The following is a 72089-nucleotide window of genomic DNA, read 5'->3' as shown; positions in this document are numbered from 1 at the left end:
GGAAACTGAAAACATTTATGAGATTCTATCACATATTAAAAATAAACTCCCACACAAACTAAAATACTTCTCTGAAAAAATCTACCCCTGACATTTGTTCAGTTATTTTAGTAGGAGGGAGCCAAGAGCACAACTAAAAATGTTGTAGGAAAAGCAGTGATACGCATACAAAACACCTTCCATTGATTTCCTATGTATGAGATTTACATCAGCAGGCAAGAGAGGGAGGATGGAATAGAGGGGTTACCGTGTACCATTTTTGTTCATGCTGTTCATCCATTTATCAAGCTCTTCCATTTCTATCTCCATAACAGAGGGCGTGTCTTCTTCAAAAATAGGACTTGAGAGAAGAGAGGGGGAAAAAAGCATTACACAAAATGCTTAATTCAAACAACTTAGAATACAGTGATTTCGTATGACTTTCCTACAATTCAAGGCACATGTATAAACTCTGGAAAGCCATCCTAGCCCAGTAATCTGAGAAGATGTCAGCCCAATGGGTGTGAATCAAGGGGCCACAAACAGATGCCAGGGAGTGGCACTGAGATGCCAGTCCTGGGCAGAGGTAGGGCCAGATGAGATATAACACACAGAGGGACTCAGATTGTGCAGCCAGAGACATTCCAGAGCACAGGATCACTGCAGCTTCTTGAAAACTGTCCCTGCTGTAAATAGAGAACTAAAAAAAATAAGATTGTTTGTCCCTGCCTTCCTGGAACACATGACAGAAGTACCATTGCTCCAGTGTTAAAAGCTGAAGGCCTGAAGTTTCATCATAGCTGTGACTGACATTTACAGTGACTTCAAAGGAAAGGTCATGAGAGCTGCATTTATTTAAATGCCTCCGCTTAGCTTCCTTTTGCTTATCATTCCTGCAGTCATATGATAGAAAATATTCTTATAGCAAAAAACCTTTTTTTAAAAAATCTCATAGAGCCAATTCATGAGCTTTCAGCGTTGATTAGCAAGATGGAGGTCAATAAAAGGTAATAATAAAAATTATGACTCTGGTAGCTCTCCACACAGCTTCTGTCTTGTTTTCCAAGCATCTAAGGCGTTGTTTATGTGGCAGCCAGGCAAGCCTTTCTGCCTCACCTCTGAGTAAGGAGATAAACTTGAAAAACAGGGGAGCAAGACACAGAGCTTATTCTGAATAGCAAAAGCCTATCTGATCTCCTTTGCTCATAGGGCACCTTGTACCTCTTGTGGCTGGTGGAGCAGGGGGTGCCTAAGAGCGGGCTCAGTGAGGGCTGTGGACTATGGGTGTCTGTGGGGCAGCCCTTGCCTCAGTCACTCTTGTTCTCCTACTCTAGTCTTACACTTCAGCCACATACTGAAGTCACACTTTATCCACCTGTTGAGATTGCTGGTTCAATCAATGGCAAAAAGTAATGGTGTTTAGTGTACAGCTAAATTAAAAGAGGCAGTGAGGAAGACAAAGGTTAGAGTAAAAGAAATTTTTTTTAAAGAACAATATTCATAAAATTTACCTTTTTACATTTTCGCTTCCCAGCTCATCTGGAAAAGAAGAAAGCTGGTGTTCATTGTTCTGCATGATATTTATCCATTGTATTTACAGGGCCCAGACTGCATGCAAGCCTTGAATAGGGTCAAGTAAAACAGGTTGCATTTTCAAAAGGCATAAAAACTAAATTGCAGATGAAAGGCAAAACATCCTATCCTGTTTGCAATTTTCAGAGGAAACCATTATTTTGAATCTAAAAGCATCTCATTATTAGCTCAGCCATGCTGGGAGGAAGCCCAGTGTTGGTGTTGCAGTGGGCAGGACAGGGCAGATGCACACTTCCTTCAGCAAAACAGATGTGCTAAGGGAGATGGTGTCCTGAAAAGGAACCACTTCTGCAAAAAAAATTGTTTACTGGAAGCATTGGGATGTTTTGCTGCAGATTACACTCAGGCAATTCAGCTGTGTCTGGAGACTCTGGGAGCTGCTCCTGGGGAGATGGGAAGCAGGGAGTTGGACTACATGGCAGATTAGATCTCAGTTAGGCAAATGAAGCTGAACTAGCCAGATGTCAAAAGGGATCCAATCTACACATGACTCCAAGACAAAGTAAAAAATGGGGCAGAGCAGAGGGGGGGGGGGGGGGCGGGGAATGGTGTCACAGACATAATTCTGATCCATATCTTTACCTGATAAATATCTTCACTGAAAAACCTGTCTTAAATCACCTTATTTTTAATTCATTGTTGCCAGTGGGTGATACCTTCCAGTTGTTCCAGCACATTCTCAGACTGCAGAACAACCCCAGAACCACAGAGCCATCTGTCCCAGCCTTGAGGATGCTCAAAATCACTGGCTAGCACAAGGTATGAGATCCTAAGATTGTGTTCGTGAAAGGCACCACGCTTCCTAGCCCTCTGAAGAGTGTACCTGCATCTCAATCATCCAGAAACAAGCAGGCAACTGGGTGCCTGGTTGCAAATTCATAGTTTGTTAGAGGGAAACCCAGTGATCAGGCAAATGCAACCTGAAAATGCCCTTGAGTTAAAATCTATATTGAATGTATTCCAGTGTCTGCAGGCTGATGAGCTGACAGCTGCACTCTGACCATGCAGAGACACTGATACAACCATCTTAGAACTCCACTTACCAACTATGTGATTTTAATATGACACCTCAGTTTGTTCTCCTGTGGTTTGACACTCCAAGTTACCAATTCCTTTGTTAACAGATCACAGCACCTTCCTGAAGCATTGCTCACCCTACTGCAACACCCAGGTGGTCTGACCTAGCTCATTTGCTGTGATGTCTTCATAGCAGCCTCCACTCTATGGAATCAGGATCTCTTAAAATTGTTCCGTAAAATGATTTTTCTTGTTCTTATTTTATTGAAGCTCCAAGCAGCTTTACCTTGAGGGCACTATGGGCAGTAGAAGCCTTAATTTCACCTTGCTTAAAGTTGTTGAGTATAAAGATAGAACAAGCATTTGCAGCCACAGTAACATCCCAAGCATTCTCAGCATTTCCAGGAGCCAGAGATTGGTGCCAGGGGTCCCATGGGTGTGGCAGAATGAGCAAGAGGTGCCAAGAAGCAGAATTAGCTCCTCCCCAAGGAGAGGTGCGTGACCATGTACTGCTGGCTGTGGAGAATCCCTCTCTTACTTGTCAAATGTGCAACTACAATCAAAGAAGGGCATCCTAAATGTGGCATCCCATGCCTTGAAATAATGTTCTGTTAATGTTGAACACAATCTAGCAACAGCCTTTTGATGCACAAGAAGACCAATTTACCTTGCTTGGACTTTTTCCTTTTATGATGCATTACAAAAAATGTGATCAACAAAATCAGCAGGACCAGCAGTGCCACAGGGACAACATATATCAAGATGGACTGTTCTTCTGCTACTAGACTGCCCTCATCATTCACAGCATTCAGTTCAGTACTTGGAGAACTCTGTGTCTCAAAGCTGCTTTCAGTGGTGCTTGCAGTTATAAGTATTGGCTCATAGTCATCCACGGTTGAAGGAGTTGTAGCAGGAAGATGTGTTGCTGTAAGAGTGGGTAATATCATCGATCCATCTCCTGATCCATCACTTCCAGGGTCTGTCAAATATATGAGGACAATTTAACATTTTAAGAGTTTCATTAGTATTATCAGTGAGTCACAGTGTACAGCTAATGGAAGTATTTACTTCCTGTTTGATGTATTAAAAAACCCCAGCAGATGCCCCATACACACAGGTTGGAAGTTGTGAGCATCAGATGTAGAATTAGATCTTAACTTCACCACAAAATCTTACCACTCATGACCATGTTCTTCAGCTGACTTTTACTGGGACACGTCATCATGTGTCATCTGTCTGCACACAGCTGCCTTGCACAGACAGACTTCTTTTCCTGCAGGTTGGCATCCGGTCCTGCTCACATATGAAATTATTCTGCTTCTCAGTAAACCACACCAGCCTGTTTTGCTTCTCAGTCATGTCACATATGTCCCTCCCCTTACCCAAGGAGTTAGGTACTGCTTTCTGGGAGACCATTATTCCTGGTTCACCAATTCCTTTGGTTCACTCATCTCTCTGCTGCTGTGCCTTTCTCAAATTTGTTAAATTTGTCTCACTGTGAAAAACAGAATTGGTGAAAGGAAGTCTGAAGGATGCAAAAGCTGCTGACTTCCACTTCTGCATGGACTAGAAGAGGTGGTAGTGACACAGGGACCTTACTGCATACAGGTCCAATTAACTGTTCCTCTGACTGGTTCTACAGGCTGGCTGAAGGAGCATGTGGCAAAGCATCAGTGCTGGATATTCCCCATAAGTGCTAAGACTGGGGGTTTTGAACTTTGATCTCAGTTCTGGTTTCATTTATCATGCATTTTGCAAGAAAAGTGGCTAAAATCGGCTGATTTGTTAATAGTGCAACAACTGCTTTTTGTGTGTTTAGGTAAGACTGTCACTGTTTAGGTATTGACGGTCACAGAGTTTAAAAGCTTTAAAGAAGTACAGCAGATTCTGGGCTGATACTGTATACTATACTGATGCCAAAAATCCTGTTGTAGCCAAGGTGCAAGAATCAGTCTTTAAACAAATTACAAGAGCAAAATAATTTTCTTGGCAAGAAATTAAATGATGGCGGGTTTTGTGCCATCTGCCCTTTCAGATACAATGCTGGCATGGTGCACATCTCATTTTATGCAATAGGGCAGAATGGGATTTCTTGACTTTTGCAGTTGCATGTTTCTCCTTGTTCTTGTAAAGTGCTGGGCAGCCAGAGTTTCCACTAGAGTTAGCAAGAGCTTAAGGTTTTCAGCACTTTAGTCCTGACATTTCCAATCTCACAGGACTGGAACCAAAAGTACTTAGCATTTTAAATGCTTTTGTAAACACATTAATCTTCATAATAGCCCTGAGAGATGAGCAGTTATCATCTCCATTTTACAAATGAGAAATCAGAAGGACAGGGATGCTGTCCTTTCCATGGATGCCAAGTGGGAGAGAAAAACTGAGATTAGAGCGCTATCTCTTGCTTAATCCACTCTGCAGCATCTCCTCTCCCACCAGATTTGTGTGAAAGAGGGGATGAGTATTTCTTGAGACTGTATTCGAGGAACCCAAATTTCGGATGAATAAAATCATTTGAGTGTGATAGCAGTGTTTCATCTAGATTTTTATGCTGCACATATCACACAGGCATCTGATTGTTTCATCCCTTCCTAAAAACTAGGAAAGAATTTGAATGCTTAATGTAATACTGTGAAGGTCATCAGACTCCTACACCACAATAGGACAATGAAAATGATAAGTTTTCTGTGGCAAAGCACTTTGTATCAATAGTCTCTCTGTCTCTTCTGTATTTAGTTTTTCAGTCAAGAGCAAAACACTACCTCTGCCTCTCTTGCAGGTAACGACCCCCTTAGGTGTGTGCTGCTCAATCCCTTCCCGTGACCTGCTGGTTGTCCTTAATCTTATCCCAGAGGCCAGGAGGAAGACCTCCTCTCCCTTATTAGTTTGGCCATTTGACTTTTCTTTTCCAGGGTAGTTTGTAGTTCCCAGTGCCTGCAGCCACTCCATTTCAATTGCTGTTGTGCAGAGCAGCGAGGCAGGAGAGATGTCTGTGCTGCAGACTGTGGCGTGATGGACTGTGCCACAGGCGGGGCTGATGGCCCACCGCAGCCTCGCTGAACCTCTTCAATGACCTTGCTTCATTTTCCTCCTCTAGCCATTGCGCTTGAAACCCATTGCCTGCCACATTTGATATATTAAGAGGGACAAGCCTGTTGCTTAAAATAGGGAAAGGGTGTGGAGAAAATACCTTGCTTTTCATTTATTTGCAGAGCGAAAATGGATTTTTCAAATGTCTAAAGCATGGTGTGGCTTTAAAGCAGAGCAAACAGTCACACCTCATTAACTGCAGTGATAAACTTTCAGCTGCAGAGTATATTGTGCTTGATTTCTGAGAGAGATTTTTCCAGTATCTCTGCCACTTTGCCTGGTTTTGAACTATGAAGCAGACTTCAAATCATTTGTCTCTGTGTGAAATAGAATTACCTTCTCTAGTCTCTAGGCAAAAGAAAATGGCAAATCACAGGGAGTGACCTTGCTGCCACATATTTTTTTCACTTTGCATAATTCCAGGGACAAAACAGCATCTCTCTGGGACCACCATTTCCTCTTACAGAGATATTTTCTCTGAGTGAATTAAATTCATCTTTCAGCAGAAGGGCAGCCAATTGCACAATGTTCTTGCAAGGATATTGCTCTTATTTCCTGCATTTTACCTGCTGCCTCAACACATCCAGCTCCCCCATCACCTCTGAGGAACAGAGCTCAGCCTCAAGGGATACCTGTCACCCAGCAGTTGCTCTCACTCTCAAGCCACCCACACATCATCCTTTTTACACAGTAGGAAAGCAGAGTCTGCACCTGGTTTGGCCCAGTGGCTTGCATCAGGGAAGGATTTGTGCCTCCAGTCCGGCAGGGAGGGTTTGGCTCAGGCTTCCCAATGTTGCTGTATCACCTGCCACAGCCACCCACCCAGGCCACATGAGAAACACGTGGTTGACCTCAAGATAGCTGCTATTTCTCATAGTGTTTTAAATTAAAGTACTCAAAATAGCAAGTGGGCTGTGTTGCAGCTGGCTGGGGTGGCTGTTTGGTGGGGTGAATGGAAGCTGGGCGTTACAAGGTTTGGAGCAGGGCAGAAGAACATCTGAAAGTTGGAGATTTTGTAAAAATTTTCTCCACACCAGATTTGCAGTGATAATTCATACCATGAACTGTCTTGTCAGCTATGCTGGGGTTTCATCTTGCAGACATCTACTAGCTCCCTGCAAATGGGAATTTTCACAACAATACAGCATGACATTCAGGATGGAAAAGCAAGACCAAAGAGCAAGTCACCTGTGACCACATAGATATCTCCTTGACTTTGCAAAGCCTGTGCCCTTTCTCTTGTGGAGCTCAGCCTCATGCTATTGGTTACATTCCAACATCCATACTCATCCATCTGCACATCTTGTCCAAGGAGCAAATGCTCATACAACAACCACATGGGCTTCACCTTTGTCTGAACCATCCGGGGCATGAATGCTGCTGACTTCTTCCTGTGTTAAGGAAGATGGGAACGCCCCACAGCTTCAGCCTAGCCTGTATTGCCACTTTCCATGCTTTCAAGAGAAGAAGGGAGAGGGGCTGGCATGCAGCTGCATCCCACCCTGATGGGAAGGTGAGCACAGCTGGAACTGGAAGCTAAGTAGCTGGAGCTGGAAATCAGGAAGTTCCCGAGGTACCACAATTGAGGTATTAGAGAATCTGGAACTCAACGGACCAAAATACTTGAGCAAGCACTAGCAGCGTCTCATAAAAGGTTCAATTAACAGTTCTTACAAATTATGAAAAAGATATGTCCCTGTACACAGATACCATGGTATAAGGTATTACTCAATATTTTTTACTTTAAAAATACACTTGGATCACTGATAGACTTTGCCTGAGTTTTGGAAGTTCTCCCAAACCTGCTTTTAATGGGAGACAGAGGTAGTTGAATATACCAAGCAGTTTTACAGATTGGAGTCCAAAAAATTATGACTCAATCAAACAACATTTCTGTTGTTGCAGCATTTCTACCTCAGGTTTGTGCTGCAGCACTCAGTGGTGGTGATATGGGCTTCCTGATGAAGTAAGCAGGCAAACGGGTTTCTGAATTCACTTGGATGTGAGGCAAAGGAAAATAGTAAAGGAAAATAGCTGGCAGTCAGCACATTCAGTTTTCTTGTAGAACCATCATTCTCTCCTGCCTTGCCATCAGACTCAAGGACTTGGTTCTCTCAAGAGAATTTTTCAAATTACACTATAGTGCCTACTGACACAAGAAAAAGCAATGAGATAGAGAAAAAGAAAGAGCTGTGTCAGTGGGATAGCCAGGTTTACTAGTTTTAAAGGAAAATTTTTATTTCTCCAAACTTTCCCATAAGCTATAAAAGTGCAGTGAAAGGAAGGCTTGCGAGAAGGTGACAGAAGAAGAAAAGGCTATAAAGCTGGAGTAAAGTTACCATATCCTATATCACTCTGCTCCATACACACATTCTCTTGGTGCTGTAGTCATACCACTCCACATGGTCTGTATGATCTTCTGTATACTGCTTGGCTCATGCCTGCACTGTTCCTCTCTCCACATTTCAGTTTGCTGCAAGAAGAGCTGTTCCTTGCCGTGGCCAGGGCTTGCCCAGCTGCCTGTTGTGGCAGGTCTTACCTGTCTTCCTGGCTGGAAGAGGAATCCTTAAAAGCCTGCAGGCTAGCTGTTGGGAGCATACACTTCTGATGAGGGAGCACAAGCATTTCAGGGTGGCTAATCTGTAGACAAGATCCTATTAAAACAAGGTGCTTAGAAAGCGTTATCTAGGTATAACCTGAAAGAGGAAACAACTGTTTAAGCTCATTTATACAAGATGGAAACTGCTTTTCCTCACTGTATTTCTATCCAGCTGAAGTGCTGCATTAACAGGCAGTCTTGCAAATTCGGTCACACATCTTAGAGTCAAATTGTGAACCTGTAGTCTCACTGCTCACCCCCAGTTCTAAAGGCTTTCCAGACCAATTTATGCATTTAGTTGCTTCTACTTAATCTGATGGCCTTCTAGCTCTGCCTCTGTGATACCCGTGCGACCTCACTGTGATGCAAATCTCTCAGCACTCCTTGCTCTCAAGAGGACCCTGAAATTAAATATTCAAAAGCTCCAGAAGCTTTCCAGCTATCATAAAATCTCTTGAGGGAAAAGAGACTGGTGTCGCTGACTGAAAATCAGTATACAATCTTGCTGATGTAAATGAGAGATTTTCTGCAATGTTCCTGAAGTAGCTGAATAAAACAGTGAATGTGTGTGTGGCTAAAATGGAGGAATGGTAGTAAATACATAGGGAGAAATTGATGTGTTCAGTAGAAAAAAAATTTCATCTGCTTTTTAGGGCACCACACTTTGGAAAGAGAAAACGTAGCAAAGCCTCATTTCTTACATTGTTGCCTTGCTAGAAAATTTAAACAGATGATTGTAACAGGCTCAAACCCATTCTCCCTTCATTACTGGAGGGGGGAACAGGTCAAAACTATTGCTCCCTTAGAGACTTCAGCTTTGCAGGGGAGGCAACCTAAGACACTTCTCTTCCAAGGAGAGTCACTGCCTGTGCTCTTCATACAAGCTGCTGAATATCTGGGTCTTTGTTAGCAGTGTTTCTTTGAATGACAATTCAGAACAATAGCACAGAGCCACAGAAAAAAATACAGCACCTGCAACCACCCCAGCTCTTCCACTTGGCGATCTTACATGTTTTACTGTTGCTCTCCCTCACACATTTTCTTGCTCCCCATGTCAGACCACTTATGCTGCAATTTCCCACTGAACACAGTGGGAGATGGCCAAGGGTCAAGCCTGGGAAATGACTCAAGGGTCAGAGTGTTCCTATGAGCTGTAGTAAGGGTCTTAATGCTTGTTACTGGGGTCAGCACACACACCTAGGTAGGTCTTCAGGGCTGCTGCAAGGCTGAGCAGTACCATCCCCTACAGCAGAGATAATGCCCTACACTGTTACCTGTAGGGCTTCCTGACTGCATTAAAGCAAGGGGGAGGGAACTGGTGCAAACCCCAAAGTCCCCTCAGCATGGAGCTGGGAGAAGGCCAGCACCCAGAGCTGAGACCTCAGGAATGCTCTTAGAGCTACTGGATTAGAGTGATTGTAGCATGGCAGGAAGAAATACATCCATAAATCATAATCCAAATGGCAAGGCTAGGCTTTTACAAAGTTCTGAGATGGTATGGGAACAGGACTTATAAAGACTTTAATCCGTCTGTGCTGCAAGATTTAATCATACTCTGTTTACCTATTTTGTAAATGGTCTCTAGACAGTAGACAACTTAAAAGATGAAGACTGTGTCTGGCAAAAGGTGAAAAAGCTCCCTTAAAGGTTCTGCCCTGTTAATCTGTGAGCAAGAAGGGGTGAGAGCAAAGGTTTTCCCTGGGAGGCTGCTCTCAGCAGAGGGTTCCTGACTCACCAGTGCCTGTGGGGTACATAAGCCCTACATAAGCCTTCCCCCCACCAGTTTAATTTCCCCCCTCCATGGCTCAAGTTCTCAACTTCCCCATCCCACCCTTCAAGTCAGAGTAAGTACCCAGGTACATTTTGGGACTGGTTGCATAAGCAAAAAAATGCCTTTGTGTGGGGAGAAAAAGTGGGTGCTCTCCTCCCCTTCCCTCATGACTGTGGATTGGCTCTGTAGAGTCAGGGCTGACTGGGCTTGGGGGAGGGCTCTGGCAGGACTGACTCACTCCTAAAGAGGAACCATTCCAGAATCAACCAGAACTGAAAGGTGAACCTACTGGTAGGCAGTGGGGAGTGTGGGGAGTGTCACACACCTGGTATGTGCCATCTGCCTGGCACTTCCTGCAGCCCCTAATGCCCATTGCAGAGAAGGGCAGGGGTGGCACCAAGTCATGAGCTGAGGGGCCCCAGGCTAAGGCGTCCCCCCTTCATTGGGACGTGGTGATGAAATAGCAGCTCTGAGTACCCTGCACATGAGCTAGAGAAGCAGGAGCCTGAGCACTCTGCCCTGCCTTCATTGCCTTAATTGTACTTCTCCATTTCCCTGGCACCCCTGTTTTGCTCTGCCAATGGCAGATTTTTGTTCCTCTGACTGCTTTGATTCTGAGCTACGCTCAATGCTTGCAGCATGTTTTCTTAACGTGTCTGCAATGCAGCAGGGCTGTAAAAACACAGCCAAACCCAAAGCATTTTATACCTCACTTAGCTCGCTGGTACAGTTAAGGAAGTCTCTTAAGTGCAAGCAGCTCAGCAGCACGCCAGGAGTTTGCACACCCTGCTTATGGTGAGTACTGTTTTTCAGAGAAAAAGCATGCACACCAAAACCTCGAATCCAGCAGTGCATTTTAAGACATTAAAAGAAGTCCAGTGATACCTGAGAGTGACCATCTTTCCCTGCTTTCTGTAGAGCTCCCACTCGCTCCAGCAGCACAGAGGCAGCAAACACCTCTAGTCCATAGCAAGGACTTTGGCAGGGATTTGTTTGACACAGAAAGGCTTACAAGCACCACCTCGGCAAGGTTTCCCTACAAGAGCTGCCTGTCATATTCAGTCACTGGCTGCCAAAATGCCAGTGGAACCCATGACCCCTTCAAACAGGCCAGAGTCTGCAGCTCTCAGTGCCTCAGCATTTTGTCACAAGCTGCTTTTCCCCTCACGGTTCTTCTCTTCAGAGGGTCAGAACCCAAGCCCATGGTGCCGGCCACTTTGTTCTGCACTTGAGAGTTCAAAATATTTGTCTCCGGAACCGGCTGTTCCTTTGTTAAACCAGTTTCAGTGCACTGGGACTGCGGAAATCGGCAGTCACCTTTGAATGGAAGCAGTGCTTTGCCTTTAACTTTGCTATTAAACACTGATGAGATGGCTGTGGGGTTTAAAAAGTTAAAAAAAAATAACTAAAATTAGAAGCAAAATGCCTGATGGGTCAACATGGAAACTCCGGTTCTCTACAGATCAGCAATTTAGGAAATATAGAAATTATAGGATTTGTTTGCTGCTGTTCCGGGATAAGTCTAAGGGAAAAAAAGTCAAAGCCCAGAAAAAAAAGAGGCAACTGAAAACAGAGAGGATAAACACAGCAAAAACCAGCAGAAGAGCAAGTCCCCACAGATCTCCCAGGGCTCGGTTTGGAGGGTGTTGCCCTCCAACTTGGTCCGATTGCTGCAGGCAACACACGCGGTCCCACCTGGGCAGGGGAAAGGCGCTTTTTACTCACCACTGCCGGCGGATCCTGCAGCCAGAGCCAGGGCACAGAGCAGGGTGATGAGCCCGGGGCTCCTCATGCTGCCCCGGCAGGCGCCCTGCTGCACCCCAACATCTGCATTTCCTGCTTCCTGCCGCCGAGCATCTGAGCTGCATTTCTTCAGGAGATGGACTCTCTTTGATGGGTTTTAGGAAGTGATGTAATTCCGTCTGGGCCTGTCAAGCGAGCAATGATTGCAAAAGAAAGAAGAAGAAAAAAAAAAAAAAAAAAAAGCAGAAGTTGCTCTTCAGGCACACACTTGGCTGAAGCACCTTTATGCTGTGGGTGAGAGAGCTCTCGCTCTCTTCCTCTCCTTTCACTCCTGACTTTACTGCCTTCTATCTTCCTCTACACACAGTGCCACAGATCCTACAAATACAAATCAGACACAAAACTTCATGTATGTATGTTAGCAGGAAGGTTTTATGTCACTTTTCAGGGTGCTTAAACAAGAAAATTTCAATAGTGCCTCCCCTCCTGCCTTGGTTTTCAAGCTGTAGTTCTCCCCACATCAAGGTGGGAGACTGCATGCATTTACAGTCCAAAAAGGCAACCCCTTTGTGGGCTGTCTTCAGCAAACAGGGTGAATGGCTGGCTCTCTTAGGAGCCTATAACTGAGTGTTCTGGGCTGCTTTGTGCAGAGGAAGAGAAGAAAGCAGAAAACCACATCCTTTTTTGTTATGAGCAGGTGGCTCAGCGAGGAAGTACTAAGACATGGATATGATGATGGCTGCAGGTGGCAGGGCACAGAAGGTTTCAATCCCCACCAGGATGCAGGGCCTGGCATGGGGGCCCACAGTGCCACAGTTGATTGAGGTGGCAAGGGGAAGGTAATCCTGCCTCCCTTCCTGACTCCTCTTTATTTTCACTCCCCCTTGGCAGTCTCTGGGTGTGCACACCTTGCCTGTCCCCCCCTCTAAATGCTGCCCTGTCCTCTGTTCCCACCACTCCATCACTGTCCACACACTCAGAAACTTGTAAGAGCTGGCCAGGGGCTTCCACACATTTCCTATTGGGTGGTGCTCTATGGGTAAAAGCAATGGAGAACTTAAAAATTAAACCAAACATTGTAAATCTTCTTGCCCAGGGTGGATGGGCCTAGCCAGGGCTCAGGATTTGGATCTGGTTCTGAGCCATACATGTACCCAAGCGGGGAGGGTGATTGGACCATAGATTTGGGTTGTTCCACTGTAGAAAAAAGTGCTAGCTCCAAAATTAGTATCTCTGAGTTGAGGAGAGTCTGCACTCCAGATTTTACTCTGGAGCATCCCAGCTTAGAGCCATTTTAAATACTTGCATAAAATTTTCCAGTAGTGATCTAAGGAAGGAGGGTTGAATGGTGACCATGTAGGAGCTTCATAGTACTTCCCTTAGGCATGAGTCTGTCAAAATCTGATTTCTGGTCAGAATTTGTTGAGTTCTGGAATTTGTTGAAGCTGGTGAATCTTTCTGTTCAGATTGGTGGGAGGTGATCAATTGTTGCTCTGCTTCTCCAGCTAATAATTTTTCTTAACACACTGATGCTTTTATAGGTCATCAGTTATAGGTTGCTTAGCTTGAGTAGCTGAGAAATAGGTCAGTGATTCATTTAATGAACAGCTTGTTGATAGATTTAAGCCACTTGAATGATATAGTTAACTAAAAAACGGAACTGGTTACTTAGTATTGGCAATATATGTTTATGAACTTCATAAAATAGTGGGGGGCGGAAAGCAAAGTTGCAGCATTTGCACCTACAAGTAGATAAAGAGAAGCTCTGAGTTTTGAAACCAGTATGCTGACTAACTTAATCAAATATTTCTAGGAGATATTCTTTAATATGGTGTCATAGTCATACACAATAACACTTGTCAGACAGAACCTTTGCCTTGGTTGTTGTCTTCAGCCTCATGTGTCTCTCTTCATAGTTGAAATAGAGAAACCAAAAACTGTTGTGACAACTTTGCTGCTAAACAAACTTGTGCATTTGGAAACCCATGTAGCTTCAGTCATGGATGATTTTGTAAGAGGGATGGATTGTATTTGCTTATTTTATAGGCCTTAGTGCATTTACTAGGATCCACAATGCACCTTAGCAAAGAGAAGTGTCTTTTCACAGGTAAATCCATTAAATTTTTGGGGTGCTTACAATATATGCTACCCATCTGTAAAATTTGTGCATGTTCAATGTTACTGTTTCATTGGTATTTAGAGTATAAAGGGCATTTCTGACCACAAAGCTAAGCTGTTTGCTAATGTTGTTCCCTAATAGGGAAGGATTTGCATCACTGAGATTACAGGATGTCATGGAGTGACATTTTCAGAAAAACAGAAATGTATTGCAATGCTGCAACCACTTGACTGATGCTCTTCTTGTTCCTTTTTTTTTCTGTGAGAACAACAACAGCTAAACTTTTTCAAGTGTGTGGCAAGTTGATGGTTAGTTACAGGCCTTTTATTACAAACCTGCTAGTGCAGCTTGTCCACTGCAGTCTTCAGCAGCTAATCCATCTGTTTAGAAATGCAGGCAGGGGCTAGAGCCAGCCAAATTCTGCTAGTCCCTTAATGACTTGTTTCTGTCTCTGCCATGTGTTGAGAAAGGACAGATAAAATTTTCCCACAAGTTGCTGTGAAAGAATGGAAAATAGCAGTGCATTGCAACTCACTGCTACATTAAAAAAAAAAACCCAAACAAACATCAAAGCGAGAGTTTGTGCAAAGCCCACAGGGGTTTTCTTGAGTCAGCCAGAGTGTCAGCTGCAATGGCACTTCTGCAGGCTGCTGAGCTAAGTAAGATTTGCAGAATCAAGGCTAAAATCCATCCGTTGTGTAGAAATCTCGTGGGGATCTGGAACTGCATGCACAATTGCACTTGTTTCAGAGCAAGCAATGCCTGACTGAGTTGCAGATGACAAACCTCTCTTTCCAATAAATTCAAACCCAGATTATATGAAAAGACAAGTTGTATTTTATTTCATCCACAGAGGTGCTTCAGGAAAAGTTTTAGATCTTTCTGAAACCAATGCCACAAAGCTTAGAACAATGAGCTATTATCCCTAACTGGAACAATGTAATATAACTAAAATGAGAGTGACAATAAAAGCATAGAAACAAGAATCTGCCAATTTTAAGAATCTCTTTGCTTACTGGACTTATAATTTTATTTTTAATTTTTATTTTATTTTTTTTCTTCCACATGCATAGCACAAGCTGTTATTCCATGCTGACAATATTTTGGATACTTCAATAGGAACAGAAATAAAATACAAAATGGAACTTGAAAATATCCAGATGTTAATATCAACAAAATTATACTTGAAAATATTCAGATGTTTGCATCTAAGTTTCCTTTAACAAACTAAAAAAATAGAGACTTCTAAGATCGAAAATATCTCAAATGGAAGAGGCCTCAGGGTGCATCTAGAGCAGTGGCAGATTTATATTGAAGTGTAGCTGGACACTTAGTTTCTGCTCACTTTTGGGAAAGCAGCACATGGATTTATACATTGTGCACATGCCAAAAGATTCCTAAGTTATTTGTGACTTGTGTAAATTCCTAAAATAGAAGGTCCCTCCTTTCTCTTGTAGTACTGACTGTGTTTTGAAAGATGTGTCCTCCTGGAAGCTTAGCTTTCCCCCAGGCAAAATACACAGCTGAAACTGCACTTCCAAAAAGACAATGTCTGGTCAGCAAAGTCATCTTGTTGTTTAACCACAAGAGAGACACAATTACTAGCTGATGTAGGTAGTCCCCAGCAGAGCTTTCCTCTAGCTAGTTTCACCCATAAAATCCTTCACACAACAACCTTCCTGGACTTCTATCCTTGAAATCTAAGTGGGACTCCATGAGGTCTATCTTTGCCTCAATGCAGGCTGGATAAATGTGGGATGAACAACCCAAAGTATAACTTTAGGGTTTGGGTTTTTTTTAAAGCCTGTACTTACCTCAAAGCTACCAACTTCACATTCCTTTTGGTAGCTAAATAATTAGTGCTTTTTCCTAACTTTGCAACTTCAGAGTGCTCCTGGGCTCCAGCAGTGGTTGTACCCTTTTCCGCCCCCAAAACTGTCTATTTAAACATGAAAATCTCAGGTTTCTGGGCCAGGATGCTGTGCCCCACTTATTTTCAAAACTATGCAGAGCACCCTCATGAGACATGAGACCATGAGCATCTCAGACAAGCAGCCAAGGCCTGAGCAATGCAATTCTGAGAATCAAATTTTCAGGCACTTTTATTCATTGTAACATACCACTGCTGTGAGAGAAATTTACAATTTATTAATCTTTTATATTTTGTATTTCTGAGGCTGGAATGAAACTGAAATAAAACCCAACAGTTTTTAAAAAGGCTTGGTCACCTTCCTGACATTTTATTTATGAGTAAAACAGGGTTTTGCTTCTTCGTGGAACAGCACAGGGATTTGTTAGTTAATGGTTTGTCTCATTCTTTGAAAATAATTATGCAAATGTTGTATTAGGCTTTAAGATGGAATTAGAGACTGAAATTATATAAATGGAAATATAATTTTTCTGTGGGGTTGTGGTATCCCAAACTTGTATTAAGTATACAGTTGATGTAAACAATCTAAATCCTAGTTAAAGGAACAAATGTGTCCTTGGGCACTGCAACTCTGTTGTCAGGAGAGGGTCCCCTTCCACTCTCAGTCAGGGGTTGAGGAACACATCTGACCACAAGTGGGCCCCAAAAGATGAGCCATGTAATAAACTAGGAAGAATTAATTTGCTTGAGATGCCTCTCAGAGGGATGTGAGTGTGTTCAAAATCCTGTTCAGAACTGGAGCTGACTCCTGAGTCTCTGGTGTTGGGAATAAAGCTGTTTTGTACAGAAATGGCTGTGCAGGCACAGGAGAGTAGCAGACCTCCCAGCACAGACACATACATGGCAGACAATACAACTGTAATGCTAAAAGGAGTATCCGTGCAATTTAGAAAAAAAAACTTCAGAGAATGGAAATTCTCTGTGGCTGCTCCTGGGGGTGAGAGAAGACACACATCCTGAGTGTTCCAGGAAAGGATCAGAGCCTTGTCTGGTCACAGGCTTTCATGTGCCAGCTCACTTGAGAGGTGCATGGTCAGCAACTTAAATGGGGAAAAAAGCCATCAGCCAGTGAATTATCTTTAAATGAAACGTCAGTGCTGTGTGTCTTACATGGAGATGCCTACTCAGTAACTGTCACTTACAAGTCAATGCTAGCTTAAGATCTGGCTTGGAAAAAACCACAGTGCTCTGTAGAAATTGAAATATTTCTCTTTAAGAGATAACAAGAAGTGAGATTGATGAAGTAAAGGAGTGAAAACCAAACAGAAATCTATCTCAGGTGCAATCACTGGGGAATTTAGTAAAATGAAGAGTAGAGAGACACGGTACTTGAGGGAAAGTAAACTAGATTTTTTAAAATCCTCCTTACTTGCATTTCTAGGGTACTTCAGCTGGATGTCCAAAGGTATTTTCTCAGCTGTGAACAATTCATAAGAAGAGAATAAAATCTGAAAAGCACATTCCTTCAGGAATACTAGACCATAAAAAACACACCAGCACATCCGAACTGTAATGTGAGTACTAAGATTTTTCCAGCCACACCTAAAGCATCTGAAGATAATCTTTGATGTCCTAAAATAATGCTGCTTAAATGTTGCTCGATACATTTTTAGGCTGTGGCAGCTCTCATTTGATCCTCCCATCTAGGTCCCTTTTTCTATTCTTGAATTAAATGTTCTTGATTTCTTCCTTTGCATATTTTCACTATAATTACCGAACTTTACTTCACAAATAGTTTATATGGAGTCCAGACTCTAAAGAAACATTAAAGGCAAGGTTTTTAAAAGCTCAGATACCTAAAAATGCAAATAACAACTAACTACATTTAAGAGTATGGATATCTGATCTGGGGCAAATTTTGTTCCTAGATAATTTGAAAAATTTATTTTCCATAGTTTGTCATTTAAATACCTTTAAAGGACCTAACCCAAGTGCTCAGTTCTAGTGTAGTGTTATGAACCAACATTTAAAATCATGGAAGCAGCCTCCAGTCTTGTCATCATGCAGCTCTGCAGAATTTGAGGACATATTTAAGCATACAAATAGTCCTAGTAGAATTAAAGAAACAGCATCCAGCTTTAAACCAGACACATATTAAAGGAAAAAGGTGTGATAGTCTACAGAGAGACTGTATTTATAATGTGTATGCCTGTGAGAGGCTAAATTAAGGCTGTTTGGAACCCTCAGCCTGTGTTTTGAGCCTGTGCCTGTTTAACTTCAGTCTCCTGAATCAAAATGTGTTAGTGGTCCTGAAGGCACTTTGCCTGCTCCTGTATGCAAGTGGAAGCTAGGAGTGAAGCAATGAAACATAACTGATTAATAGAAAATTAAGATATTTTTAAAACACATTTTTTTTAAAAAAAAGTATTCTGTAAAAGCACTTTCTATATAGCATTACATTGTTAATACTGGTTTGACCATCACAGATCCTAATATGTGATACATCACTTTGTCAGAGTGATTAAACTAAACCCACATATTGCTAACTCAAAAGTTTTCAACAGCCTTCACAGGGCCAAGGAAGCTGTTTCAGAAATTTTACACTTTTGTCTAGAATTTGAAATCAGAAACCATGCTGAAACCTGGGAAATTATTTTCAGATGGAAATGTGAGTAGTGTCTTGCCTACAACTGTTATTTCTCTGAAAACCCCATCTCAATGCAGGGTATATTTAATCACTGACCATATCTTCATACAGGTGATAGCACTTTTTGGTGATACACATCCAAAATGCCATCAGTCCCAACCCAGGGACAGATATGCTGTGGGCATATGTGGCAGAAAGCATTGCTTCTCAACACCCTGTGTATAAATCTAACCTTCAGTTCAGTATAGCTGACTGTAGCACTGCAAGACTACCTGAAAAAAAAAAAATCAACAACATAAATTTGGCCTTCTGATTGAGTCTAGTATGGGGAGAAATCCTTTTCTAAGACCTGGGTTGGATGTACTGCAGCACATTTTCAGCTGGATCAGTGTTTTGTATCTGTGATGGCAGTAACAGGATGGCACACCTTCATTAAATACTTTTTGGTTGCTGTAGAGAGCTGTGACAATGAAATGTACTCCAGTATAGATACTAGCTGCCCAATTACACATCCTAATAGCAGTATACAGACTGATACCCCTTAACTCCTGTGGCTCCCTTTCTATGCATCTGTCCATGCCCCAATTACACACAACCCTGTTCCAAAGGTGTAAGTGCACCAAGTGTGTTCTGAAGTGGGAAGATCATGATTCTGACAGGCTCTACCTTGCCTACATCCTGCTCTCTGAGGCTTGATCTTCAGTCAGAAGGTACAGGATTTATACTTAGGTGTATCCTAAGTACAAGGCAAGCAATACCAAAATTCTGTGAGAACCGGCATTTAGCCAGTCACAGGCAGATGCAGCAAGAATGAAAGAGGTCAGTCCTAACTAATGGCTGCTAATGAAACCCCTGATGGAAAGAATTGTACCTATGATCCTATAGGAAATAGAAGCTTCCTGGAAGTGAACATATAATTCTTCTCTTAATCTATTTTGGTTCTGTGTACTTAATGGTGAAGCTTTATGTCTTCTGCCAGGTCTGCAAAGGTCAGTCTACACCTAACCTGAGCCTACACCCTTCTTGAATGTAAATAAGGGCAGATATCAGCATGGTTTAGATTCTTATAATTTAATCTCCACACAGAGAGAAATGTGGAGTTCATTTGAGGTTCACAACTCATTCTTTTCCCATTAGAGCTGGAAATGCTTTTAGAGAATGCAAGTATCTGATACTCATCAAAAAAAACCCAAAACCAAAACCAAACAAAAAAAAGATTGCCAAATATAGGTGCTATATTTAAAGCCTGTAAATCAGGAGGGTGGATGGCACAGAACCATCCCAGGTTTCCAAACTGGGGGACTGATCAGAGCAAGCAAGTGGCTGACAGGGAATTTTTAATTACTGGGGAGCTGGAACGGCAGACAGGAAGATGAGAGTACTCTCACTCTGCATTACTACTTTTGGAGCATGCAATCTCACAAATATGTGCCTTGCCTGAGGAGTCGGTATCCTAATAAAGAGGCTGGCTCAGCCCACTTGGGAGGCAGAGCAGCAGTTAAACCTTCCACTGGCTGGATCCTATGGGCTGTTTTCCACACGTTACAAAATTTCTTCCTAATCCTAGCTGGTCAGTATGCTTCTGAACACTAGCAGAGCTCCCCCCAAAGAACACTGTTCAAAATGATCTCCTTTGTGAGGCTGCATCAGTGAAAACCACTGGGTTCTCCCCCGTGAGATGAGGTGAGAGGATACATAAATCCAAGGGAAGTTTTAAATTCCTAAAGCTACCTAATCCCCATTCCAAATAATTCTTTAGGAAGCTTACATTAATGTAAGTTTCATATAATCTCATTGTCCAGGATGCTCTTTGCCATCCCAGTATTAGTCCTCAACAGATGATCACAGATGAAGGCATTTCACAAAGAATGCAGATTTGGAGTTGCACATGTGCATTACAGTTGAGTATAAATAATGGAGTAGATATTGTTAGGGAATGATCAGGTCATTTTACTAAAGCTATTTTACCACAAATATTTAAGATGAAATTGCAGATGATTTCTAGCCACCCAAGCATTATGTTTGCCAAATGTTCTGGCAGGCAAATTGTTGGCACCAGATTAGACTTTGACAAAGCTCTGAAGGTATTGTATGATTTAGGGCACCTAAACCTACATGAGATGAGTGAAGGCCAGGTGAGGATGGGACACAAAAAACTACATTTTATTACACATTTACTTCAGCTTTGCCTTTTCCAGTTTGGATTTCTACTGCCAACTTCTACATGGTAAAAGGGCATGAAGAACAACATTGCCAACTTGGCAAGAAATTATCAAACTCTAAATTTCTTTTGGTTCCTAAGGGAATTTCTGTTGCTTTTTGAAAAGATTGGGTTGGTTATAGGACATGTAGGGGAAGCCTCCTGATGAGGCATTGGAGGGTTGTTTGTATTCATTCAACAAGCAGAGCCAAGAGCCCGTAGCTCTGTATGTCTGTACTTGTATTTCTGTCCTGCTGTTGCATGTCTATAGCATTTGCCACATCTGCTCCTGCTTCTCTGCAGATGCTCACTGTACAATCTGTGTACAATCACTGTACTGAGTCTGGTCACCCTCAGCTCTCACAGGGAATTAAGTATTTGTCCCTACTAGAATTTGAATTGTAATTTAAATTTGAACTGTTTGCCTTTGCCATGTGTTGAGTATACGTGTAACACTCAGAGCCACTTTTTCTCAAAGCAGTAAAACTGATATCCATTGTGCCAGCTTTTCAAAAATAGTTTAGCAGTTGTTGGTAACATAATAAGTATCTCTAATTCAGATCCTAAGTTCATATTACCAAGTGTCTCTTGGTTAACTTTGAAAAGCCATGTCAATTTTCAAGCTCATCTGACTCTTACTGAAATATCTAGACTCTGCAGAAACTCTTCTTACACAGAAATGCTGTTTCAGCCTTGTCTTGTCTCTAGGCAAATGTGTGTTTGCTTACTGAATGTCGATGGGCCCTGGGCAGGGCAGTGACAGACAGTTTACACAGCTTGTGTGTCATCAGCTCTGGGAAAGAAAACTCAAACCCAAACTTGTGTCAGTTTTGAAGTGGAACTGAATTGTGGGTGGCCATTTCTTGCTATCCAGAATTCAGAGAAATTGTGGTGTTATCTCTCATAATAATTTTCATAATAATAATAATGGAAATGGACTTACAGACGACTCTCAATGTTGATTTTTAATAAAAAGTTCTGCTTAACCTGACTTACAAATTCTCCTTGAGTTCCTGCAGTGGAATCTCAATAGACCAGGACCCTGCCTTTTAACTCCTCCTTTTTAATGTTCTACCTGCATTTCTCTATGATCTCAGGCCATATTAGCTCACTACAAAGCAGAACATGGCACAAATATGTGAAGTCTCACAAACAGCTATTGAAATAGCAAAGAGCAAAAATAAGCTTGAACCTATAAAAGATGTAGGTTCAAATAAAAACCTTGATAGATAATAGCTAATGTTTGAGCTGGCTTTCAATCTGACCTTTTACTGCAATGTCCCAAATAGGGACAGTCCCAAACTCTGTCTCTGCACGTTTTGTTTGTGTGTTTATTTTTTACAAGGTAAAAAAAAGAGTAGGATTTGTGTTGGTGATGAGGAGTGCAAAAGAAAGGTTCAAACAAAGGCAAGACTTGAAATGACTAAGAATAGAGGATGGGGAAAAATAAAATGCAAAGAGGTAGATTTAGGGAAGATAACATATTTTTAATCATCACATAATGTTTGATGTAAGAATATCATGAAGACATGCCAAGTAAGATAGTAAAAAAGCTGGCTGTCTCCAGAAAGAGTTAAGTATTTGTTTTTGGAAGGGAGTACTGGACATGAAATCATAGAAAGGAGGACAAGGGAGTCTGAAATGCAGTTTAAACATTAGATGGGGCCAGCAAAAGAGGAGGGAAGAAAGAACCAAAAAGCTAAGGGTAGGGATATGATATTTAGAAATGGAAATGTAAAAGTGAAATGTGGGAAGGTTGCTATACAGGCAGGTAGGGGTAAGAGACGAAAGAGAAATAGGAGCAGTTTAAACAAAGATACTAAATGTCAAATTGAGAACTTCAAAAGAACGAGTCAGAAGGGACCACTGACAGAAAGAGAAAATGGAGACACCTGAAAGGAGAAAGAGATTATGTGTTTTATTACCAGTTCTCTTGGACATCCTGGTGGACTGCTGGAAAAAAGCACTGCACACCCTCCTCTACAAAAGGAAAAGACAAAAAGAAATGATGACATACTAAATGTTTTCAGCTAAATGAAGCAAGGATTTGGGAAAGCCACTAAATACAGCAATGGAGAAATTAGGGCCTACAATCACAAGGATGTGTACCAAGAGGGTGATACTGGCTGATACATGAGACAATTAAAAAATATGACCTGCAAAAGATAATATTAGAAATAGGGAGAGTAAGGAGGAGAGCAGCTTGCCAGAAGGTTGGGCCAACAATCCTGACATTAACATTAGAATTGTCAGGATATCAATGAATATAAAATGATAAGGGCAATGGATGAAAAAGAGGTGGAAGGGGAAAGAAATAGAATTTTGAATAGCAAAGTATCATATTGCACCATTTATACAGGTTAGAAATAGGAGGCACCAATGCTGTTAGAAGAAATCCAGCGCTTTCTTTAGGTTGTCTCCTTGTATGCATGATACAGAGGCAGCCCCACAGCACATCTTTCAAGAGAAAACTTCAGATGAGAAATCCAACAACTAGTTACCACATGCCTAAGTAATTCTTGAACAGCGAGTGTTTTGTAAGAACTTCTCCCGAGCAAGAACTTCTCTTTCAGCTTTGCTACTGAACAACGACCAGGAGAGCAGAGACATCTTAATGCCCTCCTCAGCAATCCTGGGTGCCACAGTCTTCAAACAATAAACCATGAATTATTTCATTTGGCATTTGGGGTGAGGTTGCACCATCCCATCAGACCACAACTTTCTCAGACAGATGAGTCACTACCTTGGTGATTACAGCCAAGTGCTGGCACAGCACACAGAGCAACGCAAGTGTGGAAGGGGAGGATGCAAACCAGCTCTGGAACTCAACTCCCCAGTGACACAGCCACTACCTGTGGGCAGCCTGACAGCTCACAGATTTTAGCTACCCATGGGAGTGACCTGTTCCCCTTGGTGCTATTCAGGCACAAGGCTGGAATGTTGTGGCAGAGGTAGCATGACATGAAAGGTTAGGAAGAAGGTGACTTGCAGCTGAAATATTGTAAAACACAGCCATTTTAAAAATTGTCAAAATATGGCCCCTTCTCACTCAACAGATTTGGCAATGCAGTGTGCTATTTATTCACTTTATTGATCACACTAATTTGTAATTTACACTTTTCCATTCTGCTCAAAGAACAGAGGTGACACAGCTATGAATAAGTTGGTAAAACATTACTGGCTTCCCCACTCTGCTGTAACCTGGATTTTGTATGATTTTAACCAGACCAATGCAGCTAAATAGCTACATTTGAAAGGAAAAAATTCAGCTCAAGTAGAGTAACTGTGCTACCAAGAAGGGAAATGAGCCTACACCTGAATTCCTGTTTCTATAAACTAATGATGTGGTTATACCACAGTGCAGTCATATCAGGAAAAGGGAATTACTTGTCTATACCACACTGCTTTACCAGTGTGAAGGCTGTGTGTAAAATCAGGCTGTCAGACATCTAGTTGTTATATTTTCATCTGTTGAAAAGATTTTTTTGTTGTTGTTAATGAATGTATTGACAGAAGTACACTGTCATTCATCCCACTGCAAAAATTTCAGTTAGATTTGTTTGCTTATTAATTGACTAGTCTTGGTTCTGATTTTCAAGGAAAAGTCTCCCAAAACAGACATATTAAAGCATCTAGATACAAATACTGACTTCCTTGTGTAAATACAAAACCTCTTCTCTGGCCACAGCAGCATCCAGTGCCCAATGAGAACTTTGCAAATCCTTCATTTAACAAATGCCTCCCCAAAAATAGGAAGCACAAGCTTTTATTGATATTAAAAGAATAAAATAACATGAAACACTGTCATTACAGTCCATGGTTGCCCAGTCACTGTACATTTCAGTTAAGTCTTGAGTAGGCCAATATTACTCTACCATTTCAGTAAACACAGCCACCAAAAAAACTTGAAGGTATTTTACTAATATTCTAATGTTATAATTTAAGTTTACAAAAATATTGCACATAGAATTTAAAATCACTAAAGACTCTGTGTGTTTGAGGGTATTATTCTCAAGATTTGTAATAATGTGAAACCATTGACTCATTTACTCCCTCGACTGCCTAGCTATCAAAATGTCACAAACCTTGGATATACTGGCACACAGGGATTGCTCTCCTATAAATCCCTGACTGCCTCCTCTCTTCCATTTTTGCCTAAGGGTGCAAAACATTATTATTTCCTTTTACCATTAGGGGTGAGCAGTCTTCCTTTTGGTAACACTTTTAAAAGAAGATGTAGTTTTATAGATCTGAAAAGTAGCCAGAACTGCACACACAGTAACACACACACAAAAAAATCGCAGTGTAGTATTTCTTACAGTTTTCAAAAACCTATGCATTTTTGAAGAGCATACTTAATTTACATATTACTTATCTCAAGAATATCTGAGGATGTTTTTTATTTTATAAAACATACTTTCCAAATATTTTTTTCTATTCTGGCCTTGTCTAGACATCAGTTATATTTTTAAAACTTTGTATTTTCAGTTCCCACTTCTAGAAGTCACTTTTGGGTCACCAAAAGCAACCTCACTGACTTGATGCTGAAGAACATAATCATTACCTAACCATAGCATGAAGTAGAAAAGCTACAGAGAAAAAGCACACCATTGCCCATACCAATATTAAAGTAGTAAAGAAAACAACAGCCTTAGTTACCTGCCTTTTGTAGAAAAGGTTCTTCATTTTAAATATGATGCAATCTAAAGGTAAATTCTTTCTCTCCCTCCAAAATATGCCACCCAAAGATGTAAAAAGCCAGTGTCCTGGTGGTTTACCCAGACAATGTAAAGAAATCTCCAGCTCAAACTGTGTGCACAGGGCTAAAGTGACAAACATTTACACAGCGCACTGCTTCCTTTTCCACTGTTAGCACTTCGGGTCTGGGAGTCTAAAATGCATCTCCCCGTGACAAACACCTGAAACAGCAACAACTTCAGAATGGATTTCATTTTCACTACCTTTAAATGTGGCCAAAATCCAAGCAAGGAGAAATATCTGGGCTCCTAAATAATTTTGAAAGCTATAGTGTTGGAAAGATCAAGTGTCTGACTTACAGAACCAGTTCCAGTGAGTGCATTTTAGCTTGGTTTCTCAGACTGAACTAGGAGGCTAGTCCTAGTTCATATATTCTCTACAGATACAGGACTTTGACAGGCTGTATGTTTCTTAAAGCAAGTTCCACAACTCACCTTCAAAGTCCAGGCCAAATTAGTAAATCTTTCCTGTTGCTTTCATGAGGGAGTTTGACAACACTCAGTAATTCACTTCCTTCCTTTCCAGCTAACAACGTTATTTTCCATCTCCTGATTTTCTAAGCCTCTTCTTGCAAGTCAGACTTCGTGTAGAGTGAACCCTCATTTAACCAAGATTTGCTGCTTACATACATGAGCTTTTCTCATTCAGATCCAACACTTTCACTCTGAATTCTCCCAGAAGGAAATAGAGTTACTTCATCTAGAACCCAGGACAGCAAGGGCCACAAGGAATCAAATCACAACAATTTACACATTTACTATATGGATAAGAAAACTTTTCCCTAAACTTGCCTTTAGAAGGACAAGTTGTTGCAAAGAAATAGATTTTAAATCAAAAGATTACTATAGGAAAATTGTCTACAGATGTCTGTGGGATTTAGATGAACTTCAAATAAGCTTAGTCAGAATAGAAAGTACTTTGCATAAGCTTGTTCTAAAGTATTTAAGCAAGCAGAATGTGACACAGATTGTTAATTTAAAAGATTTTGCATCTGTATCTTAAAATAATAAATACCTAGAAGAGATAATTCAGAGGAGTACCTTTTCCACAGAATCTATAATTCTCCATGTAGGACCTTATTTATTGGGATTTCAACAGAAATTTCTTATTTAATCAGAATATCCTTTGGATGGAATTCACATAATATATTTCACAACAAGAAACCAGAAGTTTGTGAGGAATATTTTTGGAAAGGGTTCTAGTAAAACGTTCATACAGCCAAAAGCTTTTTCTCACCAACCCTAATATTTTCACTGTCTTCCTGCAATCTGATATATTTTCTGAAATTATTTCACAAATGGATATGGTGTCCTGCACCAGATAAAAAACAGTAAACAAAGCTATAGCCAAACTATTTATTTAAAACTGAAGATTCACATATGCATGAGATTTTTTTTCTCATGGTTTAATTATAGGCAGCATAATAGATTTTTTAATATGCAGGATTCCTAAAGAGCATCCATAAAATATTTTCTTCCTCTAAATTAGAGAAATTATTGTCTCCAACTTTTGAAAAAAAATTAAATTGATAGATATGGAAAAGATTTAAAACAGATTTTGAAAAAAGCCAGACGGTCACAGACACTGTGGATTTTGGGTCTGGTATAATTAAATTGTTTGAAATATGTACTCAAAGACATGTAAATGTACCATGATTTACACAACTTCACATTGCAATCATGCAAACAGCACCCTTGTTAATAGGACTTGTAGTGATAAACCACATTTAGGGCATTGAATCCTAAGCAAAGACTCCAAGTCTTGAAAATAAAACAAAAGCTCAGTGAGGTTTTTACTGCATATACTGGGTTTTCTTTCTTAATTTACTGTAGAAATACATGGAGTTGCATAGAAAGACCTACATCAAATCTATGCACCAAAAAGGCTGAAAAGGAGAGAATGACCTTCCTTTTTGACCTCTCAAACCTTCCTTTTTGACCAAGTAAAGGTCTGTTTGTCTTTTGACTCTTAGATAAATAATTATGCCATTCGAGCATATCCACACATGAGCAGTTTAAAGAAAACAAAACAACACGTTAAAAGCTGTGGTAACTTTCTGCTGTTCATCATCTGCTGCAAGAGCAAATGATGGCCAGAATTCTTTATGAAGGGTGAGAAATATTTATTTTTAAAATGCCTCACTTCTCAGAATTTAAGCATGTATTTTCTGTGTTATTCAATTTTGTGTTTATGTATCAAAAGCACGAAGGTCATAAATATTTACTACTCCACTGTCAAAATCCCCAAAACACCAGTGAAATTATTGATGTGTAGAAGTGCTTGTCTCTTCTTGAAGAAAAAATTCCAAGTGGTCAACAGTTTACCTGAGTGCACCAAACTGCTCAAAGGATTTCTCTTGCTTCCATTGTACTTATTACAGTTAGCATTTTAAGAGTTCAGCTTACCCCTTCTCTCCACTTCAAGTATGTGTTATTTGCTCTGGATTTTGTGGAAAACTTCAGTTCATAGCCCTTTTTCATAGCTTTGTTATGTTCATCTAGGCACCTGAGCAAAACACACCAGAGAACATTTCAGCAATGCTTGTAATTAAACTGCCTATCTTTGATTATATAATTTCTTTTTTTCGCAATTACATGCTTTCATACTTTGCTAAAATATTTATTCACATGTTACATGTTGAATAAAATTCTCCAAGTCAGCCAGAGAATCGTAAAGAGAATCATCTGTGTCTTGACTTCTGAGAAACTTTCGAAGGGTATCTAAAGCACTCAAAGCCTCTTTTTTGGATGGTAAAAGCTGTTCAGCTCCCTGAAGTCCATCGCCTTCATCCTTATCTTCATCACCAACAAATGTCTCAGTTTTATCTGATGCACTTTCTTTGGCACACATCCTTTCATTATTTGTGGGCACTTCATAAGTTACCAAGCCATCATCTAGAGCTGCATATTCTTCCAAAGACAAACCTTCTGGAAACTCTACTCCAGCTGCCCGAGCATGTGCAATCAAATCTAAATCACTTTCAACCTCATTGTCATTATCATTTGTCTCAGTTTCTAATTTGAAAGTTGCTCCATTGTAACTTTTTACAATAGTCTCTGGTGTTATTTCCCTCCAGCACAGGTACAGCATCTCAATTGCATCAAGAAGGGTCAGCATAAACTCTTTATTACTTTCTACACAGTCAACAAATCTCTTGATAAGACAGTGGCTGTATTTAACCTTCAGACTTTTGACAATCCTTTCTTTTCTGGCTATACATGATGAAGAGTCTGGAGGAAAGAACACTAATTTGACAGACTTGAGGTCCTTTACTTCTGTGTGAGCTGGGAGAGAATCAACAAGAATAACCACTTGGCGCTGCTGTGCTTGAAATCTGTTATCGAGTTTATGCATCCACTGTTCAAAGAGTCCTGAAGTCATGCACGCCCTATCGTTTGCTTCATAATCCACTGGCAACGATTTCACATCTTGGAAAGAGCGTGGACTTTTGCTTTTTCCTATAACGAGCAGTGGGAGTTTCTCTGAGCCATCCATATTGGTACCCACCACCACAGTGATGCTCTCTTTGCTTTGGTTACCTACAGAACAAATTTCCCCTTTAAATGCAAATGTGCTATGTGGTAACATCTGATAAAACAACCCAGTCTCCTGTATGTAAAACACATTTTTCGGCTGATAATCATTTAAGTAATAAAGAAGCACATTTTCGTACCAAAGAGTTGGAGCACCCACTGTAGGAGTCGCAGCTGCTTCTACAGGCTGAGCTCTGAAAACTAACCCATACCTGGCCTTGAAACGATCGAGCCAGCCATTGCTGCATTTAAAATCACCGTGTCCGAGTTTCTGGGCAAAATCATTGGCCTTCAGGCGCAGCATGGGGCCACTGACCGGCACATTCAGGCACTGTGCAACTCTGCACCACTTCATCAACGCCTCCTCCAGGTCGGCGTGAAGAGCAGTCCTCAGCCTTTTCCTTTTAGGATCAAACCGCAACGTCTCAAAGGCTTCCAAAACTTTTTCCTTATTCTTCATAATCGAAGACAGCGAGTTCCTCTTGATGCCGTACTTGGCTGCAACATCCGCCTTCTTCTTGCCGCTCTCCACAGCGCTTATGATGTCGATCTTCTCCTCGATAGAGATGCTTTTTTTCCTCCTCGCCGTGTGTTCGGGCAGAGCCTCTGCCATGGCAGTGCCCACAGCCGGGGAGGCTCCTGGTGTGCTTTCCCAGCCCGACCCCACGGGCCCTTGGAGCTTCCCGGGCGCTCATCCGCGCCCACAGCCGGGCAGGCTCCTTGTGTGCTTTCCCAGCCCGATCCCACCCCTGGAGCCTCCCGGGCGGCGCCCACAGCCGGGCAGGCTCCTTGTGTGCTTTCCCAGCCCGATCCCACCCCTGGAGCCTCCCGGGCGGCGCCCACAGCCGGGCAGGCTCCTTGTGTGCTTCCCCAGCCCGATCCGGGCCCTGGAGCCTCCCGGGCGGCGCTGGCGGTGGTTGCCATGGCAGCGACCATAGACATGACGGCCCAGAGAGGCCGCCGCCGTCATCCCCTTTCCGGCCCGGCGCTTCCGGCTCCTGCTGCCACCGGGGAAGGAGGAAAATAAAGCTTGAGAGGGGCCGCCGGCGCCGCCCCGCCCGGCCTCCTCCGTTCCCCCCTTTCCTCCCTCCGCCCTGCCCTCCCGTCCCCCGCAGCACGACGCCCCCGGGGCCGCAGCGGCGTCGCCGGCAGGTGAGGGCCGGGCCGGGCCGGGCCGGGGCAGGCGCTGGGCCCGGGTTGGGGAAGGGCCGGGCCGCGCCTCCCGCTCCGTCCCGTCCGACGTGTCACCCCCGGGAGCGGCCGCCCTTCCCCGGGCGGCACCGGCAGGGCCCGGCGGGTCGGGGTCGGATCAGCCCGGCTCGTAGGGCCCGCTCCGGGGCTGAGCTCGTACGCCCCGCTCCGGGAGTGCTGGGCCGGACAGGGAGGGCAGCGCCCGAGCTCGGGAGCAGGCGGGTTACACGAGAGAGAAAGGGCAGCTCTGTGTTGGTGAAGGAAAAGAACTGTAGGTGCCGTGTAAATTTTGTGCCCCTGGGAGTTGTTCCACACCCTGGCAATTAGTGTTTTAAGTGTGCTAATTTGTGTTTTGCTTGCTGTTCGTAGAGCATAGAAACTCTGTGGTGTTGTGTGACAAGCAGGTGTTGCATCTGGTGTTGTCTCCAAAGTAGAGGCCGCTTTTCCAGTATTTCTTATAGTACCTCTCTAATAGGTCACTTTTACCCGAACCCCCCTAATAGCCTTTGACCTTTCGTGAAAGTCTTCGGTGGGGATCGTTCTGAGCATTCAGCCCAGGGTGTAGTTTCAGTTTCTCACCTGTGCTTTTTATGGAAAAGGTAGCAAGGAGTTCTCGCTTTGCAGTTGGTGGCTCTGTTACCTAAGAGTCGATTATCTAGAGAAGATAACAGGGGTTCTTTTTGCGGGGCTGGAGAAAGATCTCATTTGATCAGTGCAACTCCAAAACTTTTTGAATCGTGTGTATGGTTATGTATGCGTGTGTAGGTATGTGCACACACAGTTAAGAGGTCAGGAATAAGAAACACAGAAGAGCGTTAGATGGGAAAAACTGGAAGCTGAGGCAGTAGCTTGATCAGCTGCTTTTTTTCTGATTTGGTGGAAGTTGAAACCATAATGGGGGCCCATGGCTTAGCTAATCCAGAGACATTAAAGTGTTTAGGGCCAGGCTGCCGTAGCACAGAGTGGGAAAGTCAGCAGCAGCCTTTTTCTCCAGTCTTTGTCTCCATCATGTCTTCTTACTCCCAAGCATTATTGGATCTTGCAAGTGGAGCAGCTAGGGAATTCAAGAGCATTAAGAGGAAACCGTGGTGTGATCGCAGCATGAAGTGTTTAATACAGTTCTTTACAGTCTTTTTAAAAAAGTGGTTGATCCCTATCTGGACAAGAATTGGCGGAAGTGTTTTTAGTTAGAAATTTAAATTAGGAAAACATCCATAAAATGGTAATTTTTCCACTAGCACTGGGGTTTTCTGCAGTGTTGCAAAAGTTTACATTCTTTTTGCAGTTAAGTAATAAGACAGCAATAAAAGTGTGTAATAAAGTTCATTTTAGACAGAAGATATCTCGCGGTTGCCTTATTGGCAATTAATTTAGGAGAAAACTAAGTGAAGGAACCAGTGCATCTTGCTTAGAAAAGCAGATCTGATTGTTGAGAATCCTGTGGTTCTTATTTCTGAGATCATCAGTCATTTACTTAAGTGATGTAAGTATGTGAAGAATATACTTTTTATTCAAAATTAATTTATTGTTGATGACATTTACTTTAATATTTTCTTGAATAAGCAAATACAAAATTGCCTTTTTTAATGAAAAGCACAGAAGCATGCTCTTAAAACCATTAATTATAAATGGTTAAATACCTCTTTATGTTTCCATCCTAGAGGAAGCTTGCTATGTTGTTCATAAGTTCTTGTTTTGAGTTGCTTTTTACTTTGCCAGTTGAGGAAGTGATATATATAAATCCCCAGGACTCAAAAATCATGTGGTTTTATTTATGGTGAGCAAAACTTAAAATTACTGAGGCTGTAATCCAATATGCATTTCAGGACTTCACTGTGGGGTGAGTGATTCTCAGTCTAGTCTCTAATACTGTGGTACAGTATTTTTGTGGATTTGCAGAATTGGTATAGTGGGGTAAAAGAGAACCCAGAAGGGCAGGAGTGGTATGGAGAGGGTTTCAGTTCTTGTCAGCATATGGATCAAGCATGTTTTTTCCAAGTAGAATCTGTTTGAGTTGTTCTCTTGCAGCAGGTGGTAGCAAATGTCCTGGCACACCAGTCACCTAATGTGTTCTAAAGTTGTGGCTGCAGACCAAGCCATGGAAAACACAATCCATGCTGTACTGAGGATTAGCAGCCCCTTATAAAGAACAGCCCTTTGTCTGGCACCTGCAGGAACTACAGAGATGCAAAAGTCTGTGTGCATTTCTGTAGTGGAACCTTAAATGATGTATGTATGTATGTAGATGTCGTGATTACCACGATTTCACGAGTGTCTTCACTTCTGAATCTTGGTGAAGGTCTAGAAAGTTTTCATCCTTGAATCCAATATTTGATGTCTACCTCCCCTCTTTTTTTTTTTTTTTTTCTGTAGAAGCAGTAATCAGGAAGTTCTGTAGTTAAATTTGAATGTGCAGTTGAACTTTTTATGAAAGCCACCTTTACATTTTTTTGCCTTCTCATGTTTTATAGTTGATCACTGTGATCCTGTAGAGCTGTGTTGAGACTGATAGTGCTACTTGTAGGAAAAGAAAAATTGATCATGGAAGGGTGTTGTGGCACAAATGGTGAATTCATTTGGATTTTAAAAAAAATATTTGCTTTTATGCAGTGTCTTCTACATAGATTGGTGAGATGGTTCTTAAATCTATCAAAAGTTCTTAAATCTATAAAAAATGATTTTGCCCGTAGCATTTAATAGTTTAGAACAGTGTTACCAGGTTTGTATGGGATGCACAAATGTACATCACATGTACAAAAATTAGGAACACTGATGTAGTAGAACTGAAGAACAGATTGTCTTAATGAAGGCTCTACTAGAAAATTAATGTAGCTTTTTGTTTAACAAGTAGAGGAAGAAAATCACACTTATTCTCCTATTCTATAATTTAATTGTTTTAGTTAGTCAGAAAAAAGTGATTAAGCACAGAGGTTGTTTTCAGCCACAAACAGAGTTTGGACAGGACCGTGTGGGCAAACAGCATCTCTGCTGTACAGTCTTCTGTATTCAAAAGAAATTTGAAAAATTAAGAAAGCTGTATAAGGATGTTAAACTTATTTCCTAATTACTTCAAAGGGAATTTTATATTGATCCTAGAAAACCCAACTTCATTCAGTGATAGCCCTGAATGAACTGTTTTTCTGGAGAAAATCTCTTATTTTATGTATTTGGTTTTCCAAAATACAGTATATAGGCTAGCCAGTGTAATATGATCTAGATGATTCAGTTTCTCAGCCTTTGTGTCCTTATTTTATTTCCCTTGCTATGTGAGCTGCTTAGCTTATTAATTATTTGCTTTAATTAGAATGTTTTATAGCTCAAGAATTTGAAATACAATCTAAACACAAATTGTAATCTCTATAACTTGTCTTAATCTGGTATGTGTCTGAACATGTATGAAATGGTGCAAGTCTTAATGAACTGAAGTCATGTGTGATTATATGCAATACTGGCAGATTGATTAATTTTTAATGATTGGTTGTCTCCTCCTCTCAAACAGCTGAGTGAATTGTGGTGTCACCTGTAGTTACCAGCCATTTGGAATCAAATTTAGATCAAATTCAAATACTTTTCTTACTTAAGCTAAAATTGTGTGTGCAATTCATCTTTCATGATCACTATATTCGCAGAGTTGATTTCTTGCACATGTGCTCAGTGTTAACAACTTTCTTTGCCTCTGTAGCTGGGATTTTTTTTTTAGGCTAAAATGAAAGGGATTCTGTTTCTAGTAAACACAACAGACTTAACAGCTTACTAAGTTCGAGTGGTTTAGCATTGATATAATCTTTCAGTATTTAGATAACTCTTATGTCTTAACAAACTGGTGATCTTTGCAGTGGTAGGATACAGTTAGTGTATTGTTGCAGGTGGCAGTATATATTTATCACCTGAAGAACCTTGTTTGACTTCCAGGGTTTTATGTTGCAAGTTTAGTTGTCTGTGGGGAAAGGTTGCTTTGGCAGTGGAAGCTTACACTAAGCTGTATTCCTAATCTCTCAGATTTTTGGAGACCTAAAGACCTTGTCACCATCAAAAGAAGGAGGTTTCACTTTGCTTTAGCAGAACTTGTAAAAGAAATGCTTTCTGAAAGCCTGCTTTGGTTTCTGTGAGGTGCAACATCCAGCTCCTTTCACTTCAATTAATGCATGCCAAACCTATTTGGTTTTCAGGTATGTCAGAACACAGCAGTGAATCCACAACAGTTGATGTGTCTCATCCGTCTGCAGAAGAGGTCCAGTCTGGCTCTGAGGTGATTGGGTGATAGTTATATTAGTGTAAAATCAACCAATCCTTACAAGATTCCCAAAAATTCTGCAATACATAGCACAGTGCTCTTAGTATACGGATACGAGTTCATGCGCGGCATCTTGAATGGGTGGGGTTGGTTTTGAGACACCATTAAGAGCGGTCCAGTTAATCCATAGTGAAGGATTACTTCAGCCAGTAGCCTGTTGCTGTGCTGCAGTATTTGTTTTGTAAATTGAATAGATTTAAGCATGGTAGAATCTGTGTGAGTATTGCAAGAAGAAAGGGTTGATATTTAAAAGGCATCAATCTTTGTGTAACTTTTATATAACAAGTTATTCTATCTACTGCTGAAGGAGTAATCTTTTTTTCCCTGAGAGCAGATACAGCTTGCACCTTCTCTATGGAGAAGTCTGTGACATATTTGAATTTTGAACAAATTCCTAAGGTCCCCAATATTATTTAGCTAATCAGGTGTGTTTGGGATGCTCTTTCAGAAAGATAGTCAACATTTTCCTCATTGGTCTAAAGTAAAAATGAAAAAAATGTAATGCTGACTTTATCACTATTGGAATTTCAGTGACAGTGAATTCAGTAAAAACAGAATAGTGATTCTATTTAGCATAATTCCAAATCTGATATTTGTAAACAGAGATGTACAAAGAAAATACTGATTGTTACTGAAGGATGATTCTTTTTTTCCAAAGTAAAACGTGTAAAAATGCAGTGTTTTCCTCTAGTGCTTATGTCATCCATGCCTAATACATCAATACAAATTTAGGAACTTACTTAGATTTACTTTAGGTTGTTTATACATATGATAAATTTTCTTCTGAGGAATCAATTTCTTTATATGCTTGATTTAAGTCAGCTGTGGACTACACTTGCCAAAGAGACACTTGATTCAGCAATCATACTCCCTTTTGCAACAGAAATGCTGCTGTGGTTTGGTGGTTTAGTTTTCTCTTAGATCAGTTACCTTGCCGTGATTGTGTGAAGTTACAGGAGCACACATGCAGAGGTAAAGAGAAATGGCTGCTGGATTTAGCAGTAGCCTACAGTCAGTATTTTGACATTCTGCACTGCTGAATTAAGCTGATGCTAGGGCAGTCCTTTATTCTCAATAGTTTCTTTACTGCATTACTACCTGCTTTGTTTCATAGGCACAAGTGTTGGAGGTGTGCCTGCTTTGGAGAATTGATGGGAGTGGAAAAATTAGCCATCCTTGTTTAGAACACAGGTCACTTTCTTTTCATCTGCAGTGTTTCCAGGATCTTGTTTGCTGTACAAATACCTTGTTCTGGCTCAGGAAGGAGGTGAAGGGATGATGAAAGCTGCTGGGATAAGAGTTGAGGGAGAAAGGCAAGGACTGGTTCTTTGACAGCAGTGCAAGCTTAAACTATTGATTATAAAATGGAGATGGTGGTTTCTTGTTACGCTTGAGTTAAATTAGCAGTTTATCCCACTTCTGCTTTTCAGCTGCTCATTTCATGGCTTTGGTGCTTGTCTCACCTCATTGCAAACTGATTCAACTCACTGAAGCTGGAAGATTGACCTGGTGAAAAGGTCTATTGCTGTGCCAGTGAGTTGTATGTGGTGTCTGTAGCCAGGTGGGCGCTGGGGAGGTGAGGCACTGTGTGGTACATAGTAGAGACTGGAAAAGTAGTGTGGTGAAATGTCTCCTTTTCAGCAAGGGGAAATTGTTGTAGTTCAATCATAGCATGGAACTGATATTCCATTATCAAGCAAGTAATTTTTTTCTTTTCCTGAACTAGATACATAGGTCTGACTCAAGTAGGAATGCCAAAAAAATAGGTGAATTGCTTCTAGTTGTCCAGAGAAGCTGATGAGTTTTTGTTTTCTAATACATATATTTATTAGAGATGTGTGCATATGCACTGAGCATGTATATCTCTGAATAAAAGCATAAAAATGTGTCAATGTCAGTATTTGCAAAATTATTTGAGATTCTTGTTGAAAAGCACCTAAGTCAATTATTTTTTCTTTTAATTAGAGATGCACCTTCATTTGTGATTCCTAGAAAAGCCCCCCTTGACAGTAGAGGACTTTCCCTTTGCACTGTGTTCTCTGATAATCTGCAGAAAGAAGAGCAGAAATAACAGTGAACAGAACACAACATGGCCTATGCTAATGCTTCTGTACTGTGCAAGTAGCTGTTACAGGCCAAGCATTTTGAAAAATACCTCATATGACCATATCGAGTAGAAGTGTCTTAGAGCTTATGCACATGTGAGATTTAGAGCAAGCATAAGAAACTTGAGCTATTGGACAGATTTCCCAAATCAAAATGTAATGTGGCAGGTAACTAGGACATTTGGTATAATGATATTGTATAGCAGCTCTCTGTCAGGAGCAGGGAGTTGGACTTGATGATCTTTATGGGGTGCCTTACAACTTGAGATATTGTGTATTCTATGAAATGAAACTAATTACTGTTTTAAAGGTACTCATAAAATAAGCATAGACCCTTTGGTGTGCTTCAGTAGAATCACATTTATTGGAGCCCACAGACAGTGACTAGTTAGAAAAAGCCTTGAAAGGTCTCAAAACTAATAAAGGAATCGGGCTCACAAATGTAAGTGAAGCAGTGATATGTGAAAGTGGAAGAAATATTAGCAATGGGGTGCAACAGAAGATGTTCCAGTTAAGAATGATGCAAGTAATGCTCAGTAAGTACCAGCAAAATCTTTGTGTTATATTCATACTCTATAAAGCTTCATGTGTGGTTGGAGAAGCTGATGGTACTTCAGATCCTGATCTCAGGCTGGGCCTCTTCCTGACCCTTGGACTGAAAAGAACTGGTTCAGTTTGATGATTTAAGAGCTTTAAGGGTAGAAAGGTACCTGTTCTCAAGTACCTGTTGATGGTGCACCTTGTCTTACCAGTCCAGCACAAGTGTACAAGCTGGTTTGAGGACTTTGGACAACTTTTATGTAAGTTAACAAACACTGCCTCTGCTGTATGTTGGTTTTTCTATTGTTTACACTTTAGGTGACTGATGAAGCTGCCTTGCAGAGTTAAGAGTAGCTTTTTGAAAGAGATGAAATTTTCACTTCCTCTTAATTTTGGAGTGTTAAGCTGCCATTTCAGATGCTTGTAAATGATGTGCAGTTCTTCTGGGAATGTCTCTTCTAGGCTATACCTTAGATTGTACTTGAAAGCAGTGGTTTCACAGCTGCTGCTGCTGCTCTTCATGATGCACCTGCATTTGAAACTAGCTTTGGATCTTGAATTCTCTTGGTACTTTTAAATTCTTTTGGCACTTCTGCATTTCATGTCAGGTTTATTGCTGTTGACTTCATGAGAGTTGCATAGCAAGAGTTTAGTCAGAAGGTGGCACTATATCATGGTAAAATAAGAAGAAACTGAAACTATTTAATAGTTTAGAATCATTGCTTTTCTTGTAAGACATGATTAAACATATTTCTCTTCTCTAGTATTTATTGTTTATGAATAGGTAATACAACTTTTTTAACCAAGCTTACTATAATTTGAGATACAAAAACTACTCAAAGGCTCAAGTGTGCATGTAAAACATTTGTCTGAGCCCACACCTCGTTTGTGTCTTACTCCCCCAATGCCAATGGGTTAAATTTTAGTTTTCCTTTTCTCTTAGATGTGGAAACTTTAAATTACTACTCACTGAGCTGTGCTACAGTATTATTGTGATTTGGTGATGTGATTAAACAAACATATACAGACTGAGTAGATCAGAATATTTCCAGTTGGAGTTTGAAATAAAATCAATTGTTACGAACCCCATACATCAAATATTTTCATATGGATTACTCATTGGATATGTAAGACAAACACTAACCTGTTTCTTTTTACAGGAAAGTGCAATGGCTCAAGAATCTCCCAAAAATTCAGCGGCAGAAATTCCTGTGACTAGCAATGGACAGCTGGAAGATTCTCATGAACACAGCTTTAACAGGGTCAGAATTTTCTTTGCTGTCTGCCATGGTTCTATTATCAGAAATGCTGAAGTTACAATTTGATGCGTAGCAGGCTTCACTTGACATAGTTTTCTTGACGTTTACTGAAAAAATTCCTTTGAAGCTCATAGATTATTGCCAGCATTGACATAGCACAGTGTTGTTGCATGTTGCAGTGATTTTTTTTGTATAAAAGGCACGTCCGTAGTGGCAGAAGCGGAGTCCTTCCCCTTCAGCTTTGCTCCTTCCCGGGTGTCCAGCAGAGGGCGCTGGGGCACAGCGTGTGGGATTTGGAGTCAAGCTCCTTTTATTCGGATTTTCGTTTGGAAATATGAAGGCCAGTTAATTGTCCATTTATTTGATGTCTGCTGAGGCTTAGGTTTTAAGGAAAGCTCTTGATTTTTAACAGTTCCATACTGACTTTCAGTGCAGAATTATTCTTTAAAGAAATACTCAGCAGAACTTCATTTTATTCTGTTTTACTAAAATGCTGGTTAGAGGAGGAACCTTCATAAGATTTGTTGTTCAACTGAGATTTACTAGTGACATAATGTAAAAATTAGTAGAGTGTTTAATGAAATAATGTGCAAACTACATTTCTATAAAGACATTTGTTTAGGGAGACAAGCTTGAGAAATGCATCTTGAAGTGGTAAGGAATTTGGGTTCACCTCAAAGTAGGGAAACAGACTTAGTAATTTGAAGCTTGATGACCTTGCTGTGCTGCTGTGACTTGACTGCTGTCTAAGTTACCTTTTCCTTACATAGTGATTGCTTCTGCAGTGCAGTGCATGCAGCACTGATGTACAGCCAATGAAACTTGCACTCTTGGTGACTGCAGTAGGGCCCTTGCTCAAGCAAAATGTAAAGCTGGAATTTTAGGGGTTTTTTTCTCTCTATGGCCATGTGTTTGAGTAGATTTTTCCTGCATGCTAATAATTTTGCTGGCTTGGAGTCAATTATATTTTGAAACTTCTGCTTCGACAAAAATGGGTCAAATCTTTGGTCACAATGCAGAAAACTCTGTACTCTGCAAGCATATTTGAACTTGCTGTAATTATTTTCACAGTGCTTATTCTGAGATCAATGAAGAAGTGCACTTCAATTATTTTTTTGAACTGTCTTATACAAGTTCACACCTGCATGTGTGACCTGAAGTCAAAATATGTGATAATCAAGGCTTCTTATAAACAAAACAAAGAAAATAAACTTCTTGGAATTAACATCTAGGTCTGTTTACTAATCTGTTAGTCTCAAATTCTAATATTTAGCTTCTATTCATCTTGCTTTATGTTTGTTATTTCTAATGCTTAATGCCATGCTTTCTCTTTTTTTGCTTGCCAGGTAATTTTTTGCTTTAACCTAAAGCAATATGCATTACACCACAAAATTTTTGGGGTCTTTTTTCCTACAACTTATGGAAATGACAAGCCAAGTACTGGTTTTATGAGGTCACTTAAGAAAGGGGGCAAGAAACCATGACCACTCTAATTTGTACTGTTACCACAGTGCTCTGTAAGAGTATGTGACCACAGTACAGTTTAGAGCACTCCCATATGCTGATTTTGATTGCACCTTCTTGAGAAGCCGGGGAACAAGGTTATTTTAATTTCCTGCTTCTTTATTTTTATGATCAGGGAAATATTCATCTAGATGCTGTACAATTCAGATGTAAAAAATGAAGTACTCCTTCTTCTGTATTTTTTGGTCTTCTGCAGCTATTTTGCACCAAGACTTGAGCAGCTTTGTTTGTTTTTGAGTAAAGTGGTATTTGTACAACCTTTACTTTAGAGTTATTTAATTACAAAACTACACTTTCCTTTAGAGTCATATTCTGTTTAGCACTTCCATCAGACCTCATCCATAAGCTGCTCAGGCATGAAAATGCACATTTGTGTTTCACCAAATGCAGTATTAGTATGCATTCAAGCATGAGAAGTATTTCATTTTGTGAGGCAGTGCAGAGCAAATGTATTTACCTGGAAATGACAAGTAGGGTTGCTCTTTCTTTAAAGAAAGATGCCATTGGTTTTGCAGAACATCAGACAGCATAGATTGTCATAATGTCATTTCAAAAGGAAGCATGTTAGTTCCATTTTTGTGGGAATGTGACATGGCACTAATTATTGCATCTTCTTGGTATAATGCATGTTTAAAAGGTAACTTAATTGTTTTCCTAACTGTAAAGTCTCAGTCAGAAATATGCTGCTACATTCTAATTCTCTAATAAGACATGCCCATGGAATTCAAACAAGTTTTGTCCTGCCCATATGATGGATGGAAACTCTTCTACTAAAAAAAGCTGTAGCTTCAGTCATCATTGGCTCAAAATCGAATGTCCTTTCAGTACCAAAAAGCTTGACATAGTGCTTTTTAATTCCCCAAGCTCTGCTGGGTCTCACTTGAGCTTTAAGAACTTTTGTATGGAACTATTCATTAATGTTTGGGTATTCGGTAGACAGAAGACTTGAGCATTTCCTAATCAAAAGTTTCCTTATTACTTTGTATAAGAAAGCCCAATGTACAAAAATGTCTGGCTGGTTTATATTTTTCACTTATCCCTGACCTCCAGAGCCCAGTTTTCCTCCCATGCTGTTGTAATGATGTGATTAGCATAGTGGTGTTTTAATGTGACTGAGGGGATTTGGAGCTGAGGATGGTAGGAAGGAGTGAGGGAAGTATATTATTGCTATATTCCTATATGCAAGAAGATGCCATATAGTGTGAGAGCTGCATAGGAATAAACTAAATTTTTCAGAAAATAGTTTGATCTGCCTGTAAAGATATTCATGCAGCTGTAAGCGATTTGTTATGTTTGAAGTATTGCACAAAATTTATATGATAGTCTTATCAGTTTGTGCCTGAATTAGTTTCATTTTTGATACTGCCTCTTCTCATGGCTCTTATTGTACTTCTATGAGAACAAAACCATAGTTAAGCATGCATATAAAACCAGAAATAAACTTCAGGATGCAAAAAGATAATGAACTTTGTTGTGAGTCTTCAATTTGTCTTACTAGAATTACAAATTTATGAATCTGAGTGCACATGTTCACTGTCTTGTTCTGTAATTTTAGTGCCAGACTGCACAAATAGATAAGGTCAATTCTCTTTTGTTTCTTGCCTTCTGAAAAAAAAAAAAAAAATGCCAGCCTTGTCACTCACATTCTGCCTGCAAGGACTGAGTTTATGTCTTAGGTTTTGCTATGTTGACTGACAGTCAGACTTTTACTTTGGGACATTGTAGTTTAATTAATGTAGAACTGATTTAAAATATATTTCTAGAACTGTGTCAGTTCTAGAAAACTGGTTTGAGGAGATAAAAATATCAAATGTTCTTCATACATTGAAAAACAAACCGAAAAACCAAAAATATGCATGTTAATGATGAGAGTGGGAGGGAAACTTAAACTGAATTGTAGTATGACATTAGGTAACTCAAAAGGGATGCAGTAGAAAGGGTCTTCTGATTGAAGAGCAGTGTATTGGAGAATAGAAGAACTGTGTTAGTCTGTTATTTGCTACTTCATCAAAGATTAAAGCCTTCAGGTCTTCTCCCATTTATTTATGTTGAATTATTCTGATGTGAGGATCTAGTGGCTTAATTCATGGTTAATAGGAACTGAGTGATGTAATGGGGCAAAGAGAAGAAGAAAATGCTGAATATGCACGAGGAGCTCTACTTGCACGTGATTTTGATAAGAAGTTAAAGTTCAGAGCCCATGTATCTTACTGGATAGATGTTATGTCTATCTATACAACCTTTTGTTCCATAGGACTTGCAATTGCACTTTAAACTGTGAACTTTACAATCAGATATGTTGTAATTTTTTTCCTGAAGTCAACTTGAGTAGTACTATTTAAAATGTCACCCACCATTAAAAACAAACAAGCATATGATTGGTCTAATATTAGTTGCTCCACTGATGAACTAGCAATTGGTGTGAGGTTTTAAGAATACCTTAATTCAAGTATTAAAGGCAAGTAAAACTGTATTTGTCACACCTTCTGTGGGTACTAAGCCAGAGTTAATGCATTACTAATGGAGTAGTATAACTAAGAAATTAATACAGTGTTGTTTCCTTAGTTGCTCCTTAGTCAAGTAAGTTTCTATAAATTAAGTTTTGGCTGGGTTGGTTTCTGCTGTTGGAGAAACAATACAGTTCTGGTCTTTCCCTTCTTTATTTTAGATTATTATGGATAGCATGATTGGGAAGTACCATTTTGGAGATAGTCTTGTAATTCAGCCAACATTCCTTCATGAACATGCATTCTGAATGACTTCTGTGTCTACTGTCTCAACAGGATTGCTATGTCAAAAATCTGTACTGGTTCATCAGATGATCTGTGTAGTAAAGTTGTGTAAATAAAGCTAACCTGACTAAAATATGTTTAGTTTAATATAGTGATTTGAAGTCATTACAATGGGATTTTAACAAATGGTTTAAGTGGCTTCAGTATTCTGTGTGTATAGGTTTGAACTGTCTTGACTAGACCTAATTAAGTTAGTGCACTTACTCTGTTCAGCTATATTTCATGCTTTTGCTTCTTGCTAAATATCTGAGAATGGGGTAAATAATGCAACCTTTTAACTTGAGAATCTTCTAAATTGTGGGATTTTTATACCTCTAGCTCTGGGTCTCAGTGAACTTATAAAATTAAAATACTTTTACTAGGTGGTAATTGCATAAACAGAGTTTCAGTGTCATACAAATGAAAATTATTAACAAAGCGTTTTTCTATTTGTTTTTTGGTTATGGTGATCCCTTAATAGATTTATGGGCTTGCCATGTATCAATAAATTTTGATCAATTCCAAAGACTTGAATTTGCCTTTTACAAAGAAGAGGGAAAATCTTAAACTTAGCTAGAAGAGCAATACATTATCAAAATATAATTGCAGTCAGGGAATCTGTCCTCTCTTCCTATGTAGTAAGAGCCAAACTTACATTTAGTGGGAACAAAAACAAAAGCTATTTATGTTGCCTTCTTACCACTCAAACATTAAGTACACTCATACTCCCCTTAAGTGTGACATTTTGTGCACCCTTTCTAAATTATACCTCTTTGTAAGTTATTGAAGGGATAAACTGTTTTGTCAGTATGATTACAGATTTTTTTGCTAGCTTTTTTGTTTATCTATACTTGTGTAAAGAAAAAAAAAAAGCAAGCACAATCAGTTGCGAGAATGGCATTAAAACTTTTAGTTCACATGCAGCAGTGTCTCTCTCCTGAACAGTAACTTGCATGTTGGTAAACAGTGAAAAGGGATTGTTTTGATAATCACTGACCTTTTGTCAATTTTGGTCATGTGTAAATCAACAAATGATAACATTTTCTTTTCAATTCATATGGATGAATATCTTTCTTCATAAAGATACATTTGAACTGGTTTGTAGGTGTTAAAGAAGGGGGTTGAATTGAACTTTGCCTTTTTGACAGTGAGAAAAAAGTAAATATCTTCAAATAAATATGTGTATACGTATACATATGTATTCATGTAAAAAACTCTAGTGTGTGTATATATATGCACAAGTGTAGATCTTTTAAAATTTTCATATTCCAAATATCAAGTTTTGCTTTAAGAGATGGATGCATTGTAGTATTTTGATTTATTTAATTCTGTAGTTTGTTTAGCTTGTGTTTAACTTAGAATTACATTGAGTGTACGGAAGTAATGTAGTTGCTTAGGTTTAGATACAAACTTTTGTCTTTGAACAGAACATCTACAAAGCAGATGTTCTGCATTTTAACCTTAAATACAGATGATTGCTTAGATTCCTACGGTGAACGTGCTTAAGCAGGTTAGCTGTCTACATTTGTTTGGCTACAGGTTTAGGTATTTCTGAAAACTACACAACATGCCAGAGTACCTTCAGGAAAAAAATAGCTCATGGCATGTCCTTTTTGTGAAATCAGTGCATCTTCTCTGCAATCTGCTTATCCTTTTTCAAGTCTCTCTGCTTTTTCAGCTTCTAGTGACTTGCTACATTTTAAGTTAAAAGGGCTCTGTTAGCTAAACTAAGTTGAAGAAAAGGCTTTCCAGCATACCACCAACTGCAAGTACTTAAATGGAAGCACCAATTTTAAGTTAGTTGTGAAGACTGAAAACAGTATGTGTCCAAAGTTCTGATACACTTAATTCGGGAGATCAGGTTCTGCATATGACTACTATTTGTTTTTCATGCTGGGTGGGTTTTTTGGGATTTTTTTGGTTGGTTGGTTGGTTTGGTTTTTGTTTTTTGGGTGGTTTTTTTTTGGTGTAATGCTTCAGGTACACAAATATGGCATGATCTATTATCACATAACCTGTTCATGTAGGAATTGGTTACTATTTGCAGTAACATGCTGAGTTTTTGATGTCAGTGAGATTTCTGGAATTCACCTGGAAAAACTAATTTGCTGGAATAATTGCTATATGTTTGTAGTTCTTCCTTTTTTCTTCTTCCCAAGGGTTTGTCCTAAACTGAAGACAGCTAACTAAATCTGGGGGGATGTGAGCCAAAACTACTTCTAGACAATCTGAGCCTCTAGGCAGTATCAGTATCATTCTTATGTACTACCTTGCTTCTGGTTTGTGGATTGAACAACTACAGTTTCAGGTCAAACATGGACTAGATTTTAAAGGTTGTTTTTCTTTGTAGTTCGAAGCATTGCATGGATCATAAACAGTTACTACATGTGTCTAGACACTGACTTCTTAAAGCTATGTATAGCTTTTCTCTAGTGGTTCTCTATGCTTTTTCCACTTTTTTAGATCTGTATGGAGGCAAAAGGGGATGCAAAGTAGTACCTGGATGCAAAATAGTACCTGACTCTAGACACTGACAGTTTTCTGACTTCCTGATGCTTTTATTTTTTTGTAACTATTTTACCTTTTTGCTTTCACTTTCATAGACTTTTTCACCCACTTTTTACTTCTACGAATTAATGGTTTTAAAACCTGAACTTTATTAAAGCCTTATGTCTAATTCCATAATACCAGAGGCTTAAACTTCAATTAGATCACTGGCAATATAGTCCAGGAAACCTGTGGGGAGCTTTTTGTAGAGGTAGGTAAGACAACAAAAATGGCCAGTAGGATGGTTTTTGAGCTGTGGTGTGGAGTCTTAGGCCCTGTGCTGGGTTTCAGTGAAGATTTTGGTTACTTGAGAGCTGGTTGAAATAGTTGATCTAGCCCTCAAAAGTTAAACAGGGTAGTCTCAGGCAGTTTTAAATGAAGGAGTTTCAAAAGTAAACAGAAGTAAGTGGCAGCTTTATGCTCTGAGCACTTATGATGCAGAATAGGTGCTCAAAAGGAAGCTGTTGAAGTGATGCCTTTCTGGATGTCTCTCCTGTGTCAAATATTAAAAAGATTTCATGTGCTATTTGTAAGAAATAAGAAATAATTATTATAATAATGCTATTAATTTTAAGGGTATTCCTTGCTTAGTGATTTTTTTTTAACCTTAACATTGTGATAGTTGCTTCCATATTTTTGGTTTGTAAAGTGTTCTCTGTTTGATAATCTTGTATCATTCTGCACCGCTGTCAGTTTTTAACTGGAAACTTCATTAAACTGACATGGTTGTTTGAACCAGCTTCAGACCACATAATGTGATGCTTCTAGCCACATTTTTGGTAACTGCTTTTCTAAGGCATGACATTCTACTTGGTCATCAATGTAACAACAAAATCTAGACTAAATAGTCAGACTATACTTAAAGTGTTTCTCATTCATTTATGTTTTATTTGTGCATATCAGTAGAAAGCTGTGACACCAGCAAGGACTCTCCAGGCTAAGGGCACAATTGCTTGTCTGAGAGCTGCTGAAACTGCATTATAATACTTTAGACTCACTTCAATTGCTTTTATTTTGTCTTTAACTTTCCATTTTTATTCATATGTTTTCCAGGACTTGAAATGTTCATTACCAGTTGGACTTGGACTTTCTGAAACCAAAATAACATCTCATGGCTTTGATGGTGCCAAAGAGGGAGTTGTTGAGACAGGACAATTTTCAAGTAAGGGTAAGTGCTTTTTTTTTTTTTTTTGTATTTCTCAATTTAAAATCTTCAGACATATTCTTACATGGTCAGAAATACAATGTTCTGTAGCTGCTTTGAGCAGTTTGGATGAATATACACATTTGAGATTTGCATTAGTGACAACCAGTTTATCTTCTCTTATAGCTAGGTTGTTAAAATAGAGAATAAATGCAACACTTGTAATATCTGTCAAGGGGCTGGAGGGAACTTGGTGTTAAGTTGGTCTGCACTTACAGGAAGGGAAGGCCTTGAGCACCTTGAACTGGCATCAGGCTGAAGAATTTTACTATTACATTGTGTTGAAGTTTTCTTCAGCTTTTACAAGTTATTGTTCTGATTTGGAACATAACTGGAGAATTATTTATTTGTTATACACACTTCACTTACCGAGAATAGATTAAAAAGTGGGATCCTTCTTGTCATATTAATATATGCCTTAGAGAATCTAAGTGGTATTAAACAATGAGAAATGCAAAGTGATAGGCAAGCCAATAATGTCACTATTTCCTTTCTAAAAGCAACAGAATACCATGATATTGTATGGGCAAATGGTATTTGATGAATTATGTACCTTTGACTGTTTCTGAATTTGCAGGATTTGAAATTATCTCAGATGCGCAGCTGTGAAAATAAGTCTCTTTGTAGTCATAAATTTAATTTACATTTTTCTTCATTTCCTATTTGGTAAAATTCTTTGCTTATGGAAACAGTTGATTTACATGTTGTACTTTACATATATTACGAAGTGAATGCTGTGTTTCTTTATAGCTTGAAAATAGCAAAATATCTAGCTAAAAACTGGAGCAGATGGCAAACTGCTCACCATTCCTGCCTTTTTGTATTCTCTTACCAGGATAACTGTTGCAGCTGTTACATGTATTAGCCTGTAAGGGAAAAGTGTCTGAAGATATTTCAAGCTACACTAATGTGTTTGAAATGCAAATGTTCTGTGGAAATTTCTGTACACAAATTATGAGCTTTGGACACTTTGGGTATCACAGATTTTCTCCAAGGATATTTTCTTTGGATTTTTCCTAATCTAATAAAATCAGAGAGGGGGAAGTGGTAAAAGCTAGAGCTTTCTATGAAACCATGGACAAAAGTTGAATGATTGCCCTAGTTGTAGAAATCATGTCCTCTGTTAGAGTGTCCTTATTAAGGCTTCATTTTTGAATGCAAAGTAGACAGTACTGGAGGGGAAGGGCTTTTAGGATTTGGGGGATGTTGAATGATGAAGCATGCATAAGGCTGGGTTAATACTCTGTCAAATGATAAGGATTTTTTTAACTGCTTGTCTTGGCTCGCTTGCTGAAATGATTCAGGCAGGATCTTGCAGTCAAACCTCTATGCCTGGATGAATTCAGTTGCAGCTCTTATGCAATGTGTATTTACAGAAGAACACAGCAAGTGAGCTGTCTTTGTCTCATCTTTTCTGTGCAGCTGGATCCAAATCATTTGATTTATTTACCCCATGTTAGTAGTGTTCTGTTTTAAAGCTGATTGTTGATCCAATTACTTTGAGTGATGTTTTTGGTATTACTGATAACTAAATTTTGTTGAAACTGCAAAATTTAGGTTTGATTTTCTTTCCCCTCAGTACACTGCTAGCTCTGAAGAATATTGGAATTTCTCAGCAAAAGCAGTTAAAGTTCTCTCCCAGTATGGTGGTCATTCATCATAACAGAGGAAAAGATAACTTACTTTTTTAAATCCTGAAAATTACATTAGGATGCCGCTTCACATTTACCTGTTACGAAACAGTGGCAAAGCTCTGAAAAGCATAATGAACATAATCCTAAAACATCTTAGAGAACACACACAGTGCAGGTCATTTAAAGTTGGTTGCTTTTTGTTTTGGTTTGGGTTTTCTTGGTTTGGTTTTTTTTGTTTGTTTTTTAAGAGAAAAAGCAAGTGCTGTAAAATCTATCTTTTGGGAATGAGTTTTTACACACTTGCACAGCTAGTGACTTGTATGATCTTCAGGATAACTTATTGCTGCATGTTTACACAGACTTAAGAGCTGATGTCAATAAAGTATATCTGAAATTGGCAGAGATTTCAGGGCTTACTTCCCTCCTTAGTGCTTTAAGTACCATTTGGTGACAGTGCAGTGAATTCTGCCTAGACCTGAAAAAGCATTTCAGCTGTGGATTGTTATATAACAATCTTCCATGGAAATTTCTGTTTATGGTCTATACTTCACTGATGAGCCCTTCAGTTGTATATTGATTGTTCTTACAGAAAAAAAAATCTCATCATGACCTAGAGAAAAAGATTAAATCAAGAAAACTTGGAGTAGTTCACACGGAGAGATGCACCTCTTGAAAAGCATTTCCACCAGAAATTTCAACAACTTTTCTGTGAATACTTCTATAGTTGCTGAAGCAAATACTTATTTGTTTTAAAAACATGTAAGAGAGTGCACATTCACTTCTAAGGGAAAATGATGGTTTTTCATGGTTAAATGTCCCCTTTTCAGGTTCCTCAGCATCACCCAAATCATCTGTTATATCTCCTAGCAGTGCAGCAGCTAGCAGACTGGCTGGACAAGGTTGTGATTTAATTATTCCCACAGGTATCAAAGCATTGAAATGGATAATGCCCTTGTTTCTGCTGACACTCTACTAACTCTTCCATGTTTCTAATTAATTGATGTACTATTCGTTGGAAATAAAATTTCTGCGGGATTTTGGTGTCTCTCACTTCTGATTTCAACAGTTTACAAATTAACCTCTGCTTTCCTCTCTGTAATCTGCTTTTACTCCATAAAATTAAAATTATAACTAATATTAATAGTAACATACGTTAGATAAAATGTGAGTGTCCAAAATCTTTTATTTATGTTAAAGCTGAAACTTTTAGCATTTTTTGCCACAACAATCACATATTCCAATAGACTATGGGGGCAGCCATTAGGAATCCACAACACCCAAACTCAGCTCTGCCACTTGAGTCATTTTGTGCCTATGGGCAAATTACTTAACATCTTAGTCTGCTTCCTCCTGCATAAAAGGAGAAAACTTAACTCAGTTACCTCATAAGGATGTTGAGAGGGTTAATTACTTAATGTTTGCACAGCATGTTGAAGATGTAAAGAACACGGTGGAACTTGATGCTAAAGGAGTATCTTGAGGCATCTGTATAGACATTTTTCCAAACTCTTGCTTGCCTAAGTAACTTGGCAAGACTAAGGTTACTGTAAGTAGCAGTAGGGATCAGTCAGGAGTAGTTAAAATAAATATGGACATAAATAAATAAAAGTGTTGCTTAAAAAGTGACGATACTTAGCAGTTTTTCATATTTAGGACACTAGAAATTTTGCAAAATGGAAGCATGGAATCCACATGATATCCCATACTAGCTTGAAAATGCTGAATAATGGCGATTTGTATGTAGTGATTTGCCCTAGGTATTTTAATTTGTTGCTTTAAATCTCTTCTTTGCTGGTTTTATACTCATGGTTTGTAGAATTAATTGTTCCTAACACAATGAGCTCTAATAAAACTGAAATAAATAAATTAAATATTGGCTGAACACATGTTCTGGAAAGAATGACTTTCATTGGAAAAGATAAAAAAAACCCTCTGTACTTCATGACAGCAGTAGTTATTGTTTAATCGTCTTCAGGTTGTAAATAGACTTTTAGATTGACTAAGTGCAGAAGAGTGTTCAACTGTTGGAGTTTTTAAACATAGATTAAGTAATAAACATGTCTCAAAAGTTGTTTTAAGCTTTCAGTGTGCTTAATTCACCCTATTACTTCATGAAATACTGAGATAGATAGATATATATACGTTTTATATCAGTTTTAAAGTAAGTCTTTCTTTCTAGAACTGATTTAAAAAATCTGCTTAATCATATTAAGTTCTTACTTGTCACCTTGCTCTGCTTTTGGATGTACAATTGCTCAAGTCTCCATACTTGCTACTAATCCCTTGAAACAAACTAACAAACAAAAAGCCCAGACCCAAGGCCTTGAAGATTTGCTTTGTGTCTGACACAGGGGGCAGAGCTCAGCAGAAGAGTGGACCTGTTGTGTTAGCAGATGAAGTAAAGAATCCAGCGATGGAGAAACTGGAATTAGTGAGAAAGTGGAGCTTAAACACTTACAAGGTATGCAGCCTTATGTATGTGTGTGTATGTATGTATTCTTTAAGTGAATTTGCTACTAGATAGGAATAGAGCTGTATGAAAGTAAGCTGTTGTTGCAGTGAGCATCAGCAAGAATGTATAGGAAAGGCTTAGTTTTCTTCCAAGTGGAACAGTCTTTGTTAAATCCCTGGTGTAATGTGGAAAATCTTTAATAGGTATTAGTGATTTAGCAAGGTAAAGAATGTTCCATTTCTAATGTTCACTTTGTCATTCCAAATGTAGAGATTTCAATACTAAAGCTTGGAATTAAATCTTTTTAATCTTTTTGGGTTGACTGCTGATACAATAAGATTTTAGTTGATGTGAAAAAATCAGGCATCTGTAAGTTCCAGACTTCTTAATTACTATTCTGATGGTTTTGTTTCATTTTGGCTGACTGTTTTTTCTTAGTGTTATAATAGTTGCTTCAATTTGTGTGTGTTTTATATACTTCTACTTCATGATCAGTTGAGATTTGATGAAATTAAAAGAACATAAGAATAATGAAAAGATGCTTAACGCACACCAGTTTGCTGGACTCTCATTAAAAAACTATAAGGTAAGGAACAATTTTCAGGGAATGAATTCCTGTCAAAAGTTTTAAACAAAGACCAGTTTTGAAAAATAGCTTCTTGTTAAACCTGCAGCTTAAATGATAGGGTTGTGGACAGGTGCATCAGTGAGGTCTACATCAAACTGTGAAGAAATTAACAATCTGTGGAAAGTCCAAATCCCTCCAGGGTTCTTTAAGTCCAGATGAGGAGTTAGTGGTGAAATTTGCTGTCAGTTCTTTTTAGGAATCGGACATGAGTAGTGCCTATACCATGGTGTCTGTATCAGGGGTTGAGAAATCTAAACTATTGGGTATGTTCAGAAGTCATTCCCATCTGTAAATGCCTTTGCAACTACCATCGCCCTTCACATTTTCCAGTTGTATGCTCCCTAGTAATCACAAGTTAGTGTGAAAAGAAATTGCTTTTCTTTCCAGTGTCTAGTGACAACATCTTTTTCTGTTCTTTCTTCTGCCCATGCCTTCTCCTTTGGATGAGAAAGAGGTTTTCAGTCTAGAAAAAATATTTAGGCCCAAGAAAGTCAAGACTCTTCTTGACATTCAGCAATTCTAACAAGCTTCTCTTCTTAAACTTTGAGGGGGGGAAAAAAAAGGCCAACCTGTTTTACAAATTGCTCTAACACTGGACTACTAGTAAAACATTTATTTCTGAGACATGTCCAGTAATGCCTCTGTTCGTCTTTGGCATATACAATATAAAATACATTTCTCTTAAATATATTTTGGTAACTTCTTTTTTCTCTGAGTTATTTTTCTTAAGCTTTGCATTGGATGATTTATTTTTGAGTTGCATGGTCTTTTTCACGACAGTTTCCTTTATAGATACTCTTAGAACAAAGCACGATGGAATTAATGTGTGGAATTTTCTTTGCTAGTGAGAATATAGAGCAACTTGTGTGCTTGCAGTGCGTACTAGTCCACTTAGAATTGGAGTAAATCAAAACAGATTAGGACATTTTCCTTATCTTTTGCTGCATCTGAGTTAACAAAGTATGCAATATAAGTCTTTCCAATTACTGGTTTTTCCTCACTTGTCACTGCTGGGCTTTTTTAGGTGTTTTGCTGTGACTTATGAAGCAAATGCCTCTTGGCTGAAAATAATTCCTTCATTTGTAATTTACCCTTGCTTTCAAAAATTTTGCTTTCCATGATTCAGATTTTTCTCTTGCATTTCCATGAGGGTTTGTGTCTGTGTACGTCAGCTCTTTTGGAAAATAGCCAAAATTTGACCATCACTTCTATAGTTCCTAATGAAAGGCTTATTTATGCTCTGAATGCACTCAGAGCAAAGCTGTATTTTGCAATTTCTCTTGGAGTTTTTGATAGTAAAGTTGCATTCTATGTTACAATTTGTTTTGCTCTCCCAAATTTCTGGTGCTTGACAGACAAATGTCACCTGGATTAGCTTTGCTTTTTCTTGTGAATTATTTGAATCTAACAGAGTAGCCCAAATAGTCTGTATCTTCTAACCTAGACCTGATGGGTCATGACCAACTTGATCTCCTTGATCATTCTTCAGTCTCTCCTGTGTTCATCTATTATATTACATTAAGAAAGTACATGGAAGTTCTAGCATGTTGAATGTGCATCTGCTTTGGACACAAGTAAAGATAGTAGTAAACTAAAGTCCTTAAACTGGGAAACCTGGGAAATCCAGTGCTTTAGTTTATTTGGGGAGTATGTTATAAGATAAGCTTGGGCATTGTTTCACAAAAAAACACCCCACCCTAAAATAGCAGCTTTATGCTTAGATTAAGTCCTTTCAGAGTAGTTGTTGCCTTGACCTACTAACTTAATTTTCTTGTAACTTTTGCTTCTAGCAGTAATTTTTCATATGTCTAACTTGGTTATTTGTTCACACCTTGGGACCACAGATTTACTTCAAGTAATTTACTATAGCAGTAAATAATTCTTCTTTCCATAGAGAAACGGTGTAGCTTTTGCCACTTACCTGCTTAGCAAATTGTTTCTCCTATGTCTCAGTCAAGAGAAACACCACTGTGCATCTTGGGAGGCTCAGTGCCAAGCTGGGCTCGAATCTCTGGCAGAGAAGCTGTCACAGATCAGTGGAATGTGGTAGCAGCCTGCTCTGTCACAGCCATAGGCTGGGTGAGAGTGTCTACAGCCACAGAAGAGCACATTTCCTGCTCAGTGTGTTAATGAACTGCTAACCTACTAAGAATTTGACTTATGACAGAAAAGAAATAGTCTTTCTGATTCAAGCATCTCTGTTTTAAAGATATGTAAATAATGAGTGCATTTAAATACTTTTGCGTATTTCTCAGTAGGAGTTCCCAGTTTCCTAGTTAGCTTTCAAAAAACTTGCTGAAAACCACCACCTTCTTACTTGCCCCCTAAAAAATCCTTAAAAAGAATATTTTTGGAAAATGTAACATGGATGTTCTGGAATTGGATGATTGGTAGACAAAGCCCCAAAAGATTACTAACTAGACATTTTTATGCAGAATAGTAATGCTCCTATTAACTGACTTAAATGCAGTGCACTAAAATGCTGCTTTTAACTTAATGAGATTCACCAAACCTATAAAGAGATAAGTGTTCTTTTACTTGAGAAACAATTAGTTATGCTCTTGATTTGCTAACTTGAATATTCATCTTAGTAGGAGTTGAGACTTGTCCAACAGTTCTTGCTGAGTCCAGATAAACTTCTAAAGACTGTGTTGTTTTTTCAGTTTGTTGTGCAAACTTATATTGGGAGGGGTGGTTGTGAAAGAATTGTGTGTAATTATATGTCCCTTGAAGCTGAAAATGGGTGTATGCTGTGTTGTCTTGAATATACTTGAATCTTTATAATTTTTTTTCTGCAGTGTACACGTCAGATCATCTCTGAAAAACTGGGTCGTGGCTCAAGAACAGTAGACCTGGAACTAGAAGCTCAGATAGATATATTGAGAGATAACAAAAAAAAATATGAAAATATCTTGAGACTGGCACAGACACTGTCCACGCAGCTCTTCCAGATGGTACATACCCAAAGGCAACTTGGAGATGCATTTGCTGACCTGAGTTTGAAATCATTGGAACTTCATGTAAGACTTTCAATAGTGTTAAAAAAATACAGTGGCAGAGATGAAGATAAACCTAATTGACTCGTGCAGGGTATCTTCTAGTTAGCAGCTAATTTTATAAACATTGTAGTTAACAATATATTACATGCTCTTTGTGTTGAAAGCTTATGTGATTCACTTAAAACTATAGGAAATTATTGAAATTACTGTAGTTCTTTATTGTTTCTTAAATGTTAGCCTCTAGTTGATGATTGAACTCAAGAACTGACAATTTTGCTTTGTAGAGAAGATGCATTTTAGTATTAATTTTGCACCTAATGAAATGTCGTCAAAGTGTTCCAGAGTGTTACATCATTTCAATTACAAGATGTCTTTGGGGATTGTGCCTGGGAATAAGTAGATTAGGGCACATTACTTCACTTGCGTGCATTGAATGTGAGTAAATTCCTTTTCTGTAGCATATTTAGGCATTGAGATTTGATCTTGAAGTCCTTTTTTAATCAGAATTTTCCTATTAAGAAGACTAATCTGTATTCTTACATTGTCTGGAGTTGCTGAGCAAGAGAGGCAATCTTGAGATATCTGGGTTGTTATGATTCCATGGTTTAGAAGTTTATGTAACACTGGCACTTTCTGTTGTTGGTAGTAAAGCTCTTTGCTGTCAAGAGAGACAAGGTGGATGTTGCTCACAGGGTATAGTAGCTGGGCTTGCTTCTACATTGCTTGTTCTGCATTTTCAATGTTAACAAATTTGATCCTTTGGAAAACCAGTATTAAATGGTTTAATAATTCCCTAAAACATAGCTGCTGAAACAGCTCGAATTATCTTTGTGATTTTAAAAACATCTGTCTTTTCATGATTGTCTTTTCCCATTGAGTTTTAAGGGAGTAGGTGGAGTTCATGCTTGCACAGAGGAACCTAAGTGATAGCTAGCTGAAAAAATGTGAAACTCCTACAGTAATGTGGAGGAATTTTTAATATCAGCCTGACAGATGAAAATCTGAATGTAGAGCACTTCTAGCAGCTAAGAGATTAAATGATCTCCTAAAAAAAGCTTTTAATAATCAGTTTATTCTTGACACAAATATGAGCATGTGGTTTGTGGCAGAATTTAGTGATTGTTATGAAGTATATGCTGAAGCTGGATGTTTCTTCCAAAACACTGATGGAATCTGGCATCATTCTCATTTAATGAATCTTGGGGTTTTTCCCATGATTAGCTCGTAACTTCTAATGGGAATACTGATCTTCCAGGTTCTTTCGATGTATTGGTCCTGGGATCTGCTTCCGTCATCCAACTCTTGTGTAGGTTCTTGAATGGGGTTGTTGATGAAAATCAAATAAAGCTTTCTGCTGCTATAATAAAAGTTACCTAACCTTTGCTTCTTGGAGACTTGCCTGGTGTTTGTCTCTTTCCTCTTTGTGTTTTCCCTCTGTTTCATCTGTAATGTATTATCATCTGTAGCCTGGCCTACTTTGGGGTATTTGGATTTTTGACTCTAAAACTTGTGTGGGACTAAAAGTAAAATTTCTGAACAGTTAATCTTTAATATTTAATGTGATAACAGTATATAAGCTTAAATAAAATTAAAATGCCTCCCAAGTCTCAAGGTAATACTTCTTCTTTTATACATGATAACAAAATTTTAATGCGGTATCTGTTGAGGTATTTATTACTTCATGTGAATGAGTAGCTGTTTCTCTTTTGGATATAAAGATAACTGCTGGTTCCAGGTTCATGTGCCTCTAATTATATAGGCAGATGAATCCCAATTTTAATTGGCCTGAGCACAGAATATAAACTGAGTGTAAACTCCTGGTGAGGAAAGGATTTCCTGTGTGTTTCGTAAAAGGTCATGGACAAAACTGAAAAGTTTGTATGAAACTATGAACCATTGGAAGGACACAATTGTTGGTTAGCATATTCCTTAGTACTGCAGGCCCCTGCAGTCCCATCCTCCTTTACCTCCCCCTTTGAACACTGATAGTGTTGTTCATTTGGGTCTGGGATGATCTGAGTGAGAGGACCAGCTGGGAAACTAATTGCAGTCTTCCCTGCAGGAGGAAAAGTAAATGGGACTAAGCTGCTGCAAGGGGCAGTCCTACTGCTGTTGTCCTCTGCCAGCATGCTGCTATTTCTTCTCTGTGCTAGCAATTGTGTTAGCTATGTAGTTGGCAATGTTAGAGCAAAGCCAGCTGGAAAATACTTGTTTTGGGTTTTTTTTCCAGAGAATCTGTAGCAATTTAGCCAGCCGCTTTTGCTGCCCGAGCAGCTGTACAAAGTAAAGATGACAGATCTTTAGCAGTGTTTACAGGACTTAGCTCATGAAAACTTGCCCTAAGTTCTCTTCCTTTTTTCTTCTCCTTGAATTGTATACTTCCACTGCACCTTCTTTTCTAGAGGATTCTTCCCTTACCATTGCCCGTTACCCATTATCCTTACTGTCATGAACATGTTAACATGAAATATCATTTGGCTCTGGTGTTCTTTTTCTAGACAGATGAAAGGAAACTGGGAGAATACAGCACTTCTGAGTCAGTTGTTGGCAGTGTGCAAGCCTAAAAAGACCAAAGTTCCAAATATGAACCTAGTGCGTTTTACAGTCATTACAACCAGGGATTGTACTCCTTTGTGAGAACTCCCATCTGTAGAATACAGAGATGCCATATGGATGACATAGATATAATAATTGGATTCATTTGGCATCCATGCATTAGGAAAATCTTTGCAGACTTGGTCAGCTTACGCTGCTGTTAACAAAGAGACATGGACAAACACGTCTAAATTTGACTAAAATGCCTTGGAAATAATTTTGCCTTTGTCCCTTTGAAATTTATGGATGGGCTACATTAAAGATTTTATTTGCTATTCATTATAATGCTCTGCTCTTCAATTATTTACAGCCTATTAAACCATGATAGATGTTGGGGTTTCTTGCAGTGCTCCTTTCCAGAATGTAAGACTAAAACTTAATAGCTAATTAATGCTGTGTGCCCTTGTGAATTTAGTTACATTCCTGTATTTAATGTAACAGTGTCTCTGTTCATATTAAAGCATTACCTACACAACCACAAGAGATGCTGGATTAAAACCCTGCTGAATGACAATGTGAAGTTTGCATTACCACTTACTTTTAAGTAACATTCAAGATATCAGAGTGCAGAAAAATCACTTGTGATAACAAAATGGTACACTGTTTTACTGATGTTGGAGAGATTTCATAAGAACTGTGAACTAAATATTGTATTGAAATCGTAATGGTTTAATCATAATCATATCCAAACAGAAGTGAAAGACATGCCACATCCATGTTTGCATTTTCTTTGTATAGTTGCTGATGAATGCTATGATTTCAATTGATCTACAGCTTTGTTTTCTCTGTTCTTTGTTTATAGGAGGAGTTTGGCTACAACGCAGATACACAGAAACTTCTAGCTAAAAATGGAGAAACACTTCTCGGGGCTATTAACTTTTTTATTGCCAGTGTGAATACATTGGTGAATAAAACAATTGAGGATACATTGTTGACTGTGAAACAGTACGAAAGTGCCAGGTAGCTATCCTGTGTCCAGCTCTCTTCCTTGTGAATTAATCCTCAGGAAGCAGACTCTGTATGAGCTTAGGCCTTGTGTTTGAGTGACTAACCTGGCAGATAAAAACCTTATAACACAGCTATCATCTAATGAGAGTGCTAGCTTTTTCTGGGGTAGTAGGTTGAGATGTCCTGGAAAAAGCTCTGACTACTGAAGCCTGTACAAAACAGAAGCCTGAGAGCATGTTGGCCAAGACAGGAACAGAAAAGGGAGGGTGCTTCTTGAGGCAGTTTTATACAATGTGCGTCAGGATGGGTTTGCTTGATAAATAGGAGGAGGGAGGAAAAAAAGACTTGCCCAGGGTTTTTTTACTTTTTCCTGTACTTAACTGTTTTGTTCATCTTCTGTTGTACTTGGCCTTATATGTGAGGTCAGTTTTGAGGCACTGCCCTTAGATGGTTCTTTTTTCCCTTCTCCTCTTTCCTCTCAGGATTGAATACGATGCTTATCGAACAGACCTGGAAGAGCTGAATCTCGGTCCCCGTGATGCAAACACTCTGCCAAAGATTGAACAATCACAGCAACTGTTTCAAGTGCATAAAGAGAAATACGACAAAATGCGTAATGACGTATCTATCAAATTGAAATTTTTGGAAGAAAATAAGGTAAGCAACTACTTCTCATGTTATGTTTAAGAGTTTTGTTCTAGAAGTTACTACTTTCTAGACCTATTTTAAGTTGTTACATCTTGAAATATGTATTCATTTTAAAGTAGAGCGAGCAAGAAAAATAAGCTGAATTTTCTGAGTTCTTGCTGTATCACTGGAGGACACACTTTTAGAGCAAGCAGGGTAAGAAGTCCCTAATCAAGCTGCTCCAGCTACAAATGACAAACATTGTGGCAGTAAGTTTCTTGTTGTTACAAGAAGTTTCAAGTTTGCAAAAGCATTACTTTTCCAGTTTACCACATTTAATGGTTAAATGAGTCACATAATTACTGATTTAATATTCAAAGTAATATGTACGTTTGGCAACATTGTCACGGAGGTTATGCACAAAGAAAGCGACAGAACTATGAAGAGGCTTCTTCAAAATTAAGCTTTCTTTAAGGATTTGAACTGAGAAGTACTACTTTCTATAATTAATGCCCTTACAGTTTCTTAATTCAAAACAGGACTTGAACTGTTGGTTTGTAGGGTGGGGTTTTTTTCCATAAGTGTTTATTTCAATCCTACCATTTCATCCATACCCTCTTAATTATGGGATTCTTACTCTTCTTATTCTACCAGGCAAAAATAAAACTGCCATACACAACTTTTAAACTGACCATTCTTTGATACATAAGTACTTTCAGATTGTCTCTAATTAGATGTAAAAATTATGGTCTTTCAAGATCTGATTTTTGTTCATACTCATGGTAAATGAGATGGTTATAATCATGTGTAGCTATATTTCCCATGTCTTCATAAGAAAGAATATGTGAATAAAACTTACAAAAGAGAAAGTCATCAGTTTATCCTGGGTTAACATTATCAGTGAGTTAACATTTTCAGTATGGGTTGATTAATTTATTTTAAAAATTTAAACACAAGTAACAACAGCCTGTCAAAGACTACACGACTGGCCCCAGATGACAATAGCAAACCATGCTTCTTGCATGGAAGGAGGAAACTTTAAAGGAAAAATCATGGGGACAAGCTAAACCAATTAAAATGGGTTATTATGTTGTATTCTTGTATATAATATCACATATTCAGTTGCATCAGCTTAGAATGAGGATGGAGGTCAGGGAAGAGACATGAGTCATCAAGAGATGATGAGAAAAAGATCAAGAAAATAAGCAAACTTTTTGATTTCCAAAACAAAATATGCTTAAAACATAGCTCCTGAGCACTGTTGCTTCATATAGGCAACTGTGTTAGGACTCCCTGGTCTGGAATCACATAGCCATCAAAAGTTGGCTTTGTGATGGACCAGATCAGCAGGTGATGAAAAAACTGACATTGGCCTGACTTTATTTCTGGTTCTTGCTGAAAAAATTGGAATATAAAAGGATTGAAAAAATTCATATTGAAATTAATTTTTTTGAAGAAGCTGAAGTTTTATCTAAATGCTGGCACTGATTCTTAAATTAGAAAATGCTCCTGAGAACCGAGTTTTAAAACTGGTATGCTGAAGATGTCTTCCAACACTCCCCACCTTTGTTTTCTTCTTCTAATAAGTTGTTTGCTACCACTACAGTGTACCTCTGTTAAAATTGTTTAATCCTTTCAGCTCATGTCTGTATGGGAATTCTTATGCTTAAGTTCAGATTAGTTTAAAATAGGACTTACCTTGCTTCCTCATGGTTTCCATTATCTATATAACACGCTTAGCAATTTACATTTATATATATAGGAAGGCTTCAGAGCAAAAGCATTTTGTTTCCATCTTGTACAAAACACATTTCCATATTTTCTTTAAACTAAATAAGATAGTTTAGGGAACACTGAAAAAGTTGTCTTCCTAGTGTCAGTCTTGAATTAGACCAAGCATCCTGTTAGCGGTCACAGCCTACAAATCGTTTCTGAAAGAGATTGTTTTTTCCTTCCTGCCTTTTAGATTAATACAGTAAGGAATCTCACATGCTTCAGCCTTTTTATCAGTGGTTGACATTTCTCAGTTTTGACACTGGAGATGTAAAAATATTTACTAAAGGGTGTGTGTAATTTGGTTTCCAAATGAGCTATAGAAAGGACTTCCTTTACACTTAAATATTGGCTTAAATGTAATTATCTGCTGAGAGCTGTTCTGAGGTAAGCTTTACTTTATTTTTTTCTACTTATTGTGTAAGATGACATTTTGTCATTATGGCAATAGTTTGAAGGGAGTGAAGGAAGTAGCTCACCCTGTAGTGTAGGAGTAGCAGGTAGAGTGCCTTGTGCCTGCCTTGGAGAAGAAGGGCATAAATGGATGGAGAAGCAATGGAAAGACAAAGTGATGTGTTGCTGTTCCCATCAGTGTCCCTGCACTGAGACACAAAGCAGCAGTGTATGAACCTTGCACTGCAGTGGCCTTGGACAGAAAAGCTCAATCTGTGGTTTGCAAATCTTTTGTTTCCTGCAGCTGAGAGTGCTGGCACAGAAGCATTGCCTTTTACACTTCAGCTGCCTTTCTAAAAAAAAAAGCGTAAGAAGGGAGCAGGAGGAGCAACAATTGTGTGCTGTCTGCTCTTGATGGTGTATTTCTGTAAAGTACTTGTTGTCAGCATAAAGTGAGCATTCAAATTTTTCTAATGGCTGTAGGTGAACAGAACTTTGTTTTCTGAGCAAATACACTCAGTCTCATCTCTTGCTGAGAATCTGTTTTGAAGAGAATAGCTACTGGAGGAAAGGGAGGATTTGATATTGTAGGAGGAGCAGCAAGAGAAATTAGGAGAATCTTTGCAGAGTTCCCTGTGTAACATGGGTTGGTAGGACTGAGATGGGTCCCAGTGTGGCTGTGTGATAACATTTCTTAATTAAGTGCAGAGATCAGATATAGAAGAGAATAAACCCGAAATGACTTTTTAGTTCAGGTTTTCCCTGTTCTTGCTGTTTATGGCAGCATAAATCCATTGGTTCAGTCAGGAGCAGTTCAGCTATCAGCAGTGTGTTCCTAGTACATAGTGCTGCAAAGAACCTCTGAAGCCAGTCTAACTGGCTGGTGGGCTCCAGTTGGTCTGTGTTGCTGCAAATGTCACCAAAGAAGCCATAATCTAGATGGCCCTATCTGGGTTTTCCCTATATGGGGAAAAGGCATCACATGATTGCAGTCTCTTTGTGCCTGTTCTCCTCGGTTCATATGCTGATATTTCAATTAAAACCCCTCAAAGGCTCAAACAGCTGCATTTACAGTAAAGCTGGAATTGCAAGTTTTTGTCTGTAAAACCAAGATGCACATGATTTCTATTACCTTTTATTACAGCATTTGATCTTGAAGCTGAAACTCACTTTTCTTAATGCTGATACAAAATTCTATTGCTGGCAGTGTTCTGTAGAAGTTTGTAGCATTTGCTAATGACTATAAGAATAGTTGCATTCAAAATCTGCATCTTACAAATAGTTTTGTTTTTTTAGATAAGGATGATGGCCTGTTCTTAGCTCAGAGATTTCTGTCATTTCTGTAAACAGTTTTAGAGGGTTTTGTCTTTTTGAGAAAAAAATCCTGTTACTCTTGAATGCACTTGAGAAATGTCAAATACCATTTTATGTAGAGAAAGAAATTGACTGGACTTGTGTGAGTTGTACTTCAGGAGCTTGATTCTTAAATGCTTGCTTCTACAAATGAAAGCAGTCTGCAATCCAGTGGAGACCCAGATGATGAAACTATTTAGACTAAGTACCTTCAAATTAAGTTAGCTAGGAGAAAGGATTGTGATGGTTGTGAGGAGGTACAAACTCACAGAAAGACTCAAAGAGGTGCTGTCTTCTTGGTCATTGAGATGGCTGAAACAGGCTGAATGACGAGGGTGTAAAGAAATATGCACATACTGTGCCACAGAAAATACAGTGTTCAGAGGGAGGTGGGGAAAGAGGACAGTATTTAGAAAGAACTTGTTAAGAGCATCCATATGAAAAGTCAAATCCCAACCTATACTGTCTTCCATATATGACACTTAAGTCTCCTTTGTAGGCCGTGTCTTGGTTTTTGTGCTTATCCACAAAGTTCAGTTTTGTTTTGAGATATGTTTGGAATACAATTGGCAGAGTGCTTACTCTGCTTATAATTAGGAACAAATAGGTATATGTACTTAATTAACAAGGAACAAAGATTTTAACTGTTGTTCAACTATAAAGCATAATGGCTTTTTGACAGCTGTGTTAGTCATACATTGGAACCGGTATTTTAGCTGTATTTTAGCAGCATACCATTAGCATCCTTAGACTGAGGCAAATCTTCAAACACTCCTTTCTGGAATCAGTGCTACAGCTTGCTGATCAAGAGTTGGCCTTTACTGCTGTAATCTGACAATTGTTTCAAGGCATTGCTGCAAAAAAGAAGGTGATCCCTTCATCCCTCCCTTTCCCCCCATTGCCTTCTCTCTAGTGTTTGTCAAAGTGTTTTTGCAGCTGTGTAGAGAATCAGATTGGGGAACTGATCCAGGTTAAAGCAGATACATTGTTGTCTGTTTAATTGTAATCTAGATCTGTTCTCTGATCTGCATATCTGCATGAATGTTTTGCCAACAGAGGTCTAAGGTGAAATACAGTGCGGAAGTTGGAATCAGTGACTGGATATGGGAGTGGGTAAGATACTTTCCCACTCCCCAAGCTGGAGTGAGATTCTTTCATGGGAGAAGTGGGTAAATTCGAACTTGGTTTTAAATTAATAGTTGGTGTCCAGTCCTTAGCTGTGGTTGCAGGTGGTTTTGCTGTGGACATCAGATGTTTTGAGGTATTACAGCCTTTTTCCTTTGCTGGCTGCTGCTTCATAGTAGAGCTTCTTTGTATGATGTCAGACAGTTTCTGAGTGGTCTTTTTCTAGAAAAAATTTATCTTTAAGTTACTTGAATGAAGCTATGGAAAAGAAGATCCCACCATCACTTTTGGGATTCGCTTAGCAATCAGCTTCTCCAGGAGAAGAGTAGAAGTTGTAACACGTTGAACCTCTGCAACTAGTTTGATAACAATCACAAAATTTATACCACAATGATCTAGGGGATAGAACCTCATACAATGAAGAGCTTTAGTAGTTAAAAAAGTCCCTCCAAAACAAACCATTTTTTCAGTTCAAATTATCTGCCTCTACACTGTCAATTCCTGCCTCTGTGTGTGCGTGTGCGTGTGCACACACATCCTTGAGCCTAGGCCTGACTGAATTTTTAAAATCATCAGAAGATTTTGAGGCAGTTCACAGAACATTTATGTCAAAAGCTATGCTAACAAAGTACCAAATGTAGTCTCAGACTGATGGACTTGGGCTAGGAGGGGAGGTTCATTACCCCAGTTTTATTTGAGTTCCTAAAACTCTTGTAGCATTTTAATGATACACTATAACAGTGAGTGTACTTGTCTGTAGAATTCCTGGCTTGGATTGCATGAAGTCTTGCATGTCAGTGATGAAAGAATCTGCTCAAGAAAAGCATTGTGCTTTCTATCTAAACTTTTAAAAGCAAACTCTTCATGTTGTTGTGACATTTTCCACTTGTAAAGTGTAACATTTTGATAATTAACGTTTTTATAGATGAAAAATCCATGTTTATATACCTCTCTGCCCACTCAAACTGAAGAAGAAGCCATGACTCAAAAAAGAGTTTGAACTCTGTTTGAACAAGTGTAGTTGGCTAAATCCTGTGTCTCCTAGATGTTAAAATGTCTGTATGTGATAAATTCTGTAAATTCTTTTGTAAATAAAAAAAAAGTTGTCTAAAGGTATGATGGGGAATTCCTTTCTAATCATACACACCTCTCACGTATTTTCTTGGAGAGTCTTTTGGGGGAATAAAGTATCATTTTACACTGTTAATGAGACAAAAAGCCTATTCTTTGGCATGTATTTGCATAAATTAACCTGAATTATCAGGGAAAACATAGGGAAAAAACACAGGAATTCCAATTTTCAGATGCCAGAGTGACAGGTGAAAATTCAGGCCAGCAGAGAACAGCTTATCACTTAATTTTTGAATTGAGTCTGCTATTCAGTTTAAAAAAAAAAAAAAAAGAAAAAGTGATATAATTAGAAATTTTAACTTTGTGCAGAATTTTTATGTATTTTTGCAGGGATACACACACACATACTCAGCCCTTTTTTCTCAAGGTATTTTAAAAATATATTTATTACATTTGTGAGTAAGTGTTGCACTCTTCAGGTGTCATAGGATGTCAGGTATAATGGTAGGGGGTTTAATTAGAGATCTTTTGTTAAATGAAGATTATAAGGTCTTTCTGTATTGAGTTGCATGCATTTCAGAGAAGCACAGTAGCCAATAACAAGTAACATGTTAAAACAGGCATGGCCCACTGGTAGGCATAGGCCAAACCTGGCCAAGGACAGTTTTGATTCCCAGCATGACAGAAGTAGACTGTCCCTTGTGGATTGTGCTGACAGATGAGACAGTAATCTAATATTTGAGTAGAGAAAGCTTAATTTGTTACCTCCCACATCTTCCCTTGGGGCTCACTCAGGCACCTTGTTTCTCTGTTCCCTTCTATGTTGGCTGCTTGCTGCTGGGCTCAACCTTGTAGGCTGGAAACAGGTACAGGGCCACCACCATAGGGATCTGGGGTCTGGCACAAGAGTAAGGTGGTGCTGGGCTGAGAGTACATTTAGGAATAAAAAAGACAGGGTTTGGCTGCAGGAGAAACTGGACAGATGCCTTTCAGCATACTGCTGTCCATTCACAGCTTCAGGTGTCCTGGTGTGCTAGGATGGAAATGTATCATTTGCCTAACTTTGACTTCATCAGTTGGGCTGTAGCTTGTTATCATAGACCAGGCTGGAAGAGAAAAACAGCGGTGCCCTCCAGCTGCCCTTATGCTCTTCTGCCCAGGTTTTGGTTGCTGCTGTGTATTTCATGACTATTTTGACTTTGCACAAATGTTAGAATCAAGATATTGACAAAGTGCTGTAAATAATCCTGTGTTACAGGAGATGGGCAAGAAATATTGCTGGAGGAAGGACATCAGTTTAATTTGCTTTAGGTGTCCATGAGCTGAAAAGCAGCAACTCTCTTCAAGGGGGGCAAACACATGAAGTGTATACTCAGATAATGCCTTTGCCACGTACTGTTTCAGGGAGGTCCATTTGGCCTGCAGGCACGTATCTTAGAGGTTTGGCATGTAATTTCAAGGCATCAAGTACTTCTAATCAAGTGTTTGATATTTGATAACATTATGCTGTTTAGTGAATTGTGTTTGCTCTGTGCATGCTGAGTTGGTATTGACTGTTAAACACACTTTATGAAAACTCTGAATCTTTAATGTGAAAGAAATTCATATTTGCATTTGGTATCTGTATTTTTAAGCTTTTGTTAAATAAATCTATAGGAAGTCTGAGCATTTCAGATACACCTATTTCTTTATAACTGACCTGTGATGATGTTAACATCAGCCTCCTCCTCTTATGTCTCTCTCCTTGCCTGCAGGTGAAGGTATTGCACAATCAGCTTGTTCTGTTCCACAATGCCATTGCGGCGTACTTCGCTGGCAATCAAAAGCAGCTTGAACAGACACTTAAACAGTTCCACATCAAATTGAAAACTCCTGGAGCAGATGCCCCGTCCTGGCTTGAAGAACAGTAATCAGATCATAGAAGAGGACCCAATGTTAACCTAAAATTCTTTAAATCTGAGAATAATTAAGGGTTGGGATTGAAGGACTGTTGTAGTGATTCTTGAACAGACAGCTTTAATTTTTTTTCCCCTTTTATAATACTGTAAAACTGAATTTGATAGGAAAATGGGTGACTTTAAGGTAACCAAAAGTAATTTCTGTAATTTCAAATATAGAGCACTCCTTTTGTATGCAAAGGTTGGTGGTTATTTCTGTAACTGGGATAGGGGAGGGAAAGAGGGAGGGGAAACAAAACTATTATAGATTTGCACTGACAAATGATGCTTGTGATTTCTGGTATTTTGGTGGCTAGTCAAAATATTTCCAAATGGAGGTTTACATGATTTGCACCAACATCTGGTATTTTATACATGAATATAGAAAACATCTTTAGTAATTTTCATATGACTTTTAAAAAAAGGGGAAAGTTAAAAGAATATTTTGCAGATTAATAATATAAGGCCTATATATGATACCTGCGTATAAGACAACAGTAGCAGATGGCTCATTGACAAGTGAAATTGCAGCAAATGTCTTTTAAAGATGTACCTTTCCATCAAAGGGTTAAAAAAACCAAACAAAAAAACACTAAAGTAAGAATCACTGTCAGTCTGAGGCTTCTGAGCACACACTCTTGCTTTGCACCAAGTGGTTTGCTGACTGAGGCCAACCATTAAATGTACTAATTTCATTTAAAATGTTTCTTTCTCTATGAAACAAATACCGTACTAGCCTTAAATCACAGGTATGTGCCTTTTTATAAGATAATATTTTCCACCAGTGTACATAATCTAAGAACCCTTTCATGTGATAGTTTGTCAGTTCCCAACAAGGGGAAGATGACTGTGTAAATGCTGTGTCACTGTACACTTAGAGCAAATTACAGCTTTAGTTAAACTTCATGTTTAACAGGTATGATTTTGAGAGGAAATCGGGCCAGTATGTTTTTTCTGTTTAATTGAAAAGCATACTAAAGTAATAGGAGTAAAATGGAGGACAAATTTTTAATTTTTTCATCATTTCTGTAGTCCTTAAATGTAAAATTATATGTCAATTTTATCATAGACATTTTAAATTCAATGTATTGGAGTCCTCATTTGCACATGTTATGTTGCTTTATGTTATGTTAAGTAAAATGAAATACTTCAAATATGTTATTTACAATGGTGTGGATTGTATGATTTATGTACTGTATGTTCAAACGCCTTTCAGCTGACATTCTTAAAGTTTTCAGTGCTTAACACAACTGTAATGTAACTGTAAATCAAACTTTTTAATCATTCCTCATTAAATTCTAGGCCTGACAGAGCCTTCTTTATGTTTTTGTTCTGTCAGAATCTCTTGTAATAGCTCAGTTTTGTTCCCTAAAATGTATATCCTATTTGAATTTTGTATTCATATTAAACGTGTTTGCAGTCAAACTTTCTTGACTTGTGATGGTTAAAAGTAGAAGGGAGCTTCTGCAGTGAAAGCTTAGTGCTGTTTTTGTGCCTTGTCACCCCTGCCCAAGAATATCTCATAGAGCAATGCCAGGTAGTGATGCTGTTTTAACAGTGGGCAAGTTCAGCTGGAAAGTAAATCTACAGTGAAACAAATATTTCAATACATGTAGTTTTCAACTTGAAGTTTTTAAAGGAAATTTTAATGGAAAAAGCCATTGACTTTCACTGCTGGCACGTGTGTATGATGGTGCAAGGAAAGTGAGCTGAGTGACTGTAGGGTTGAGCCAGGAAATGCATTATTGCAGGGGTGAAGAATGCAAACCCACCAACCACAACTGAAACATCAACCACAACTCGGAACACTGTAGGAAGAGGGTACATAAGGAACATATATGCTCTTGGTTTCTCCCTCAGATTCACATGTCTCCTGCCTAGGACTGCTGCTGCTCAGAAGGAACTCATCTGTCAGAAATGGTGAGAGTGAACTAGGAATTTGCAATTGCCTTAAGAAAGACTGACCAATGTGGCATTGTGTAACCCTCAAAATTTTGCAATGGCTTGAAACTGCTGGAGTCTCTTCACCTGGAAGAAGGGCTGGGACCAAAGAGATTACTTGCTAAAACCTCTCTGTATATTGTTTATACTAGGGGGAAGGAAGAATTACTTTTATTTTGCTCAGCAAAACTATAGTACTATAACTTTCTTTGTCACTGCTCAAATGCATGTGCTTATGAAATAATTCAAGCTCATATCTTATATTTAAAGTTAGTTATTAGATCTAACCAAATTTAGAAACGTGTATCAAGAGATTGTAAGAGAAAAGACACTTCAGTGTTTCCAATGGGAAGTAATTATGGTTGTCAGGCTTTCTGATTCTTGCAAAAAAGCGTTTTAAAAATCTTAAAGTTGTAATGTGGCTCTTGTCTAGGAGGACAGTTGTCAGGATGGGGTGTTTTTGTTGTTTGTAGAGGAGGCCATACCCACCTAGTAGAGACTTGTCTGTGAAAGATTTCATCTCTGTTAACAAATTGTTACATTAATGGGTACGGTGTTGTGTGAGGGCTTTTAGGACGAAGAAAAAGCAATTAGTAACATTTTCAGATGTGTCACTGTAGCAGCTGTACCAGAGACCTGGGGAGCTGTTTTGATTCTCAGTAACCATACTATAAATTATCTGTACTCCTGGATTGTTTGAAACTTGTTGCTTCTGTTATTTTGTTCATCTGAATTCTACAAACAGCTTTTTTGCTCTAAAAATGCTCTTTGGCCTACTTAATGCTTTGACAAGCCCCTTCCAAAGAGCCTTTCTGGTTACAAAATGTATCTGTATTTTTATTTGGAAAGAGACCTATACAAGCAGAGTATAGTAACACACCAACATCATTAAAGTAACAGCTTTTTTTCAATCTTCAGTCAACTGGTTTTCCCAGAAACCTTATCTCTGGTCTGTCTGTCCTTTCAAAAATGATCAAAGTAATGTAAAAGGAAAGCTAAATGTTGGCCTCAACTCTGTTTTGAACTGAATGGGAGGCATATTCACTTTTTATGCCTTGCTTATCTGCTCTTGTTCCTTGTTATGGTGTTGCAAGGAGTGTAAGGTATTGTAATTATTTGGCATTCCTCATCTGCAAGTATCTTTAGGTTTGGGTTTGTTTTTTGGGGTGTTTTTTAGTCTGGTTACATTTTCCATGTTGCATGCTTGGTGTAAGGATTGTACTAGTCACAAAATTTTTTATATGAGTCATGAGTCTTATCATATTTTGTGGTAGCTCCCACCCTGAAATTACCAAACTACTCATTGCTAAGTTGTGTCAAATTGAAAGGGGTTTTTTTTATTAGAAGATCTTTATTATACTGAAGATTTGACCACTGCTTTGTATTTCCCTCATTTGTTACTATTTAGCCTTGTTAGTTGCTCTTGGACATCTTTGTGTTCTTTCTAGTTGCTCTGTTGTTAAAGCTAGGGATACATAGAAAACAGAGTTCACTGTCTGTGACAGTGCTCTTGTTCACCTCCCTGTACCTGTTTTCACCAATGTCCTTCCTCTTCATTTCCGTGAGTTTTGAGTGGAAACCAAATGGCCAGGGAGAGGGGAGGAGTTTACATGCTTTTGTCATTATGGCAATAGTTTGAAGGGAGTGAAGGAAGTAGCTCACCCTGTAGTGTAGGAGTAGCAGGTAGAGTGGCTTGTGCCTGCCTTGGAGAAGAAGGGCATAAATGGATGGAGAAGCAATGGAAAGACAAAGTGATGTGTTGCTGTTCCCATCAGTGTCCCTGCACTGAGACACAAAGCAGCAGTGTATGAACCTTGCACTGCAATGGCCTTGGACAGAAAAGCTCAATCTGTGGTTTGCAAATCTTTTGTTTCCTGCAGCTGAGAGTGCTGGCACAGAAGCATTGCCTTTTACACTTCAGCTGCCTTTCTAAAAAAAAAGCGTAAGAAGGGAGCAGGAGGAGCAACAATTGTGTGCTGTCTGCTCTTGATGGTGTATTTCTGTAAAGTACTTGTTTTCAGCATAAAGTGAGCATTCCACTTTTTCTAATGGCTGTAGGTGAACAGAACTTTGTTTTCTGAGCAAATACACTCAGTCTCATCTCTTGATGAGAATCTGTTTTGAAGAGAATAGCTACTGGAGGAAAGGGAGGATTTGATATTGTAGGAGGAGCAGCAAGAGAAATCAGGAGAATATTTGCAGAGTTCCCTGTGTAACATGGGTTGGTAGGACTGAGATGGGTCCCAGTGTGGCTGTGTGATAACATTTCTTAATTAAGTGCAGAGATCAGATATAGAAGAGAATAAACCCGAAATGACTTTTTAGTTCAGGTTTTCCCTGTTCTTGCTGTTTATGGCAGCATAAATCCATTGGTTCAGTCAGGAGCAGTTCAGCTATCAGCAGTGTGTTCCTAGTACATAAGGAATTGTGTCTTACTGTCCTAATTAAATAACTATACATCTTGCTGCCTTTTAAAGAATATTAAGAGCTGTAAATTCAAGCATTTAAGAGATAAATAATGCTAAAAACTTGTGTTGCATGTTCAGTTTCGATTTGCCTTTCTTACACAGGATGTGTATGCATCATGCTAGTTTTATGTGATGGTGGTAATTAATTGCAGAGTTTTGTTTTGAGAGCTTAACTAACAGAATGCTTAATTTTGAACCCAAATATATTTTTGTTTTAATGTCACAGGAGTGTCACAATTGCCTTTTTCTCCTTCCTTTGTCCAACCTCTGTAGAATTGAGGACTTGTAATGAAGATGGCACCTTTTTTCAGGTGGTATATATTGCTTTATTTCCATTAGAACTGTTCAGTCATTGGATTTGTGTTCAGACTAAAGAAATAGAAGCTCTGTGCTCTGAAGAAAAGCAGAGTTTACAAAAGACAAGGTGGGTTTTTTTACTTCTCATTAATAAATGCCTTAAAAAAAGTAGTTATCCTGTAAACTGTTCCAAGCATTTCATTAACTAGAATTCTTAAATATTTTAACAGTACAATTTGGTTTTGTAGTGCATCAACTCATCTAAATGCTATCTGTTCTAGGGAGGTGCTTTTGTTGTTTATTATAGGTGGAGCTGCTTGATCTACCTATTATTAAAGTTGCCTAATGCTTCCTACTGTAAAGACCTGTTTTCAGTTGTTTGTAACTCAGATTAATTCTAGCCATGTGGACAAAATATTTGCCTATTGAATGTCACATGTTTAGGTGAAAAAAATCAGCTAAAAACTTAATTTGCTAAAGTGTTTTGGAAAAGTTCAGGCAGAACAAACCCACGGGGTGAAGAAAAGTGAAGAGTTTAACTTCACATCCGGACTGGCCCCCCGGTCATCTGCTGTCCTGTTTGGGTTCTGATTCTTTCAATACAATGCCATTATGCAAGTCTCTTGTTTGGCTTGCTCTTTTCCGTCTTTTTGAGAGAACATTTGTGCTCATGACTGGCAGCAATGAAAACAAGTCCCTTTGGCTCCAGCACAAGCGGTTACAGTCCAAGCGGCAAAGCGCTTCCTCGCCGATGACCTCAGGGCTGACCTGACACTCTCGAGGAATGTCCACGCTGGCTCAAAGCTGAGCGAGTCCTCTCCAGCTGCTGCTAACCCTGCCAAGCAGAGATGTGTGCTCTGCTGGGAATCGCCTTTTACTGCACTTGAACTCTTTTCACACAGTGAATTTTCAGCTTAGATGACTGGGTTCTGGCATTACGTTCCTTAAATTTTCCTTTTGTTCTAATATTACTTTTCTAAATTGAGGTGACTCAAGCAGGCTGTGTCGCCAGACCAGTAGGTCAGATCTCTGGCTGCAGAACTGGGACCTCAGAGACCATGGGCCTGGGCTCCAGGCCTGGGGCAGAGGAGGCCACCTGGTCTCCCACTTTTCCTTGGGTTCCTGCCTCCCAAAACCTGAGCAGAGTAAATAGCACAGTTGAGGCACTGCACACTCAGGTAAGATGTGATTTTATCCTGCTGCTCCTGCCTTCCCACCCCTGGTTGTGCCAAGGTGTTATTTTCTCTCTCCTGTGCTCAGCTCGGAAGTTTTGGTGGCTTATTAAGCAAGACTGGAAGTGAGGTTTCTTCTTCCCTCTTTCTCAGGAAAGGATTCTGTTTCCACCTTTGGAATTTGCCTTCTGGAAAAAGTAGTGTTGTGCTGTATGGACTGACTAATAAGTGACTTGAGTGAAGTTCTTCACCTTCACTCTTCCTGAGAAAATGGTTTTATTTTAGAAATAGGGTTCAATCTCTTGATAAAATATTTTAGAACCAT

General features: G+C 39.1%; 3 protein-coding genes across 6 annotated transcripts in view; 1 reads left to right on the top strand and 2 right to left on the bottom strand.

The window, feature by feature from the left end:
* The window catches only part of TMEM154 (transmembrane protein 154), a 21695-nt gene extending 9429 nt beyond the window's left edge, over nt 1-12266 (bottom strand). Inside the window, exons 1-4 of the mRNA XM_083862504.1 lie at nt 11772-12266; nt 3257-3568; nt 1491-1518; nt 255-340 (exon numbers count right to left, since the gene is read on the bottom strand). Coding sequence (XP_083718630.1) covers nt 255-340; nt 1491-1518; nt 3257-3568; nt 11772-11838 — 493 coding nt within the window. The 5' untranslated portion in view covers nt 11839-12266. The remainder of the gene's footprint in view (nt 1-254; nt 341-1490; nt 1519-3256; nt 3569-11771) is intronic.
* A 15736-nt stretch (nt 12267-28002) lies between these two features.
* On the bottom strand, nt 28003-29529 carry TIGD4 (tigger transposable element derived 4; the record flags this gene model as incomplete). Its single annotated transcript, XM_083861082.1, has 1 exon — nt 28003-29529. The coding sequence occupies one exon, from the start codon at nt 29527-29529 to the stop codon at nt 28003-28005; it is 1527 nt and encodes a 508-aa protein (XP_083717208.1).
* A 394-nt stretch (nt 29530-29923) lies between these two features.
* On the top strand, nt 29924-67300 carry ARFIP1 (ARF interacting protein 1; the record flags this gene model as incomplete). Of its 4 annotated transcripts, XM_083862417.1 has the most annotated exons (10): nt 29924-30068; nt 34277-34356; nt 38207-38308; nt 46201-46315; nt 48813-48908; nt 50337-50446; nt 53864-54085; nt 57462-57619; nt 58090-58264; nt 65704-67300. In XM_083862417.1, the coding sequence occupies 9 exons, from the start codon at nt 34279-34281 to the stop codon at nt 65857-65859; spliced, it is 1212 nt and encodes a 403-aa protein (XP_083718543.1). In that variant the 3' UTR covers nt 65860-67300. The 4 variants fall into 4 exon arrangements, with proteins under 4 accessions (XP_083718543.1, XP_083718544.1, XP_083718542.1 ...); XM_083862418.1 differs by lacking the exon at nt 34277-34356; XM_083862416.1 differs by lacking the exon at nt 29924-30068 and having other exon boundaries at nt 34249-34356; nt 48813-48884.
* Nucleotides 67301-72089: the final 4789 nt, after the last annotated feature.

This window comes from Zosterops lateralis (genome assembly GCF_965231275.1).
Source record: "Zosterops lateralis genome assembly, chromosome: 5".
Lineage (NCBI taxonomy): Eukaryota > Metazoa > Chordata > Aves > Passeriformes > Zosteropidae > Zosterops > Zosterops lateralis.
This window is presented reverse-complemented; position numbering and strand designations above follow the sequence as displayed.